Raw genomic sequence first — 72,089 nt, forward strand, 5'->3', positions numbered from 1 at the left:
AAGTTTGGTAAACAATGACATTGCATCTAATGACTACAATTATAAATATGTAATTTTTTCCATCATATTTATTGTATTTTTAATATAAAGGTAAAGATGCAGAGAGGAGAGTCACAAAGAGAGGTCTCTGTCTGTTAATTCCCCAAATGACCACAATGAGCTGAACTGATCTCAGGAGCCGCCGGGTCTCCTACGTGGATGGAGCGACCCAAGACTTGAACCATCTTTCAGTGATTTCCCAGGCTGTAAAGAGGGAGCAGGATTAAAAATAAAGCACACCCCTCCTAAAACTGTTCTGCACCTCAACTGTTGACAAAGGCCTTATTAGATTTATAAGCCAGTTTAGATTATCCTAAAATCTACCAAGTTCAGCAAAATTATGAATCAACACAATAAACTGCTAAATACTAAAATGAAAACAGACACGAGACAGCTGAATAGTACCCTATAGCCACTTTAAGGTGTATAGCAACCAGTTCTGTGTACAAACAAAAATTGAAGGGTCAATGAAGCTGTCACAGGAGGTGGTTAAGAACTTGCACTGTTATAACATATTGATTACTCAATACCATGTCAATTAATTCCATAATGTTGTAAATTGTTGTTGATGTTATGTTGGGGCTTCTAATTGATCAGGACGATATTCTGCTAGCTCTGCCTTCAGACCAGAGATGGTCTCCCCAAGAAACTGTTGAATTTATCTGGACAATAAGATGCTGGACTCTATGCTTGGTATATGTTTGCAATGAAAGAATCTCGACTTAATTTGAACTGTAATACTGCAACAAGGTGGAGAATCCACCATGGGGGAGAGGGTACGGGGAGGGGATGGGGGAATCCCAGAGCCTGTGAAACTGTGTCACATAATGCAACGTAATAAAAAAAAAAAAATAAAGCAGCTGAGAAATGAACCAGTACCCACATGAGATGCAAGCTGTGTCAGTGGAAGATTAGCTTACTATGCAATTTTGCTGGCCCCATAAATACATAACTATGATTAAAATTTCCTTTATCAATCTTTTGTCTACTTTATTTTTACCTTAATCTGAAAAAAATCGAAAAGTTTATTGGAAGATCTTATAATGCATTCAATTATGGAGTGAAAACAGGGAAAGGCCTTTATTTTGTGTTGGTGTCTTGAATATTCCCAGAGATAACTAACAGGATCTACCACATTGGAACCCCAGTAGCTTCATTGTGATCTGTAAGGTGGTAGCAATGACCACTTTCTCTCTGTACCTAAGATCCCTGAATCACTGGCCTTTAAAGTATTCATTGCTGCTATTTATGGTTATTCTGTTTCTGATTTTTTTATTTTGTTTTTAGTGATGCTCAGTTCTCTTAGCCAGCCTCCAGAAATGTATATCTTCTAGTTTTCCAATACTTTATGTTACTTAATATAAAATGAAAAAATCAACATAAATCTGCTTAAATTGCACATAAATTCAATTACTCAGTGTTAAATATGTGGCTAAGAGAAGCACTATTCTATGCCATTCGCAGAATACCAAAGTTGTTGAGATCCGGGTAGCTGATATATAGCCTCTTTCTACAGATTTTTCTGGAATGTGTTTCCTAAGATAGTGATTTCAATATTTTTTTCTCCTTCTTATTCTTCTCTCAATTTTAATCCCAAACTCTATTTCTATTCCATACATCATTTACTTCCACTGTTTCAGCTATTTTTTATATGTAAGAATACAAAATTTGGAGCACTTTTAACAAACTCCAAAGAGGCTAAGGCATATGAGAATTTCGGCAACTAAAAATGCTTAATATAAGCTCTTCCCAGGATACTGTCTTCCTCATAAATGTTTACTTTTCTGGTTATTAACCAATCATGCTGGTTAATGGCTATAAGATCTCAGAGAGTTTCAAGATGATGGAATAGACCGAGGACAGTTTTGAACAGATGGAGAAAAATTAGCCGAGCTGAAGCAGAGAGGAGATGATCCTGGGAAACAGGAGAGGACAAACAAACGCAGAGGGACATGTGGAGAGCCGTAGATATGCGGCGGCAACATAGACAGAGGAGAGGTGCTGCGGTGAGCTCAGACCGCAGTGGTGAGATGAGGAGGGGAGTGCACTGGGAACTCAGGAGGTGAACCCACTCTAAAATAATGGGCCCTGCTGATTTGCTTAACCCAATCACAGTCAGAGCAGGGTGGCAGAGCCCAAGCAGTTGGGTGTGGAAGCTGGGTGGATGTCACAAAGCAGGCTTCTACCAGTGCCACATTTGCCAATATTTTGTGTACTGAGGAAAAAACTGGGGGGGGGGGGGGATGTTGTCAGAGGACGGGGGGTTGGGAGTGGTTGGGATGTTGTCAGAGGATGGCGGGGAGTGGTTGGGATGTTGTCAGAGGACGGGATTGGGGGGTGGTTGGGATGTTGTCGGAAGACAACAGTGAGCTTCAAGCACTAAGCAAGCAGAGAATTCAGTTCTGGCTGAATGCATTGCACTGGTTCCACTGGGGAAATAAACATTCAATTGACATCCCATGGGTTCCATCCAAAATAGGTTGGGATTTCCCTAGAACTAACTGCCAGTAGGTTCTGGCAAGAAGAGGGATAAGGGAAAAAGGAAAAGAAAAAGAAAAAGGAAAAGGAAAAACAGAAATCTGTGTAATAGGCAGCACTGACAGCCCTGTGATCTAGATTAAAATCACAGCTGGTGTTTCTCTAATCCCAGGCACAGCCGGAACCAGGAGTCAGAGAAAGACTGAACAGGCAATGGTTTGACCACATTGTAGGCTCACAGGGAATGCAGAGTGGTGAACCAGAGCCAGGGCTGGTAGCCTGGGATTGAACATATTAAAGAGAATGGCACAGAGCCAGCAATTAAAGAACCAGGCACTGAATGAGATCAATAAAGTTGACCTATAGACCTATAGACAACACAGTTTAGGAAATGGCCCCAAGGAGAAGAATCCACTATTAATATCTGATATAAGAAAGGACAAAAGGAGAGAGACATAGATACAAAAAATAAGGTTACTAATGCATCCCCCACAAAGGAGCAAAATTCTATCAACCTCGGAATAGAATTCTAAAAAAAATGGCATAGAGCCGAGTTCAATGGCTCAATGGTTAAATCCTCACCTGGCAAGCCCAAGGATCCCATGTAGGTACCAGTTTGTACCTCCAATGTCCCACTGCCCATCCAACTCCCTGTCAGGGTTCTAGGAGAGTAATGGAGATGGATCAAAATTTCCACTGCATCCACATGGCAGAACCAGAAGGAGCTCCTGGCACCTGCATTGTGATGGGCTCTGTTCTGGCCATTGGCATGATTTGGTGCAGGATCATTCTTCCTGTTACTCCTCTCTGTAGATCCTTTTTTGCCTTTCTAATATGAATAAACAATTTTTTGAAAATGTTATAAAGTTTATTAAAACACCAAAAAGCACATACAGGAATTCAAGGGATTTAAGGAATGCATTCCACAGGAAATAGCAGTATTGGAACAAAATTAAGCTGAATTATTAGAAATGAAGAATGCAATGCAGCAAATTAAAACTTCGGTGGAAAGCCACAATAATAGAATGCATGAGGCAAAAGAAATAATAGAATGCACGAGGCAAAATACCTCCTGTAATAACAAAGAAATGTCCAACAGTAATGGAAGAGAAACCAATTCAAGTTAGGAGAAGCATTCAGGAATTAAGGAACACAATCAAAGGCCAAATATGAGTTATGGAAGGTCCAGAAGGCACAGAAAGAGAAGCTGGGTTAGGAAATACATTCAATGAAACAGTAATTGAGAACTTCCATAGGGAGATATAATTCAGCAGCAAAATACGAGAGGGACAGAGAACTCTCAATAGAATTTACCATGACACACCATAGTCAAGCTCTCTTCCATGGAACATAAGGAAAACATATTTAACTATGCATGTAAAAATCAATTAACTGATAACCACAATCCAATTCACAGCTGAACTCTCAAAGGAAAAGAGCAGGCATTTTTCAAAAGAACAAATTCAAATGGCTAGTAGACATGTGGAAAGACGCGCAAGCCCCCTAGCTGGCAGAAAAATACAAATAAAAACTGTGTTGAGATTTAACAGAATACTGAACTTCTGACTGTCAGTGAAGGACTATACCATTGTAATATTAAAGCAGAAAACAGAGTGGGAGCAGGGGAAGGACCGATGATGGGCACTGCTGACTCTTTGAGTGAGCTATATATTCTGGATGAGAAGCCTGTCATATGAATTGATTGAGGATGTATTCTCATATGCTGTCACTCGCCCCTTCAGTCTGTTGATTGTCTCTTTTGCTATGTAAAAGCTCCTTCCTTTTATATAATTGGTTGTCCAGCTTAGCTTTTGATGTCTTGGGGACTTACATCCGAAAAAAAAAATATTTGCCTACACAAATCTCCTTGTGTTCAGATTTTCTTCCGGTTATGTTAACAATTTTGACCTTAGATTTACACCTTTAAACTGTTTTTAGTTTCTATTCAGTTTTCTATTATATCGTGAGAGGTAAAAAAATCTATTTTCTTTCTTCAACATCCTAATGGGATAATTTTACTCTATATCTGGTATAAATGGCAATATTAAGTTAGATAACAGCTGATAGGGTTCAGAATTCTGGTCTCTGCTCCATAATACCTGGCTCTGGAAGATGCCAACGCCTTAGAACCCTTCTTAATTGCTCAGAGTTATTTGCAAGAAAACTGGACTATTTAATATTTTTCAAAGATTTATTCATTTTTATTTGAAAGGCAGATATACAGAGGGGAGAAGAGACAGAGAGGAAGATCTTCCATCAGATGGTTCACTCCCCAAGTGACCGCAACGGCTGGAGCTGAGCCAATCCGAAGCCAGGAACCAGGAACTCTTCTGGGTCTCCCATAAAGGTGCAGGGTCCCAATTCTCTGGGCCACCCTTGACTGCTTTCCCAGGCCACAAGCAGGGAGCTGGATGGGAAGCAGGGCCACCGGCATTAGAGCCAGAGACCATATGGGATCCCGGGGCGTGTTCAAGGCGAGGACTTTAACCACTACGCTATCACACCGGGCCCTAATATTTAACATTGTGATTGGAACATAAGGTCCTTATAATTAGTTTCATAATAAAGCTTTAGATCATTATTCAAGGATATGCAAATATGCATGTACAGCATAAAGTTAGTAGAATAGCTAAAGGACACTTATAAAGAAGTAGTTAGAAATGAATTATTTATATTTCCATTTCAAATTCAATCCTGTGATTTGTGTCCTGAAGTGACAAAAACACAACCTATAGCTCATTTATATTACTATTTTATTCACTTTCTTTAAACTTACCTCTACCTACCTTCCAGCTCCTATTGTCTTTGTAATCTCTAGGCATCTGCTGTCTGCCAGGTAAGCAATACTGCTCTATATTCACTGTATTTTTATATCCCTGGTTTTACTCAGGCTGTTCTCCTGCCCAAATGTATTATTTTTCTACACATTTTTAAAGATCTGTTTTTTTTTTTATTTGAAAGGCAGATTTACAGAGAGAAGGAGGGGCAGAGAGAGCTCTTCCATCCCCTGGTTCATTCCTCAAATGGCTTGATTTGACAGAGTTGAGCTGGTCCTTCTGGAGTAGGAGGCCATGAACACTGTACCCAGTGTTTCCACATGGATACTAGGTCCCAAGCACTTGGGCCATCCTCCACTGCTTCCCAAGGCACCAACAGGGGGCTGATTAACAGTGGAGCAGCGTGAGTGCAAACTGGAGCCCATATGGGATGCAAGCTCTATAACTGGGGCATTAGTTCACTGGGCCACCACATCGGCCCTGTTAGTCCAATGGTTACACACAAAAAATCATTTTTTCTCTTGAATTCCATCCATTTCTGATGTTTCCAACTGTATTTCTTCATTTTCATATGCTTAATTTAATTTCAGGAATAAGTTTGTTTCCCACTAATATAGTTTTATTGTGTATCATACTTATAAAAGGCATAGAAATGGTAAGTAGAATAAACCCCGATATTGACAGTGATGTGGTCAATCTTCCTTAATGTCACTTTCTAAGCCATCATTGTCTCTCTTGTCACTGGAGTTAACCATGCTGTTAACAACTACAGTTGTCATATGTTTTTGCCATTTCTTGATTTTTTTATATAAACAAAATAATATAGAATATGATTTGGGTTCTGATTCATCTGGATTGCCCTTGTGACAATTTTAATAGAAACAGATGGCCTGCGAGCCTGGCATGGTAGCCTAGTGGCTAAAGTCCTCATTGTGCATGAGGGAATTGCATATGAAGACTGCTCCTTGACCTGGCTGCTCTATTTTCCTTCGATCTCCCAGACTGTGGCCTGGGAAAACAAGTGGAGGACAGCCCAGAGCCTTGGGTCCTTCACCTGCATGGGAGACCCATTAGAGTATGCTGGCTCCTCTGGCTGCTATGGCCACTGGGGATGGAAGATCTTTCTCTCTGTCTCTCCTTCTCTGTAAATATGACTTTCCAATAAAAATAAATAAATCTTTTAAAAAGAAATATAGTATCTATTTCATTACTGCATAAAATTATCAGAATATATCATAAATTATTTATGTATTCTCACATGGCTTTGCAAAGTTTCAAAATTTTAATGCTTTTAATATTTCTGCTATAACCTTTTGGAACATGTCATTTAATTTGGTTGAATATATTTTCTGCATTTCTGCTGTTCATGTATCTGGAAGTGATTTGCTGCATCATAGAGCAGGCATAGGCTCAGCATTAGAGGATAATGATGGATAATTTCCAAAGAGATTGTATTAATTTGTCTCATTAAAAGTGTCTAAGACTTTCAATTACTCCAAATCTTCACTATCATTTGGGATTTTCAGCTGTCTTAATTTTCGATATTTTGGTAAGCATCCTCTGATATCTCATTATGGGTTTAATTGATATCTCTCTATTTGCTGATAAAGGTGAGCAACCTATTAGGCATTTCTTAGCAGTTGAATTTTTTCAAACTGCCTGTCCAAGTCCATTGCCCATTTTCATATTGGTTTTCTGTATCTTGTTAATGGGTTTGTATGTGTGTGTTTTAAATACATTCTTCAGTGAAACGTGTGTCAATTCTGAATTTTATCACTCTCTGGCTACATAGTCACAAGCTGACAGGATACATAACATTGCAAATGCAGAAAATAAATTCATTTTTAAATATTTATTTTTTATGGGAAAGGCAGTGTTATAAAAGAAAGAGAGATTGATGTTCCATCTGCATGTTCATTCCCCAAACAGCCACAACATACAGAGCTGAGCAAATCTGAAGCCAGGAGACGGGAGCCTCATCCAGGTCTCCCAGAGAGCTGTAGGGTCCCAAGGCTTTGTGCCATCCTGCACTGCTTTCCCAGGCCATAAGCAGACAGTTGAATGGGAAGTGAGGCATCTGGACATAAGCCAGTGCCCATATGGGATCCTGGGAAGTTCAAGGTAAAGATTCAGTCACAAATGCAATCCCAGCACTTGCAAGGTGGAGGAATAGCCAACTGAGCCATTGCACCATGGCCAAGAAAGTTATTTGTGAAAGGACTGTCCTTCCTTGTCTGTTCCAGCCTTAGGACCAAGCCAAGAGGGAAAACTGATGAAAACAAGAAGTGATTTTGAATATCCATTGAAAGTACAACATAATCCACTAACAACAAAAAGTCCAGCACTGAATGACTTCACTGATAAATTCCACTAAATTTTTCACCAGCAAAAGATAGGGATGATCAAGTGTATTCACCTAATAAATCTACAAAAACATTGGGACTATGAGATTGCAAACAAAGTATTATGAAGTCACCTTCTGAATTCACTAGGTAGTATTTTTTAAATAATATGCTTTTTATGCTTGGGAAACATATTCTTTGCCAGTTACTTTCACCTGCCTGTTAAGATCTCCCATGTCCTGAAGCAGAAACTGGTTCACTGTTTGAACTTATCTACTGTAGTTCTCATAATTGCCACCAGATGGCAGTGGATGTCTTTTCATATCATACACCTGAACAAACAATATTTTTGCAAATATACACAGATGCCAGTATCAACCAATTGTTTAGAGAAAGCCAGTAAGCTTTAACACCATTATCCAACTAAATGATAATAATTTTCACAATATATTAAAAACTTAATGCATTTAAATCTTTCAAGGATAAAGAAATGAATAAGAATTCTTATCTTCAAGGAGATTATGGGCTAGTTGGGAAATACTGAGGTGTCTATGGACTCCGAATGCTGCACGGTAATAAAATGACAGCAGAAAATGTTTCTATGGACTCATATAATAAGTAGATTTATTCTGTCATCTCAGAAAAGCTTTCTGGAAAGCTTAATTCTGTATGTAACACATGACCACCTTTATGTGGTAGAAACTTCCATTGTCAGACAGGAGTATCAGGGACAGTTAAAGAGAGTAAGAGTTAGCTTGAATACTACGCAGAAAGAACATTCCAAGAGAGACATCATGTTCAAAATCCCAGAGTTGGATTTACTTCTTGTTCCTTCTCGCATAAGAAAAAAATATATATATAATTTGCTGAAAACAGAATACTAAAAACAACACACGTGATTTTCTTGTGTTGCAGGAATTTCAGTCCATAGTAATATTTAAAAGAAACATAAGCATCCTTGGCTCAGTTATTTTACAAAGTGACTTCTACCAAACATTTAAAAATATGACTGTGTAAATATTTTCCGCTAAAAAAACAGACAAAAAGATGAGACAATATTAAATTAATTTGCAGGGCTAGTAAAGTTATTTCACAAAATTTTAGGAAAACAAAAAATGCAAAAATGTTTCAGAAATGTACTGCCTAGTCAAGCACAGAATTCTGAAACCCAGTTATGACATTATGAGACACTATCATTAACAATCAGAGGTTTTCCAGGTCCCCCATACTCTAGATGAACCACCATGACATACACAGCTTACCACTGACTAAAACATTGCTGCATAGCACATGGCTATATTGTACTAGATATGTACCTAACCTGTGCGCGAACACAAATCTGCAAGTCCATATACATTCCTATAAATTGATACCTGTAATACCACAGTCAAAAATATTCATCATGAACACTGTCTTTTATGCATATGGAATGCATAAAATTGTTTTTTTCATTGAGACATAGGTTAGTAATTCTGATACTGAATGCTGGAATTCAACAGTTAACTAACCGGGCGATGAATGGTAATAGCCAGATTTGACATTATTAGTGGGGAACAAAGTTTTCAGTTTTGATCAAGGAAAAGTAATTTTAGATACATCAGTGAAAACACATGAAACCACCACAGAGAATAAACTGGTAATTTGGCTTAAACTTAACTAAGTACATTTTGACAGAAATTGTGAATATTGGTTGTTACTGTTTATACAAAGGATTCAAGAAAGAATAAATCCCTATGATGATTATAGTAAATAATGTGCAACTCAGTAAGTACTTGTACTTATCCTACACATTTATACACTCGGGACGATTTTAATTGAGTTTTAAGGTTAATACATTAAACTCCCATGGCCTTATTTTCCTTATTTATGAAGATGGTATAAAATCTTCAGCGAATTATGAAGACAACGTGACACCCCATGCTTGAACTATTTCTCTTAATACCAGTGTTCCAAATGTGTGGCTTGATCAGGAACTGATTGCAGATAAAAGTCCTTTGGAGACATGATACCTCTCAGACATTGTCCATATTGACCACCCATCAACAGGCGTGGTAACATGGGAGCATAGATTTTAAAGAAGGTAAATGCTCTCTTTAGGTTCATAGAAATATATTTGAAAACAAATTTATATTTAGTTAAGTGTTCTTTTTTTATTTATGTGCCTGTTTCACTGACTTACCTTAATCCTTCCTACAGGTAGAATTTTAATTCACTCAGAGGCCACATTCAACTTGAAAAAAAAAATGGTGCAGTGTTTGAGAACGATCATATATTAGAGAAGACAGTTTCAATTCCACATGCTTGCCATTAGAGGGAAGCAAGCCATGGCACAGAGAGGTTAAGCGCTTTGTGTGAGGTTGCACATCAAGTTCATCACCACTCCTAAAGTTTTCAAAGAATAAAAGTCACCGCTACTTTAAAATTACAGTTGGAAGAACTGGGAGCACAGGCTGGTCTTTGAAATTTTCTTGTCATCCCTTCTAATTCTGTAGATAAAATAATGAAGGAGCACAGAGGTCCCAGGCGAGGAGGTTCTGCAAGCTCTCAGCTGACCACCCACCACAACTCTTCTCTCCAAGCTGTGTGGTCATGGTTCTTACATAATTTCTTTGTGTAGCACAGTACAAGAGTTTTAGCCATAATCATTTAATAAATATTTCTACTGAAGTGTTGTGTCTTCCATTTTCATTTATCATATGTATTCTAGTTTCTGGGCAATCTGAAAAAAGAAATAAAGTTTCTTCTCCACCTCACTGTTTTGTTTTAATATCCTTTTTACAATGTTATCATGGAAATTGGTCTCTTCTCTATCAACTTCTCCAAAAATTTGAAATTATTTACTTTATAATATATTCTAGATATCTTTAATTCTTTGGGGTGGCCTCAATCACTGTAAGTATTAATCTTGTGTTTTCCACACTTAATTTAATTCATTATCTGCCCTCTTAAAGCTTACCACACCCACAGAATCGTGAATTTGTCTGAGTGCCACTCACTTCACAGAAATTCCAATAGATGCCACTATTTACCATGTCTTGAAAGAAGCAACTCTGAATGCTCTCTATCAATAAATGGATTTTTTGACAAAACTATATTGCATTAAGGCTCATTAGATTATGAGTCTCTGTGGACCTACATATAGTAAGATCTAAGCTGACATTGTAAAACCTTTTCAATGGCACGAACACAATAAATGACTTAAACTGAGATCTTCACAGAATAAATAATGTATACTCTGCCCTTTATCTTGGTGTTTTACCAGAAAGTCATTTTAGGAAATGGGGAAAAAGCCAGCAAGACAAAAGCTCTATCAAAGGCAGAGCTACTTAGCAATTTAGTCTTTAACTTTCAAATGACAAACTTCTTTTACACTATTTTATTTATGTAAGATGGACAAATTTTACTTATTTCACACCGCTTAGCATAGTGATACTTTCCTATCCTCCTCTGAAGATGACTTTACTAAAATTGTTGAAAGTTATGTGAAGGACCTCCTTTACAGCCCCTCGCCGGCAGAGAGCCTGATGAAAGACCTGGTGAAAACCAAAGGGACATTAACGGCTGGTCATTAGGGGTTTTACATTACCTTTAGAGGGAAAGAATATGGCAGATCAGCTGAAGATAATATTTAGAAAGCCTGAGCAAGTGGGAAATTGGAGAAAATATGTAAACAATTCTATTGAAGAAGCCATAATAATATCCAAGCAGATTGAGACAGTGGAATGAGTCATATTGCATAATTCTCACAAGTATATTACATGCTGCATTTTGTCTCATAAGTATTGTGGTAGTCAAAAGCATTGTTGCCATGGCAATGATAATTAATCACCATAGTTAATAATAAGGAAAGACGCAATGTATTTTATATAGCTGCATGTGCATGTATATATATTATATGTATCATATAAATTTATACAACCATTTCTATACTTGCATTACAAAATTCAAAAAATAGCAAACATGATTGCTCAATATTTTAGAACTAAGTAGTCTGCTATAGCAAAAGAAGTAAAAGTATATTTAGTATATTAACGCTTAATTTTTTGTTTGTTCAATAAATAAAGCGTTCTTAAAAAGGAAAATGGAGAAAAAGCAGAACAGCTTGTCCTGAAGCCACAAGTTTGTTAGCAGGCTTTTATTCTCCACTGAAGGAAAACAATGAAGGCGGGAGGGAATGCAGGAAACAGGGGGCAGCCGCCTAAATGACAAGCGTTCATTCCTGCGTCAGAATAGTGCAGATTCGGGAGAATTCAGACAAAAGACAAAGTGGATCAAAAGGATGAAAGTTAACAAAAATGTGGCAAGATGTCCATCAACAGTCTAAGGACACACAACGGCTGCCACTTAGAGTCACTGTCTGGGAAACCGTTTTTATACTCCTGTGTTACCTTGAGCAAGTTCATCTGTGTCATCCATGGCCTGCGTTTCTTATCTGTAACTGAGGATGACAGACAAGATTACCTCCAGCCTGTCTAACTCCAAAACAAAAGATTTTTTTCCAAAACAAGTAGCTTTTCAATGTGGATTAATGGAGGAAAATTATAATTTCTAGCTTTATTGAGGCAGTTGCCTATCATTAGTTGAAATCCTCAAAGCAAGTGGTCCTCACTGCCTTTGAGGCCTGGCATTGCAGGATGTGCAAAGATTGTGAGACTGTGTCATTGTTGGGGCAACATCGGGAACTACAGGTGCATTGAAAGAACAGGGTGGATTAAGGAAGATTCAAAAGTACTGTAAAAGGTGGCAACAACCTTACATTGAGATGACATTATGTAACCTCAAAATACAAGTCCATGCAAGGGAACCCACAGGACTGCTTAGCTGGTGTTTTTGCTCTGCCGTTTGCAGACCCTGGGTAGACGCTTTAACTTCCTGAGCTTCCTTTTCTAGCTGTCTGGAATGTTAACAGCATCAATACCACAGAAGAGCAGATGGAGCAGTTGATTTAGATGAATTCTGCAATGTAGGTATTGATTTCTTGATTTTATTTTGTTATTAATCCCTATTCTTTTATATGTAGTCTGTTTATCAAATTGCATAATCAAAAATTATACCAAGTGAATCCAAATATTCCCTAGGAATACATTTCTACACTAGAATAAGACTGTGCAATGTTCTGCTTCATTTCAACCAGAGTAGAGTGACACTGGCTGCTTATTTATAGTTTTCCCTTCTCTCCTTCCCTGGTCCCCTTTCCCTTCTCTGTTCCTCTACCAAAGGCATTCATCACATTTGAAGCAGTGGCACCTACATCTTCTGGCCCATCTCAACACAGGACAACTTAGAAGGCACACCTTCTATTGAATTACTTTTTGTTCTGCAAAAGCAGTTCTCTTCCCTTCCTCAAATAAATTTCTTTTCCTTCTCCTGAGATATTGCAGGATTACAAGCTCATTTCTCATCAACAGCCTCTCCAGACAATCTCTTTTGAAATGAATATACTGCAAGGAGGGTTCAACGCGAGGCTGCGAACATCTCTATGCAGGAGTTTTACTATTTCCTACTATGGAAGACAGCTTGACTTGCAAGGCAAGCTACGCTTCTATGGGGCTATAGAATCATCTCGGCTGCGAGAAAAGTGGATTTTGAAATCATAAAGGGGGAAGGATTTTGGATTTGTGTGTATTTCAGATATCTGTAGGTTGGACGTCACCTGGCATTTTAGAAACACAAAACAGACCTGTTCTAGTTAAAATGGCTCTGGATTGTAACAGGTGAAATAGGAGAAGAGTTAAGAAGTGGAGGTTGTGCACCATCCGTTTACTCTAAATTCTTTCATGGGAAATAAACTCCGGCAGCAAAAGGTGGTGCTGACTGAGGTATTAGAAGGACTTGTGAAGGCAGAAATGGTGAGGACATGGTAGGATAGAGATAGGGAGAAAGAAAAGCAGCAGGGAAGACGAGAACGAGACCTCATGGTAAGTGACTGCACAGAACCCAGTTGTCTCGGAGCTAAATCCATCCTTCAGTGCAGTCAGAAGACATGCAGGAGGGGGCTGTGCAGAGTCTTCGAAACCAATAGCGTACCAGGTGTTATACAAAGAACACAGCCACTGAGCCAGCTGACTGCCCACGGACTGAAAAGGAGGCCTAAAAAAAATAGTAACGGTGATCTATTTCTGTCGAAAGCTGTATTGCCTTCCTGACTCCGACAAAACTTGCCTTGTTCTCACATTTTCACAAAGCAAGGTAGAAATTCTAGCTCTGGCGTTTCTAAGAGACAGCTGATCTATGTATTGTCTGCCTGTTTATGCCTCAAGGAACCAAAAGTGTTTACTGAGGCACAAGCAGGGTGACGGGCCTCTGTCTTCCTTTTGATCCTCATCACCCAGGCAAATTGGCATTCTCACTTTCTCAGGACCTGAAGCCAAGCGCAGCCGAATGAACAACAGCAGAGATGTCTTCTTTTCCATGGTCTTCTTGGATATTTTTCCTGAATTTTCAGAAAAGGCTTTTATTTGCTACAAACAAGTGTCATGTTGTCTAAGTTAGCGCAATATAAAGAAAGAAAATTGAGCAATAATCAGAAGGCCCCAATAGAGATTTGATTTATGTTTGGGAAGAATTTTATAAATATCTATACAATGACAGTTAATCATCAAATTTGTTTTATGTTTAAATATTCTCATCTCTTATTTTAAGCAAAAATCTGAAGAGTTGTGTTACTTATTTGCAAAAATGATTGTGCACAAATTGGGTCCAGTTTTAAAGCTCATCCAGGAACTGCAATAACTGTTTTCTAGACCAGTAATTCTTCTCTGATTACTCCTAAGAGGCTTTGCAGAGGAAATAAGTTCAGTATTTTAGCCACCAGGAGCATTTGAGCTCACCTTTTTCTCTGGTACGTACTTAGAAGAAAACTCTATTGTCATGGGTATAATCTAGCCACATTTATCTAGGGCAGGTAATATGTACAATATCAAGCCTATGGACAAGGGAAACATTCTTGTGACATAATGACACACTCAAACTAATCTGTTTGGTCAAAGAATGCAGTTAAAATATGTGATTGGATTATCTCCTTATATCTTTACATTTTAATTCTATGCTTCGTTCTCGTCTCTATTTCTAACTCGGTCCCCAGTTTATGCTACTATCTCATTTGTCTTAAATGTTGTTTCAACATAAATAATACAATAGTTTCAATGCAAATGCAAAGAATATTCCTTTCTTCTGACCTTGAGATGGTTAACATATTCAAAGTTAAAGCAAGTCTCTTTTTCTTGCTACCCTGGACAAAATGTGAGCGCAGGTTCAGAACAAGGGCTTTTTTCTTTATTTTTATTTTTGGTGGGGAAGGCGTCTTCTCCTTTTTGCCTACTTTTAGGAGTTAAGAGGTGAGGCTTCACTTACTAAGCCAAGCTCATATGTTTCAAAAATAAGAAAAACATTTTTTTCTTTATTTATTTCTTTGGAAATTCAGACAGAGTATTCATTAAACAGAAAGAAAAGGATAATACATTGTTATACCACCAGCTTGCCAATGACTTACATGTGGTGTTCTCAACTCTGAAGTTAGCAGGGTAGGTATGCTAGTATTTTCTCGAGTTTATTGCTGAACATAAAATCTAAGTGCAAGGACACGGCTTGACTGGCTCAAGGACAGTCATGAAGCTGATAGTCTGGGGAGCTAGGCTTAGAGGCTGATGGAGATTGCCCAAGTTTGTGGTATTTAAAGACTTCTAATTTACAAACTGTGACTATTTCTCTAAAGAAAGAAGTTCCACCTTGAAGTGCTCCCTATGACTAAACTGCTACCTAGCATCTATTAGTAACATGGCATAATTTTATCTCCTGGTTGAGAAAACAAAACTTTTTTATCCCACAGAATGTGAAAGAGGGAATCCCAAGTTTTATGGCAGTCCTGATGTGACACAGGGCTGCCATGACCTTTCAGTGAACTTGAGCTTGGGCAGCAGGCTGGGGAGCCCCAGAGTGGTCAGGTGACCACAGTGCCATCTGCAGGCCTGGACTGGTCATCTGGTCAGTGCTGACCTTTCAGAACATGATCCAGTGAAACTCAAACCCTGAGAGCGGCTGGCAGGCAAAAATCTGCTCCTCAATGTCAGTTTCACTGTTGAGTCACTTAATTGTCCACCATAACTTGGAAAGGGCCCATTAGGCTTGGGTCACGAACCTCTCATTTAACATTAATGATAATCAAACACTACTTGATTGGAAATGGTTTTGTCTCAATTGTATTTCCTTCATAGTTACAAATACTTCACACGTCACTAACACAAACTTTGACAGAATGGCATCCTTTCATAAGAATGATTTTGAGAGACAACACCAATTTTAAAATTGCTCCATCAAGAAACTATAACATTAGAAAAATAATATTCCCACATTTAATAGCGTCAATACCAATACAAGGGTTCTCAAATACATTAATATAAAAAGTTCAACATTTCCTTCCCTAGCAATTATTAAAAGCCAAAGATTGCTTTGCCTAGAGAAAACAGATGTCATTCCATCCTGTGTTCCTTAAACATTCACCAAGCCCTTCCCTAATGATACAACACTCATTTATCCATTCATCAAAACTTCGTTGAAATATTTATTTTTTATTTGAAAGGCAGATTTTACAGAAAGAAGACAGAGGGAGAGGGGGAAGGAGCAGGCAGGGGAGAGATCTTCTATCCTAGGTTCACATCCTAGGTTCACTTCCCAAATGGCTGCAGTGGCTAGAAGTGAGCCTACCCACAGCCCGGAGTCAGGAACCAGGAGCTTCTTTCAGGTCTTTCACGTGAGTGCAGGTTCCAAAGCATCCTCCTTTTGCTTCCCCAGCCCATATGCAGGGAACTAGCACTTGTATCAAATGCTAACTGAACAGGTATAGGATTAGCTTGCCAACCCTGTTCCTTACCCTTATAATGAAAATGACAGAGTGCTGTCACGGTTTTTATGTTGTTTCTTCCTTTTCTCTCCTTCCTTCCTTCCTTCCTTCCTTCTCTCCCTCCCTCCCTCCTTCTTTTCCTTCCTCTTTCCAAGTGATCCATACATATTTATAAGACTAGGACTACTAGAAATAAAATGATCCTCTAAATAGCCAGCAATTACCTAATTACAGGACAGTTAAAAATTATACATATATGCACGTTATGTGTTTTTATGTGCATGTACCACATGACTCTGCAGTAATTCTCTAGAAGTGATTAGTTTGTTATGTCACAGGATATTATATCACTAATAATATACAAATGTAAAAAAAAAAGCCCAGTAAATGTGTTGGCAAGAGACAAAAGTTGAGTCGAGGTGCATCGGTTCTGTTTGGCACTCCACCCCTGCCTGAGCTTTCACAATCACATATTCTTCAAAATTCCCCACAAATGGACTTGATTTTAAAGACACATTTTAACATTCTTTAAGCTTTTCTGAAGCTGAAGCATTTTCTTTTCAATTAACAAATAAACTTACAGATTTTCCAAAGTATATGTCAGGTGTTTTCTATTAGGTACTAATGTTGCCTAGAAATAATTTGACACATTTTACATTTAGAGAGAAGCATTTTGTAAAAATAAAAGTAACAAATGACCCATCAGTAAAAATTTCCAGGAGCACGATTTCATTGGCAAAAGTACTAGGAAGATGTCAGAGAGAAATATATAACAAGTATGCTTTAAAGTACAAGCACTTACTAAAGAGGAACTTTTAACAAGTATCCAGCTAACGTTATTTTAATTTCGACACAAATCGCAGTAACAGACAATGCATATATTTTCAAACTTCATCAAGAGCTATTGAGTACTCAAATGACAGACAAATTCCCTATGAAGGCTGCCAATTAGAGTCTCAAAGGGTGGGCTAAGGCTCCAGGAGTTTTCATTTTACTTCTGTTTCTCTGTTGGAGTTCCTTTCAAGCTGTCAGAGCTTGGGAAGAACCTGGGCTCTGGGATTTTTTTTTTTTTAATACCTTTCATTTTCCTACATGAACTCAAGTTTGGAAAATTTAAACATGATAAAACTCCATGGGACATGACATGATTCAGTTAATGATTTGACTGTGTAATAATCCACAACTTAACACCAAGAGATTAAGATAGAAAAGATGGTTATTGCTAGGAAAGAAATTATAGTGTGAGATAATTGATAGTCAAACAATGCCATTTGTCTCTCAAGAAAAGCTGCATTAAGTTTTCTTAAAAATTGCTTAAAAACAAATGAAGGATGATTCATGCTGTGATTTGTATTACGGGATGATAGTAAGAGCAATAATATGTATCAAAGTCTAAAATTCCATTGATACATTTACAATTACATATGTTGTGATATTTTATTTATGTTTACCCACATAATTAGCTTGTACATACGTGTGTGTGTGTTGAAGGTCTTTTTTTAAAAAAAAAATTATTTATTTTTATTACAAAGTCAGATATACAGTGAGGAGGAGAGACAGAGAGGAAGATCTTCCGTCCGATGTTTCACTCCCCAAGTGAGCCACAATGGTTGGTGCTGCGCCGATCCGAAGCCGGGAACCAGGAACCTCTTCCAGGTCTCCCATGCGAGTACAGTGTCCCAAAGCTTTGGGCCGTCCTCGACTGCTTTCCAGGCCACAAGCAGGGAGCTGGATGGGAAGTGGAGCTGCTGGGATTAGAACCGGTGCCCATATGGGATCCCGGGGCATTCAAGGCCAGGACTTGAGCTGCTAGGCCGTGCCGCTGGGCCCGAAGATCTCTTAAGAAGTAACTCTCCTGAATTATTTAGTGTTCTTTTTTGTTACTTTATTTTGTATAGACAATCAAAGTGAGATTTTTAATTTTCATGACTCGGTAAGTATAAACTATGTCACTTTCAGAACTACAGCTCCTGTGGGAAAGAACGGGAGCAGCACTCGGAGGGGGCCGAGCACGCGCCTCATCTCTCCTTCACAGCAGCACTCGGAGGGGCCGAGCACGCGCCTCATCTGTCCTTCACTCTCCACAGTGCCACTGAAAATCCTCTTGTCTCTGGATCTAAACATAATTTGCTAAAGCATAAATAGAGAAGTAGAGCCCATCAAGGGCAGCTGATAAGAAAAAACAGACAATGTTAATGGCTATCTATAAAATCATTTTTATTGAAGCAGTCAGTACTTTGGGTATTACGTGTAGATGAACACAGGTTACAGTGTACCATCAGTGCAATCCCGCTCAGCTTTAGGGGGAAATAGTAGCCCTGAAATAGAGATGAAGATGATGCATGTAAGATGCTACCTTCATTTACTAAACGATTAAGCTGTCAAATCACATTTGTCTTCACTTGTATAAATAATCTAAAAGGATAAAACCTAGTTAATAAAATGATCACTTTTAAGACTAGACTTGATGGGATAGTTCTCAATAAATCCATCCTTAAAAAAACTGTGAGCTGCATGAAGGCACTCTTTTCTAACAAAAATTTGGAGTTAACACTGACTAAATGTTTGTTAAATGAGTAGGTGTTGAATTGAGTGAACCAGAGGACTCGAATCTAGTTATTTACTATGGCAAGTTGATTGCCACCAGTTCTCCTCACTTTACTCTCTGATTCTTTACGTCTATAAAAATCAACATACAGGGTTAATGTTGTTGTCCAGTGGGCTAAGCTGCTGCTCACAACATAAATATCCCAAATCTAAGAACAGGTTCCAGTTCTAGCTGCCCTGACTCCAATCCAGCTTCATGTTAATGTGCCTGGGAGGCAGTCGAAGACAGCCAAGAACTTGGTCCTCCTGCCAGCTCCTGACTTCAAGTCGTGCCACATCCAGCTCTTAGTGTTAGTGGAGTGAACCCACAGGTGGAAAACAAATGAGTGTGTGTCCTATTCTCTGCCTTTCAGAAATATAAACTCTTTGTTTTTAAATCAACAGACCAAGATATTATAAAACTATACAATTTATTTCAAAACCCTACCTTATTCTGAACTTACTTCAATCTTGCTCTTAACACACATAAAGCTATCCTACATGGAAAATGATCTTTTGTGCTTATTTTTAATCTTTATTAAATGTCCCTTATAAAGTACTGATTATAATTTATGTTCAATAAATCATCAGCCTCTATAAATTCCACTAATGTGTCATATAACTATGCTTATTATAGGACATAAAATTTAGATAACTTTTATCTTAATTCAAATTAACCAAGTCATATTATTTTACAATGACATGAGTCCTGGCAATGTGTCATATATTTAGAAATAGTGGCTTGGATGTGTTTCAAGTTTCAATAAATTCCCAGATTCCTTTAGATTACTAATTAGAACATGTGGAGAGAATGGACAGTACTTCGACGTGCCTCGATATTTGTATAGCTGTTTAGTGCCTTTTCTTGGAGTAATGTGATCTGAATTTTCTTCTTTATTTGTGGACATTATTATGTTTCCCCATCATTTTGAGACTATTTCATCACGTATTATTACTGAAACAGACCAGCAAAACACAAGAAAGCACATCCAATCACAGGCTAACTACATTTGTTTAGTTATCACAGTTTATTGTTGCACAATGTGAAACATGTGTTTAATAAATTTTTTTCTGGATTTTCTTTTAAATTTTCGCATCCCATCGCATGGAGGAAGCTTCTATGAATCTGCCCAAGATACAGGCTTGGGAGTGTCCTCCAGAGTAATACCTCCTTTCCATATTTTGACTGGAGAAAGATCCTTTTTTTAATTTTAATTACTCATATTTTAGAAGACAGACAGAAGTGTACATTTTCTTTAGCCATGGCAACATTCAACAGTGGTAGGCACTTGAGACTGAATAAATAGTGAGGCTTAATATTTAAAGTTATATATAAAAGTTGATTATATTATACCAGAAACTTACTTTGACAAACACTACTTTTGGAAGCATATTTTGTTCTCACTTATTAATATAAAAACCTCAAATAATTATACCATTCAAAAGAAAAAATAATATCTGCAATAGATGTTGAATAAATTAAAGTGGACAAAAAAAAAAAAACACTTTTAGAGTAGTATATACAAAGAGTACAGTGGCTGTTTGGATAGTAGAGTTCCAACATGCTCTTTGCAAGAGGCAAAGTCAAAGAATTTTAGAGGAAAGTGAAATGACACCACAGAAAACATGAATGACCATCCTACGTAGGATGGGCTGCAAATTCACCTAGCCGGTTAAATGTATTACAGTGAAAAACAGTGGAGCCAAAAGGGAAAAAAGAAGTGTGATTGAGAGGTCACAAATAAAAGTTGGCTCTAAAATACGGAACAAAAACTTCAAGCCCACAAATAGGTCTCATTTAGTTCACACGGAATTAGTTCTAAGTCCTACAATTTGAAGATTTCACATCGGAATCTTATTTTCATCTCCTTTGCACAAAGAGGAGCACAGCCCCAGCAAGCTTCCCCTCGTGGCGACAGCGACAAGCAGCTAATTAAAGGCTGCCCGCTTTGCATGGGCCATGCTCTGCCGAGGCGCCTTTAGTCCCTCCTTGGTCCGTTGTTTCATCTAAGTTACTTTTGTGGGCCCTGAAGACACTTGAGTTTGCAAGTCCTGGTTTAAAAGACTTTATCTTTCATCAGATGGATGTCACCCATGTCCCTTTCTGTCTGAATCAGTGTGGCTTCTGAGCGGGAGTAGGAAGTAGGAACAGCCTAGGAGAGCACCGTGGTCACCAGAGGAGCTTGTTAAAATCGTGGATTCTGTTCTTTCCCTTCAGTAGGTTTAGAGTGGCGGCACGAGAGACATCAATTTAACAAATGTCCTGACGACCCTAATGAATCTGGTCTCTAACAGGCTTGGGAAAAATCACACTATGGGGATGGAGCAGCAGGTACCTTTAGACGGTTCTCGAGTGTGAAGACTGTACCTAAGCTGTTTCTAATTTATTCACATTTGTGACTTAATAGCTTTGGATTCTTGCCAGTGGTCCTAAGATTCTTGAGTTATCCCAATGGGTGCTCTGGTAATGGATACTAAGTGAAGACTAAAGATAACTTTAAAGAAGGCTTATTCTTTTTTTAAAAACTACCTGTTCTCTGTGTATCAAAAGCCAAATATCAGAGGGGAGTTATGTCATTGTGATTAACCATTACTTTTCATTAAGTATATCATTAAATTTTCTCAGATGGAGCACATCTGGCCCAAATGTTTCGGGAGTGGAAACTGAGACCCGAGGAGTGGCGTGACTTAGGTGTTGTAGAGTTGGTCTGGAGTTCTGTGTTACGTTTCTTCTTTTACAATGATTCATGACAAATACAAAAGATAGTAGGATACTTCACAATGTGGATATAAAATTGAAGTTAAAAGATAGACTTCTTTTGATGGACTTTTTTGAATACATATAGATTTTTTAAAAATACACATTTCCATGTTTAAGGACTATTTAGAAAACCACCCCATATTTTTTTAATATTTGTTATATTTTCATTGCAAAGTCAGTTATACAGAGAAGAGGAGAGACAGAGAGGGTTATCTTCCTTCCATCAGTTCACTCCTTAATTGATTGCAATGGCTGGAGTTGAGCCAATCCAAAGCCAACAGCCCAGGGCCTCTTCCAGGTCTCCCATGCAGGTGCAGAGTCCCAAGGCTTTGGGCTGTCCTCGGCTGCTTTCCCAGGCCACAGGCAGGGAGCTGGATGGGATGCAGGGACACTGGAATAGAACCAGTGCCCATATGGGATCCCGGAGCATGCAAGGCAAGGATTTTAGCTGCTAGGCTACCACACCGGGCTCAACAACCCTGTATTTTAAGATATTGTATTTTTTAGTGTAAGTTTAATACAAATTTAAACTAATAGAGATTATTGGTATAAAATTGCATTCAGCCACTTCCTTATTGTGGTTAGAAATAAGAAGTTCTTAGCTCTGTGGTCTGAAGTTCATCCTATCTTTAATAACTGAAAAACACAAATTTGAAATGTGTGAACATTAATGAATAAAATATATAACAATATTAATTTTCTTAGAGATACTGCAGTTATCTAAAACATTCAAATTCATTTGTGCTGGATTAGTGTAATGTTTCTCTTATGCCACCAGATGGCACTGTTTAGGCATTATATGTTATCTAAAGGATCCTTAGAGATTTTGGCTTCTACCAAAGTAAATATGTGTATGTGTGTGATCATTTTAAGTCTTTTGCCAAATGTTTTCATGTTTTTACAAAGCATATTCCATTACAATTTTTCCTAACTATTGATGTATAGAAATAAAATCAAGAAATAAGAAAGCTTCTTGCACTCAGCTTCCAGGTATAGAACTCATTTAATTATTTGAGAAGAGTTATGTACCCTGTAACAGCCACTCCATCCTCAGAATTCAGGAATTTAAAAAAAATTATGTGTCTAGAATTATAGCACTAATGTAGTAATTTATCCAATAATTAATGTGGTTACATTTAAATCAATTAAAATTCAAAACTCAATAGCTAATTTTCAGAGATCTAAATGGATGCCAAAACTAAGGAAAGAATATGAGGGCCTTGTGTGATAATTTAGTGGTAAAACCTCACCTTGCAAGCTCCAGGATTCCATACAGGTGCTGGCTTGTGTGTTCCATCATCCAGCCAGCTCCCTGCTTGCAGCCTGGGAAAGCAGTTGAAGATGGCCCAAAATCTTGGGACCCTGCACCTGCATGGGAGACCCAGAAGTTCATGGCTTCGGATCAACTCAGTTTCTGCCATTGTGGCCACGTGGGAAAGGAACCATGGGACAGAAATGTTTCTCTCTATGTCTCCTTCTCTCTGGAAATTTCCTTTCCGATAAAAATAAATAAATCTTTATAGAAAATAAATAGTACATAAAAGCTGTTAATAAGGAATGTAAAATTCACATAAAATTGAAAATCTATGAAATAGAATGGAATTCAATACCATTAAATTTAGGTACTAAAAAAATTACAATTTTGTCTGCTAGGAGAATGAACAAAGAGTCTATTTAAAAGACCCACAATCATTGCATTGTGTATTCAAGCTCACAGCAAGTAGGAGATTTGGATTTGGCAAGGTAAGCTAGTTTTAACTGATGAGGCTTTTGAGTGGGAATCATGTGCTTTGAGCATAACACCAGGCTATAGAATTTAACTTTCATTAACAACAATCTAATAGTTTTTAGAAAAGGAGTCACATGATCTAATTACTGTTTTATGACCAATACCTCCATGAATAGGTATATGCTTTGCAGCTACCTGATTAGAATCCAGGAATTCAGTGAGGAGACTCACGCAGTAACGGACAGCCCAAAGTGGAAGAAAACAAGGATACATAATGGAGAGACACTACACCCCAAGAAGCATGCATGGAACTGTCGTGTAAGTGTTGACCTTTTGAGTGACTTTTCCGTTAGTCTCTTTGTGAAGGCACATTTAAGAAAGTGACTAAATTCTGTCAGTGAGTAGAGACTTTCAGTTAAAAAAAAAAACAGCTCTTGAACACTAAGCTCCCTAAATTAATAAGGCTATGATTAATATCATTTTTGAATAGTTTCAGAATTTTTAAATCTATTGTGCTGTAATTTTATTAAACACTGAAAATCTTATTAAAACTCCAAAAGTTACCAGGTAATTGGAGCCAGAACTCAATGGTAAGCAAGAAAGTTGAATAATATGAAATCTCAGGACAATACTGAAATACCTTCTCCCTCTAAATCTATCTCCAGCTGTCCTATTACAAAACCAGGAATACCCGAGCCTGCTAAAGCTTTGCTTCCATTAATTAAGGTATTACATTTCTAGGACAGCATTCATCCAAGCAACATTGATTGCCTACCATGTGTCAAGACTCAGTGGATTCTTGGGCAGACAAAGACGAATGAAACGGGATCCCTGTGTCTAGGAAACATAGCTTTACAATAGGTATGTAAGTGAATATTTCCGTACACCTAATTATGCCCTATTGTTCAGGAACTACACAAAAATAATGTATGAACACATTCTTGGAAAGAAAACGTTTAGAAGGAAGCCCAGAAAAAAATAGTTGTATTCAAAGTGCTTCAAAATTGGAAAACATTCAAGATGAGATTTGGCTTGGTGAGCAGATATCTGGTGGGACAGGGTCATCACTGGAACCTGTTGGAGCTAGTATTGCTCAGTGAGCCAGGTAGTATGACTGTCCATTTCGATTAACCTGAGGCAGTCCCAATGTTCACTTATTATCATCTGATCATTCTTACATATCTGATAGTTTGTGTAATAACATCATTTCATAACATCATTTGAATAATATCACCATATATATGATAGAGCACAGAATAAGCCACAATAGAATCTTCTGTGAACTACCACTAAGACCAATAGGGCATGTACATCTAATGAGTAAGATGCATTTACCATGGAAAACAATCAAGGAGTCAACATTAGAAAAACAAACGAAACGGAACCCGTGTCAGTCAAGATCCTGCCAAACAGAAACATGAATAAAGTGTTGGTATGTTTTCTGGTATGTAGGGAAAAGTAGGAGGTTTGTAAGTGACAGAACATAGTATTAAGAGTGATATGAAATCCTGGAGGGCCTTATTATCTTCTTTATGAGGTATAGTCTGTATTGTCTAATATTCTTTCAGCGTCTCAAGTGTTCTAGGTTCTATACTAACCAAATGATGAAAAACAATAACCTTAAAAGCTCATAACAACTGTGCAAGGATTATGGTAATCATGAAGATTGTTCACTGAAAACTCCAGGCTACTTAAACGGAGGGCATATGGTTAGATTTCCCCTTCGCAGTGACAGGTATTAACTAAGCTCATATAACTAGTCTTGGTTAAGAACTTGTACACAGAAGTATTACTATTTCCATGTGGGCTGAGGATTTAATTACACCAGCAGCTCCAGAGCTCTCTTCTCTCTGCCTCAGCAACCAGCCATCTTCAATGCTGTGGTGCCTTCCTCAGCCAGGGTTCTTACAGAGTGAAGGCATCATGCAGCAATGCCTCCAGCTCACCCTTGATGCTTGTGTAACATAGGCAAGAAATATGCTCTGTGATGTGAGTGCTTTTTCATAATAGTATAGTACAGCCTTCCTATATTGACATAACACATGTATTATTTTTAAATGTACATGAAGAGAGCTGTTATTCAAAGTTTAAGTGACTTACCTAAGCAGATCTGTGAAGCTTAACACCTGGAGCTTAAACATGTAAACTTGCAGATCCTACTGCTGTCCAATGTTGAATCTCAAATACTTGAGACTTCATCCCGTTTGTTTTAAAGGACTCTTACTGTGATCATATTATTTCCTTTTTGTTTCCCTTTCTTGAACAAGGCCATATGGCCTATCTCAAAAAAGAGGAGGAAGGAAGGAAGGAAGGATGGAAGGGAGGGAGGGAGGGAGGGGCACGAGAGGAAAGAAAAGGAGAGAAGAAAGGAAATCTAGCAAGAGAGATGAGAGAGAAATGATACGTAACACATGCTAGAGTATTTGTTTTTCAAATTGACTGGGAAGGAAGCTCAGACCTCTAACAGGTGAGGGGACTGGGACAGACCCTCCACATACACAGCGTGCAGTAGGCAGCAGTGAAAGCAATTGTGTGTATTGAAGAGATGGCTAGTTCCCCATCCAACTGGTCAGTTTAGCTCAGGCATTCTTAAAGGCATAAAGATGTTTATAGAAATGCTTCATCATCTACTTCACAGATACATCATTCCTGTTGCAATAATGGGTCAGTTACATACCCAACTCATCTTTCTTTAGATGGTAATTTTTTATCAGTTATGTAGGGACATCGTAAGAGTCTACTAAACTTAAACACTTTCACCTGCATTCCATGGCATTGTGGGGCGCAGGGGGTGGGGGTTGTTCCAAGCTGACTTGAAATTCCAACAGGGGCTGCTTCTCAGGTTGCTTGTCCAGGCAGACCTGGAGATTTGGGAGACTGGTACCTGCTTTTATTTATTCATATGGAGAGCTTCAGAACACAAATGCCAATGCTGACTGTGAGCTAAAGAGAAGAGAGGATAAGAGCTTAGGCTTAACCTACAGGGGACCTGAGGAATAAACAGCCCCAGAGCCCAGTGTGGAGAAATAGGGGGGAAAAATGAAGGAAGAAAAAAGACTGAAAGAAACCGGGCTTAATGAACCTGTTCCTGAAGTCAATGGAAATGGAGAAGTGGTGCCTCGGAGAGCAAGGCCGAGCTCAAGCAACGCAGGGATGAAGTGGATCAGCCACAATGTCACCAAGTTTGTCAAAAGTTCAAAACCCAGCAAATCAAAATCTGCAGCGAGAAAGACACACTCACACAGAACCGTGCGCCGTCGTCATGAAGAAGATGAAACCACGGCGGGGAAAACACCTGCACGCATGCGCACGCGCACTCACACACACACACATTTATTCTTGATGCTCAATGAAAACGCTGAGCATGTATTTTATATTTAGATATATTCTATCTTTAGATAAGAGAAGTTGGCTAAAAACTCTCCTTTGCACTTACATAGTTGAAGAGACTGAAAAGGAAATGCTTCTTAATAATGTAAAGAAATTAAACAATCAAATCAAAGGCTCATCGATATTTTTCTCTCCTGGAAAGTGTGGAGGAATCAAGTTACAGAAAACGCAAGGTCTGGCCTGGCAGTCAGCTAAGGGGAACAGAGAGAAGGGAGCCTGGGTGATGCAAATGAAAACCTCAGTGTTTACTGTACATGCACAGCAAATGTGCTGCTTTCTCAGGAGCCAGCAAAAACAATCTCACTTCCGGTGACAATTTTGATTACTGAGAATTAGAATGTAACACAAGCAATTTTAATTAGAGCACATGCATCTCGTAAAACGTGATCGGTAAGTAATGCTGCTTTTTTCTTTTTTTCTGAAGAGATTTACAACTAAATAAATTGTCTTCCGGTTACATGAATATAGTAAAACAAAACAAAAATGACCATTTGACTCTCCACATATTCTACAGAGCATGACTCACTGTGGAAATAAAATGCTTTGTGTTTTTTAATATGATCTGCCTTTGTTCAACTGTTTCTCTAAGATTTTATACTTATGAAACCCTGGGCAGGCCAAGGATGACACATTTTCTTGTCTAAACTAGAATTAAAATACTCCCTTCTTGGCAACCTGTTGGAACTAAAGAACACTCAAATGCTCACGCACAGCATTGCATCAACTAACGCTGCATGTGTGTAACTCAAGCAGGGGACATACCAAGCAGCAGCAAGCCAAGGAGAGGCTAGAAGTACATTGATGCATTACGTTAAACATGGTAGCAATTTATCAGGGCTCAAAACACTAATTTCTTCCATTTTACGTTTCTCTCTAAATTACTATTTGATTTTCCTTCGTTATTTGCATGGAACAAGCTCTACGCAGTCACTTTTAAAAGAAATGATGTGACAGAGTGAAGTGTTGTATTATCATGCTCCCAGTCTGCTCACTTTGTAATCGGGATTCCCACTGTAGCTAGAGCGTCACGCTGTTCAGAGCAACATCACTACATATTCAGTAGGAGCAAAGAAACAAAAATCACTAGATGCTACTTGGAGAAAGTTCATCTTTACCAGCAAAAATGTTGAAAAAAGGATCTACAATTTACGCTAAAAGCAACTCACCATCCATCTCTGAACTTCACATCCTACCAAAAATAGTGTTGAAATATTTACCCTCCCCAGATTCAGTTAGAGTCAAAAGTAAAATACCTGAGTCCAACACACGGACGCTTCAGCACTACTAGGGCTGCAATCATTACTTTTACAGCAAAGTTTCAACAGTAATTTATTGACCCACCTTTGATTTGTTTTCTTTTTTTAAGATTTATTTATTTTTATTGGAAAGGCAGATATACAGAGAGGAGGAGAGACAGAGAGGAAGAGCCTCTGTCCGATGATTCACTCCCCAAGCAGCCGCAGTGGCTGGAGCTGAACCAATCTGAAGCCAGGAGCCAGGAGCTCTTCCGAGTCTCCCACATGTGGGTGCAGGGTCCCAAGGCTTTGGGCCATCCTTGACTGCTTTCCCAGGCCACAAGCAGGGAGCTGGATGGGAAGCAGGGCTGTCGGGACTAGAACCGGTGCCCACGTGGGATCCCGGTGCTTGCAAGACGAGGACTTTAACCACTATGCTATTGCGCCGGGCCCTGACCTTTAATTTCTAATTCAATTGTTTCCAATACTAGTTCTGCATTAAGACAGCAGTGACTGAGGCCCAGTGTGATAGCCTAATGGCTAAAGTCCTTGCCTTGCATGCTCCGGAATCCCATATGGGCGCTGGTTCTAATCCCAGCAGCCCTGCTTCCCATCTAGTTCCTCACTTGTGACCTGGGAAAGCAGTTGAAGGCTTGGAATCCTGCATGCACATGGGAGACCTGAAAAAGGCTCCAGGCTCCTGGCTTCAAATTAACTCAGCTCGAGTCTTTGCAGTCACTTGGGGAGTGAATCAGCAGAGGGACGATCTTCCTCTTTGTCTCTCCTCTTCTCTGTATATCTTTCAAATGAAAAAATAAATAAATGTTTTTTTTAAGACAGCAGTGGCTACAAAAATGTTTGTCTAAGATGAAGAGATTCTTTCAGCTATCAAAGTTCCACTACTCTCTTCTGTCAGCATATTCATGGTGTGCATATAATCTTTGTATTTAATTATTCCAAACTATAGCAAATAGAATGATTATTTGCAAAAGGCACAAATGGGTACTTGCTCCTTTTTTGAGACTCGGAGTATTTCTGCCTGTTAACATTCAGTTTTGGATGGACAGTTTTTAAAGTTTGGAAGATGGTAGAAAGCCATCAGAATCCGGGTGTCGGTAGAAAAAGGCATTGCTTACACTCTGGGTTAGGATGTTCTGACACCCATAAGCACCTGACTTGGCATACTCTTTTTAAAGTGGTGCTTAAAAGTGCTGGTATGGAACATAAGTAGATAATGCAAATATGTTACTGACCCTTTCCAATAGTTGCAATTATGCAAATTTTGAAACCTTTATCTTTTATAATTAGGTATAGTGGGCTTATGTAGTTGTAAGCTCACCACTTTACATCAGATGCTGCAATTTGCTGAACAGCTTTCCTCCCCAAAATAATGTACTTGAAATAGACAAAACGTGCATTCTGCAAAGAAATGCTTCTGTGGAAATGGGAAGAAAATGCCATGTTACATATAATTATTACTGACAAATTTCTTATTTGTCATTAAAAATTTTTTTATCAAGAACGAAGGTTTCTTGACAATAATTAGGCATATGGATGAATGATCATAGCAGAATAAACTGTTCACGAATACATTGATATTCTGCATAAATGGAATGATTCTACTTCAGTTGGTGCTGAAAATAAGAAGGCTGCCTATTATAAAATGCATATAGGTACTAAAATTATACTGCTAATAGGTCATCGGTTTGTAGCTGATAGTCAAGAACTCGAGTCCTGTGTACAACATGAAGAATGCAGAGTCCATCGCACTATGGTCAGTACACCCAGCATGTAAAGTATACATATTAAAATGTAATACAATTTAAAACATGGCTTAAATAAATTTAAATAAAATGAAATGAGCCAAATACCTCATTTTGTTACATTAAAAATCACCTGGAGTTGTATTTATATCTGCATATAAACACAAATATATATATATATATATAATAATTTCAGTATATTTAAATACAAAGGATTCAGCATTAATTAAAAAATATGCCCGAATCTTAATAGACCACATTCTAGATACATCACGTTATCTTTTTTGTTTTAATTTAATGGCAGGCTATATTTAAGGATGGAAAGGTCACTCAACAGGGTAAAATGGAAAGCCACAAAAGCCCATCCAAGCTTGTTTTAAGTAAATTAGCAACAAATAAGGAAGGAAAGAGCAAAACCAGAAACTATGTTTTTATAGCAAGAAAAACTATTCAGTCCAAAGCTTCCAAATACATTACTGTTGGGTCAGTTCTGAATAGTAGCTTTTGAAATGGGGCTTGTATTTTCATGTCTAAATTATCTTCTTGAAGCCTTTTGACTACTTGCTCTCTGCTAAATAATGGTGATCAGAAATAGTGATCAACTGGAAATTGAAATAAGCAAGTCTTAGATATAATAAAAATGCTTGCTAAAATTATCTTAGCTATCTTAAATATCCTCATAAAATGAACTGATAAAATGTTTCTACAAAAAAACAGTCTGAGAACAGAACAAAAGCGTAACTAGGTCATGAACACAAGGTGGCGCTATGGACCAGTGTCTCAGGCGTAAGCCTGTGTCTAAACATTTTCTCTTGTTTGTGTGACACCGGTTTATATAATTCATCTCTTCACACTCTGTACCAATGTCTCCCATAAAAATCTGGAAATGAAATATAAAATATTATTTTATTAATTAAAGAATACGCAAATGGGTGCTCATAATAGCAATTTCGGTGTCAGTATCAGAAACCTTTGGGTATCTGTCCTAGCATGCCAATGCATCCTCGTTTTGTCTTCAGTTTTCTGCAAGAGGGACATCAGGTATGTGTCCTTTCTTCCCATCATAATTTGAGTGAATCCTTCCCTTGCACTTTCATAGTCATCTCCCTACTCAGATTTGCCTATTATTGCATCACTGACTCCAGACGTAGGAAAGTATCTCAAAAAGTTAATGGAAAATGGAATTAAATTGATTTTATATTTTAAAAAAATCATGTGGGACATCTGCATAGTATTTCAGAATGTACATTTTCCACGAAGTTTTAGAAGATCAATCCACCACACAAGTACAGTAAGGGTTGCACACTTAGAGCCCACTTTCATGCTGCCATTATTTCTATCCAGTTTTCTTTGAATAAAGCACATTTGGTACCTATCCTGTTATATATAGTTTAAATCAAAACTCTTAATATGATATGCAAATCTAACTCCATCTCAATCCCAAGACATTGGTTTGTGTATAATTGTGCATGTAAATGTATATAAATGAACACATTCATAAGACTGGCTCTCATCGGATCATCAAGAGGAATTCCGTCATCTATCATTCACAATATTATGAGTCCTTACCAACTTGTAAGGCCCTCTACCTAACACATGAAGCAGCTCTTCCTCTGCTTCAGGGACCTTGCTCGTATGTCAACCTCTTTAAATGCCTTCATGGGTCCATCCCTTGGAAAAGACTAATTAACCTTCCTCCAGGCCATAAGCATTTTTAGAAAAATAAAACTTATATAAACTAATCATAAACTATTTTGGGCTAGACTACTGGAAAATAAAGCTTACAGTTGATACGTCTGCCTGTTGTCCTTTGTTTAAGAATTTATCTCTACCATTTTTTACTTCCTGATCTTTTGTGGTGTGCAGTGAATACATGTAGTTAGCAGTTGACATATACGAAGGGCATAGATGCATGAGCCTATGTCTCCTAAAAGCCTAAAGTTGTTAACACTGACAAAAATACACACATATACATCACAATGGATATACACAATATATAGTAAACCAAATTTTTAAATTGTGAAATGTTTATAGAGTAACATAATAAAGTGTGTGTGTGTATATTAAGCAAGCGCTAAATGAAAGTATATTTAAAATATATTGCAAGATCAATACTGTCATTTCATAGTGAAATCTTTAATCATGAACAGTATATATAATAGAACAGAAAAATTTGGATGTCTGTGTATAATGTTTCATCTAATAGGTAAATACAAATACAAATTAATAAGCATACACAACAGAAAATTATCTGTTAACTTAGCAACATTTCCTAATCTCACATTCTATGAAACAATTTTATTTAAACACATGCATTTTAAACATCATGTTATTCACTGAGTGGCATCTTTATTTCCTGAAAAAATTTTTTAGGAAGCTTTACCTTTGCAGGATGGTAGCTTATTTTATGCAGACAGCTTTTGACTCAAACTGTGATGATATCATAAGAACTTTACCAACTTGTAGAACATTGAGATTCAGAAGTTTCATTGTATTTATGGTTGTGTTTATTTTGTTACTAGCAGGCTCTAGCTCCAGGGTTAATAGGTAAGTCTGTTCTTGACTTCTTAAAAAAAACAAAAGCACACTAACAAGCAAATAAACAACAACAACAACAAAAACCCAGAGGTTCTAGGTAACCTCTATAGTCACTGAAAGCTAGCATTGATGATATTATTTCTGGCTCATTTACCTTAAAAAAAAAACTTTGGAGGTACTCAATTATCACATTTGCTTCATTCTTCCTTAGAATAATTTTAGGAAAATTTTAATTTTTAATAGGATCTTAGTAGATTAATGGAAACACAACTTCTCAATTGTTTCTGGAAAGTATTGATATATTTCAATACATTCCAAAATGAATGGAATTGAATTTATGTGAGGAATCTAGCTCAGTGCTATTCATCTGCAAAATACATAGGCATCACATGAAGAGACAATGACTGACTGCATGAACTCACTCTGGATTCAGAGTGTTAGTTTGTATTCCACCGCTAGCACTCCTTGCTCTCTGGTATTGGGCAAATTATTGCTTTCTATGTAACTCTGCTGTAATCTCAATGTCTACTTGATAAATCACTTTGAAGATCTTGTAAGTTGATTCTGTAAGACACCAAGTTGGTGGATAGTGCCTTTTTCATGTCCACGGCTGCAGAAGTATGTTTAAAACAAAATCAACATGCATAGAAAATTTAGTCACTGCTACTTGCACTCTCTCCTGTTAATTCTGTGCATTGCAAAACTAACTCTGGGGATTTTAAAGAAGGGAACTCTTTATTTTTATCTGCAATATATTGATCATTTTGAATGTTTAGACCTTTCTCTCAATTTTGCCCGTTTCTACACCCCCTCTTAATTTTTTACACATTGTATTTGTACATTTTTTATCATTTTTAATCATATAAAGCATTTCTCTAGAGCAATTTTAACTTAATGAATTATACTATTTTTTCATGTTTCTACACTTAGTTTTAAGTTGCAAATTACTCAGTTTAAATCCTAATTCTGCTAAAAGCATTTGCATGGATATATTTTTACTAACTTTAAATTTACAAATGTTAACTGCTTTTTTAAAAGCTGTTGTAAAACATAATTCTGAATCTGTTCACCTAATCATTAAGTGGGGCCCTTTTTAAAATTAAGCCTAAAATTAGATGTGAAATCACTATTAAACATGAAAAATTCACCCTCATATATTTAAAGCTAAACTTTAAACATTTTCTAAAAATGTAATTCATTGTGTATGAAATTCTAGAAGACTCCCTGATGCATTGATACCCTATAACCCTCATCAAATTTATTTTTAAGCATTTAAATGATAGAATAGGCCTGAGCTAAAAAGAAACAAAAAATTAGTGCTCTTATTAATTCAACATATCCTTTTAAAAAATAACAATAGCATGTGCATAATGAATAACGCTTCTATTTGTGATATAACAATAACTTTCTTGTTTGTGTTTTAATCAATGCCATTCTGTTTCAAAAAGTAACAAAGCTGGACAGTAGGTACTTCAAACCCCCTGATCAGTGAGCTCACCTTTGCGGAGTTCCATTTGGGTCTTTCATTCTTACCAACTAACCCCTCCACAACACCTCACAATGGGACTCTAGCTGCTGCTTCCCCGTCACTCCTTTGTTCCTGTTGTTGCCTGGATGCCACATATTTCTAAGACAATAGCACTTTGGCTTTTTATCTGCCAATAAATATCCCTGTGGAACAACTATGCTTATTATTGATATTCTCCTCTGATGTGTTTAGATTCAAGTTGGTTGTTGTGATTTGTAGCTTTTCCCTAATATTCAATTTTGCTATTACCTTTGCTATGGATTAAAGTGATTAAAATGACACGAACATTACATAAATAAAATATATGAATTAGTGATACCCCCCCGTCAGTGCTCTTAAAAACAGTTCAGCAGACTCATCTTCATGTGCTCAGGCCTTTTTTTTCTTTTCTGTTCCATATTTTGCTACAGGGAAAGTAGCCAGGCTTGGATCAGAACAAGACTGTTTCTCACAGTTCCAGCAGCCCTCCCAAGGTGCTGAAGTATTTAGTGGCTTGTAATGTATGGAGTGACTGAGAGAGAAAGCTAGTACATCTACAGTGTGTTGTGAGTCTGCAATAATATGTCATTGACTGTACCACAGTGGCCCATCTTTGTAGGTCCTCTTCTAAGATGTGCCGATTTACCCACAGGGATGGATAGATAGCTGGCTTACAACTGTTCTTGTATCTAACTCAGTCATAATTAAACACTTAATGGCAATCATGAAAATCTCCTATCACTGGTTAGGTAATTGCAGCACAGAAAATGAAGGCTTAACTGTAATTGTATGCCTTGTTGCCAGCCAAATATTGAAATATGTTAGTATAGTGATTACTTAATGTCCCAATGTGGCTTGTGGCCAACCTTAAAACACACTCTAGAAAACTGTAACAAATACCATAAACAAAGCTTCATTCTCCAACAGCTTAATTCTAATTACATGGAAAATATATGCTTTGCTACAATGAACTTAAGCCAAGGCATAGCTTATTTCCATGTGTGTTTCTCTCTATATATAATATATTATATATTCCAACTGAAGATAATACTGTACGAATCATGTGTCTGGTTTCCTATATTGATATCAGCACATGATATCTTTGGCAAGTACCTTCCATTTTAGTCTGTTTTTAAAAAATGTGCAGGGAGAATCGAAGAACAAGTCCTGCTTAAGAAAATATCCCAAAATACCTAATAGAGGTCTCACTAATTTTTGTCCAGGGACCAGCCAGCTGACTGCTGTTTGGATGGCACAGGCTGGACTCAGCAGAGCTTACACTGCCCTTAGTTCCAAGATGTAGTTGAGTTGAACTCTGCCCCAGGTGTCTTTCATCATCCTTGGGTTGGTGCATTACCTGGGGCATGCTCTTCTCAGAGAGAAGGCAGAGGTGCAATGTCCAGCCCAGCCACCAAAGCATATTTCAAGCCTTTGTTTCTGTCACATCAATGAAAATCCATTTTCCAAAGTAAGTCACATAGCTGAACACAAAGTCAACAGTGAAAAATACGCTCAGCCTAGAGTTAGAGGAACTAGAAAATTTACACAGACAAAAATTTGGATTCTGGTTGAGTCAAACATTGGGAACATCAAGAGTGTTTACCACAATGTTTAGATTAGGGGTATTAAAATTATGTTCATGTAATCTGAGGGCTTTTTAAACAGTCTTCTTTTGGGGCTGGTGATGTGGCCCAGCAAGTTAAGCTGCTGCTTGCAATGCTGCCATCCAATATCGGAGCTTCTGTTCTCATCTCACTCCCTGCTAATGTCCCTAGGAGGGCAGCAGAAGACAACCCGAGGAATTTAATTATCGTCACCTACATGAGAGACCTGGCTGGAGTTCCTGACACCTGGCTTGAACCCTGGCCTAAGCCTGGCTATTGCAACTATCTGGAGAGTGAACCAGTTGATAGAAGACCTCTCAGCACCTCTCTCTGTGTGCCATTGGCTGTCAAATAAATAAGATTGATTCCTACCCAAACATACATCTAATAATTCACTGATCTTTTTTCACACATTATTATTTACACATTTCAGAATCAAACAGGGAAGGAAAAAGAGATCCAATCCACTGATTCACTCTCCAAACGTCCACATGCACCCATATAATCCAGTTCTCTCATATAGATGGTAGGAAGCAAATCACTTGAACTAACACCTCTGCCAATCAGATTCTGCACTCACAGGAAGCTAGATGTTGCAGTGGACCTGAAACCTAGCTAGATAATTCAATATACAATACAGGTGTCACTGCTGGGATTTTAACTTGCAGGACAAACATTGTCACTGTTCATCTTTTTAATAGTTAATTCATTAACTTATAACAGACAGAATATCCGTTTTTCACTGTAGTAACATTCATAAACACATCTTTTATACTTTAAATATGTAAGGTATTGTGCCAGGTCTGGCAGCCTAGAGGCTAAATTCTCACCTTACATGCATCGGGATCCCATATGGGTACTGGATCTTGGTGCTCCACTTCCCATCCAGCTCCCTTCTTGTGGCCTGGGAAAGCAGTAGAGGATGGCCCAAAGCCTCGGGACCCTGCAACCATGTGGGAGACCAGGAAGAAGCTCCTGACTCCTGGCTTCAGATGAAACAGCTCCAGCCGCTGTGGTTACTTGGTTAGAGAGCCAGTGGATGGAAGATCTTTCTGTCTCTCCTTCTCTTTGTGTATCTTCCTTTCCACTAAAAAATTTATTTGGAATTAATAAATAACCTTTAATTCTCATGCAGTGTCGATGGCAATGCACAACTAGCTTGTCCTGTGACCAAATGTACAGGCTGGTCTGAGGAATAGAAACACCTCATTCTTCCAACATTGAGTAATGTTGAGGATATGGGGAGCATCGGTGCAGAGCATCCAACTAAAACCTTGGTTTTCCTCGGATTCCAGGACTATGACACTTGAACAATTAGTGAAAGAAAAATCTGACAGGAAAATACAGAAATGCAACAGTATCATGTACATACACCTTTATGTTTTTTTTAATTCATTGATTACATTGTATTATGTGATACAGTTTCATTGGAACTGGGAATCACCCCACCCCTCCTCCCGCCCTCCCCCCTTGTGGAATGTTCCACCTTGTTGCATATCCACTGATCAAGTACAGTTGAGATTCCCTCTTTGCAAGCATAAACTAAACATACAGTCCAACATCTTATAGTCCAATCTAGTTCCTCAGCTTCCTGGGGAGACCCTGTCCAGTCCGAGGGCAGAACCATCAGATTATCAACCCGATCAATTAAAATACACCTTTATGTTTAAATTTTGTACTAGGATTAATTGAATTATGAAACAATTGGTATAAACATATACTGTTTTAGCCAACACTTTATATTTTGTCCTTTCTTGTCAAATTTTTTGCAGGTTTATGGCAGAGCTTTGGTGCTCTTCTTAATCCAGTGAAAACACCTGTGATCTATTCACCATTCTTACCTTCTCTGGTGCACTGGTGTGATGGCATTCTGGCTCATGTACTGGAAGCAAAACTGAAACTATTACTGTAGGCCCATGGCAGTTATAAATGTGTGTGCTTTTGATAGATTCTTTTTCTTTTCCTTTATGACCACTTAATACAGAAGGGAACAAATCCCTAGAAAAATGATCAAGTCTAGTTTTATGATGCAGAACCACATTGTCAACCAGAATTTTGATGTTCAAAAAATACATACTTATGATATAAGATGGTGGGCATTTGGATTTTGAGACAGTCAACATATCCTGTTCAAAATCAATATAAGGTGACTGAAAAAGAGAAAATTATGCCAAAAGTGGGAAGCTAATATTAGATATCTAAACATTACCATCAAGGACTTAGTGACTGTTTCATATACAACGATGAACCAGACAATACTGGACGCAGATAGGCTGAAGAGCCTTGTACTTTGGCATAACACATTGCAATGTAGACCTTGGGTGCTTGCGCAGGCATCTCTAAGAATACTGTTTGAGCAGAAATACTGTGTTAGTGTGCTTAATATTGGTAAGGTAACCAAGACATTTACCTAGATGAACTACAGAAATAATGGGTAGGTTCACTAATGTAAGTGAAACTGAGTTGACAGTGATTAGGAGTTTAGAAATTTTCTCTGAAAGAAATTTAGAAATGTTGCAAAGACCAAGAATTTGATTTTACAAAGACCTTACCTGAGCACCATTAATTTGAAGCGAAGAGGAGAAAGCACATGGATTTGACTAGAAGCTAATAGTATCATGCTTCATATATTTTTTCCAAATATCAGTGAAGCCAGGAATCTAGTCGGAACAGAGTATTTGATTATCTAAGTTGTGAAATAAATGTTGTTCAACTAATTTGACTCCACAGCCTCTAAGGAAGACAAGTTCTCCAGTGCTCCCTTGAGGTGTGACCAAAGAAAAAACTATTAAAGGATAAAACCCCAAAGATCAGAGAGAAGGTTCATGTGAACATATGAGTCCCTTCCAGAAGGCTGTGTAACAGCTCATCCTGCACAGTAAATTGTCTGCTGCCAGGATAGACAGGCTGCAGAAAAGCTGGCAACATGGTATTCAAAGAATAAGAAAATTGGCTTTGGATGCATAGGTGTTAAGCAATGCAGAGTATAAACTGTACTTATGGATTGTACTATCCATCCTGTGCATATTCCATGGTTACAGCTGAATGCAATGGGTGGATTGATTGTTCTTCATCATCATGGTATCTCCCCTGCCAGAAAAGTATCGGATTGATTGTTCTTAAGCAAAGTGATGTGTGTGTTCCATGTGTTTGTTAAAAAGAGGGAGGGAGCATTAATATTAAAGAACAGAATGGCTGTGTGAGAAGGTGCTCACCAATAATTTTTTTTTCTTCCTGGACACATCATTGGACTCTATTTCCTTGATTTCCATGTAATGATGTACTAACTACCATATGTAACTGAGGTCAAATGAGAGTAAAGAGAAGTGATGTGGCATCTTCACGTTTAGGTGGCTAACAGTGATCATGCCTTATCCCTCATATCTTTTCTCACCAAGATCATTAATTGCAAAGGGAAAAAAATGAGTTCCTACAAAATGATGGGTTCACAAGTGAAAATGGTCTTATATTAATTATTGACAGCATATTAAAAAATGCAACTCTAATCTATCTTATGCCACCCTACATCAAATGACGACATTAGAGAATGATAAACATTTCTTGCATTTAAAAACCTGAATATCTATTTTGTTAGTATTGTTACAGCAGTTTGTATATCATGTTTAAGTTTTTTAGATTCCATTTTGGGTAACTTTTATATTAAACTCATTTTGCAAAAATAATCAGTTTTGTAGTGTTATGCCAGTTATATTTGTTTAATAAATTTGTTTTTCTCATTCCTTGGCTATTTATGACCTCTTTCCAACTGAGTTAATTTCTGTACTCTGGAGTTCTATCTAATCATTGTAGTAGTGGGATTATGTTACTAAAAGCTAAGTTAATTATATCTAGGATTCTCCTTTATTATGTGTGGTGTACAGTACCATTTCACTTAGAATTAGATATTGTATTTATATGACATTACATTTTCAAAATGTATGACCACTTCCATTCATTTTGTAGAATGAATGGAAAAGGCGCGTTAATATCAGAGGAAGAGTGATCAGTAGATTAAGATGTTACTGCTAAATCACCTAAGGCACACAAAATAATTTTTTAAAATAGATGTTCACTGAATTGACAATTTTGAATGGAACTCACTGACCATTCGAATGCCTATTCCAGTACAACCTCTTCATCATTCAAATAAGAAAACTGAAGCTTAAAGCAGTGAATTATTTTTTCTCTTCTACACAAAGATAGAAAACCTAGAGACAGACCTAGAAATGAGATCTCCTCATGGTTAAACCCTGTTCTTCCCATCACGCAGATTTCAAGCTGCTGTACACACTACGCTAGAGCTTAGAAAGTTATGTTCTGTGACTCGTAATTCCTACTAAAAGTGAATATGATTTTCTTCTCAAACTAATGTTCACATTTGATGAAATTTTAACAAAAGCAACAAGATGAATTTAGAATGTGCTAAATTGTATATGAAATCTTGAAAAATTAGTAAAAGGAGTTGTAAAAGACAGTATCATTAATAGCCATGTAAGATTTTAAAAACACCATAAAATTGTATAATTAAAACAATGCGCTAATAATATTGGAACAAATATCAGATCAAATACAACAGTCTGCAAATTGATTCTGCAAAGTCATTGCTTACAAGTGGTGAGCGTGCACAGAAGACGAAATTAACATTCTAAGGCATTCTCTCATTTTGATCAAATAAATCATCCAAAATTCTCAGTGTTCCTTTACCCAATGGCAGACTGCATGATGGGAGGAAAGCAACTACTCCCAAATATCACATTCAAAATCTCTTTTTTTAGAAGTAGTACAGATTACACTCTTTGATTATATTGTAAGATTTGTAAAGGGTCTAATGCAATAGCCTAGTGGCTAAGTCCTCACCTTAAAGCCACTGGAGTCCCATATTAGTGCTGGCTCTAATCCCAGCTTTCCTAACTGCCAATCCAGCTCCCTGCTTGTGGCCTAAAAAAACCAGCAGAGAATGACCCAAAGCCTTGGGACTGGAAGAAGCTCCTGGCTCCTGGCTTCAGATCAGCTCAGCTCCAACCATTGCAGCCACAAGCGGAGTGAACAAGTGGAAGGAGGATCTTTCTCTCTGTATCTCCTTCTCTTTGTAAATTTGATTTTCCAATAAAATAAATGAATAAATTTTTTAAAAAGATATGCAAAACTTTGGTTTTATTACTCTACAACCTTGAGAACTTTGAAAAGATTTTTACATTCCCACAATTCCTTCTGTGATAACTTCTAATGTAAGACAATCAGAATATCTTTCCAGCTCCAAGAAACAGCTAAGGAACAATGAAACCTGCTTACTAATCTCTCTATAGATATTCTGAAAATTCTTTTTCATAGCATTGCGATAATACATGGGAATATTGATCCTTAATTTGCACAAATCCTAAAACAGATGAATAAACAAAGTTCACAAGAAAATGAAAAAAAAAATTGAAAACACAAATGCTCCGTCGGGAAAATGATGCTGCCATGTGATATATGAGTCAGTGAAGCATTTAACAAGGAAAAAAAACTTTTTTGAAGGAATGAAAATAAAAACAAAATTATCAAAACCCATCGGTTGCAACATTAACAGTACAGAAACGGTTATTGATCTGATAATTTGCATGAATGGTGCCTGACATCAGAAGGAACATATGATATTTGTCATTTTGGGTTTGATTTATTTCACTGAGCGTAATGATCCCTAGTTGGGACCATTTGGTTGCAAACAGAACTTCATTCCTTTAAATGGCTGAGTAGTTTTCCATGGAGCAGATTCACCACAATCTTTACCTGCTCTTTAGACAGACATCTGTGTTGTTTCCATGACTTTGCTATTGTAGATAGTGCTGTTGTAACTATAGGATTACAGATCTTTTTCTCATATTCAATTTTCATTTTCTTTGGATATAGTAGGCATTTGTGTTTTCCATTTCTTCTTCGACACATTGGTTATTCAGTATGATGTTCCTTCACTCCAAGGTCCTGTAATTTATTTTTTTAGCTTTATTTCTGTTGTTGATTTTGTTTTGTGGCTTCTCATTTAAGGAAATGTACAGTTACTGTGTAATAGAGTCTATTATATCTAGATGTGAAGATCTTTGTTTCCAAAGCAAAGACTGTTAGATATATCTTGAGTTTGGATGACGGAGTGCCTGACACTTTCTATACATGGAATGTCAGGACACACTTAAATAACAGAATGATGGACTTATAACTGCTTATGAAGGACTATACTATTTCTAATATTATGTGGAAAATAAGTTGGGGAAGGGAATTTGGAGAGGGGGGTAAGGGAAATCCCAAAGCCTATACAAGTGTACCTTAAAATTAAAAAAGAAAATAGAAGAAAAAAAGAAAATGAAAAATTACAATAGAAATATCAATAACTGTTATAAACATCAACATGATCTTAAAATCATGTTAAAAAGGATAAATAATCTGAAAGTAATTTACCAATGCTAGAGGCTAAAATGCAAAATAAAAGTAAGATGTAAAAACTTCATATAAAATCAGTAAAAACAAGAAGCCTAATATACGATTCAAGATCTAATATGAACAAGAAATTCACAGGTGGGTAAAATGAATGTTTTAGCATTATATGAGAGAATATAAACATTTGCATCCAAGATTTATGACAGAACATTTTAAATATCTATTACAGTTATTAAAAATGTTAAAATATTGATCCATTAATTCCAGAACAGATGCCAGTGGGGACATTTTGGGGACCAACAAGTAAAATGCAATATTTCTAAATGAAAAAAAATATATATATATACACATATATATTGACTTATTTATATATTAAGACATATATCTTAAACAAGGGCTGATGTTGTGGTATAGCGATGGAAGCTGCTACCTGCCCTGCCAGCATATTATACAGGTGCAGGCTCATGTCCTGGCTGTTTCACTTCTTATCTAACTTTCTGCTAATGGATGGTTCAGGTGTTTGGGCAGCTGCCACCATCCTGAGAGACCCAGATAACACACTTGTCCTCTGGTTCAGCCTGACCAAGCTCTGGCCACCATGACCATTGTGGAAGTGAATCTGCACACAGTTCTTTCTCCCTTTTTCTATGTCTCCTCTCTATATAACTCTGACTTTCTTTCTTTTTTTTTAGATTTATTTATTTTTGTTGGAAAAGCAGATGTGCAGAGAGGAGGACAGACAGAGAGGAAGATCTTCCATCCCATGGTTCATTCCCTAAGTGACCACAACGGCCGGTGCGCGCCAATCTGGAGCCAGGAGCCAGGAACTTCCTTCTGGGTCTCCCATGCAGGTGCAGGGTCCCAAGGCCTTGGGCCGTCCTCGACTGCTGTCCCAGGCCACAAGCAGGGAGCTGGATGGGAAGTGGAGCCGCTGGGATTAGAACTGGTGACCATAATGGATCCTGGCGCATTCAAGGTGAGGACCTCAACCATTACATTATTGCGCTTGGCCTTATAACTCTGACTTTCAAACAAATACATACGTAAATATTTAAAAAAAGAGTGATATACATTACCATTATTGGTAAAACTGTCATTTTAAGTTGTTTCACATTGAAGTCAACATGAATTAACCAGTGTAGGACAGAATGTTAAATAATTTGGAACAAATTCTACGCAATCTTTGGCCAAAGTATGAAAAGACATGAAATGTTTATGAAATGGTAGTTGCTATGATTTGCGTATGTATCCCAAAACTCATTGGTGGAAAAGCTGCTTCCCAATGTAGCAGTAGTAGGAAGAGGGCCATTAAGAGGTGAGTATACCTGAAGGAGTGAGCCCTCATTCATAAAATAACAGAAGAAAGGAGCTCACCAGGTGTTGGACCCTGATCATTTTAACACAACATCCAAGACTGTGAACAATGACTACCTCTTCATTATAAGTTACCCTGTCTCAGATGTTCTGTTATAGCAGTGCGAATGGGCTAGGATCATAATATAAATGAAAGCTTGAAAAATTAAGTACCCATGTCTCAATTCTGCCATTAAGCATATGTGAGTTTAAAAAAACCTCAAAAAATATCTGCTAAAAAAAAAGGTCAAAATTGCTGAAGGCTATAATTATGAGTGGGTGGCAATTATTTTTATGCTACTCCAAATTTTTAAAATTAGCATTTATTACATCAACAAAGGCAATTTTAATATGCTTGCCATTCTCCACACAAATCTGCAGAAACAGTAGTACAAAGTTAAAAGTAATCTGTGAATTAAAATAAAGATTACATGTAGCTATTTTTAATAAATTGTTAAGGAAATATTAAAAAGATTTACAAGTGACTTCCTACTTTTACATCTCTAAAAAGTCATCCTTAGGTAAATCAATAGTTCATATTTATAACTCAAACATTTTATTTTATTCGAACTAAACATTCATTAAAATAGTGTTAATCACAAACTCTTCATTGAAATTATATTTTTAATATCTTACTTTTTGTGGTAAATTATGTTCCTCAGATTCAGTAAGTATTTGAATATACTGTGGTAAGTACTGTTTATAACCACTTATATTATACACAGGACTTGATACAACTTAGGTAATTGCCACTAGTTCCTTAAACTGCTGCGATATTGTTACAGAGAAGTTAAGAGGACCAGAGTTCAATATTACTCCTCTAATTTATTCAATTTTTGCATATTTAAAAAAATCATTTTGGATGATGTTGACATAGTTAATCAGGGTGGGGAGGATCAAGGGTTAGGAAAAAATGGGTGAGAGCATTACTTGCAAATTTTCTATTTCTTCTTCCTGTATCTTGGGAGAGAGGAGAGACAAGGGGAGAAGCCACACCAAGCCTACCAGCTGCCCAATACCCAGGGATGGGGAATAGCCACCCAATATCAAACCAGGGTCCCAATCTGGCACATGTGCCAAGGGTTCTGCCCCAGGGAGAAGACTGCTAATCTGAAGTAAAATGACCAAGAGCAAAAGAAGAGATAGAGGCACGATGACTATTACTGAAGACTCCCCTACTAACAAGCAAGTCTTTGCCAGCCCAAGAGTTAACTGAGGAAAACATCGAGGAAAATACAGGATACAGAATTCAGAAAACTTGTTATAATTTTTTTGTCAATAATGAGAAGCACATGCAGGATTTAAGGAATATGACAAAAAGGAAATAGAAACACTAAATAAAGCCAAGCAGAATTATTAGAAATGAAGAACACAACAGAGCAAATGAAAATTCAGTGGAAAGTCTCATCAACAGGATGAATGAGGCAGAAGAAAAATCTCAGAATTTGAAGATACTCCTTGCCACAATGGTGGGACAAAAATACTGGAAGAGGAGCTGTGTCAAATTTAAAAAAGTATTCAAGAATTAAGGGATACTATTAAAAAAATAAACTATGGGAGTTGCAGAAGGCACAGAAAGAAAGGATGGATTTAAAAATGTATTTAAGGAAATAATAAAGGAAAACTTCCATAATTTGGAGAAAGAATTGGCAAACAGAAGATGGGAGGGACACAGAACTCACTACATGGTTGACCAAACACAAGCTTCACGACACATGATAATCAAGCTCTCTTCAGTCAAACATAAGGAAAAGATCCTTAAATGTGAACATGACAAAAATCGACTGGCCTATAAAGGAATGGCAATCGGACTCACAGCTGACCTCTCACAGGAAACTCTACAGGCCAGAAGAGAATGGAGTGACATATTCACATTCTAAAAGGAAAAAGATGTCAACCCAGAATAATGCACCCAGCAAAGCTTTCCTTTGTCTTCGAAAATGAAATACTATTCCACAGACAGAGAAAAAGAATAACACCTACCAAATCAAAAGCAAATGTGAAGTACATCCCAGTAAAATAACAACAAAAGACTAAATCAAACAATGAACAACCAATTGCTAAAATGACAGGACCAAATTACCCTCTATTTATATTAACCCTGAATGTAAATAGCTTCAACTCATCAATCAAATGTGACAGATTAGTAGATTGGATCAAAAAACAAAACCCATCTATCTGTTGCCCACAAGACACACGTATCACCAACAAACACTGGCGGAAACTATATCTTATGGATTTTGATGGTTTTGGTTTTCATTTCTTCAGAACAGTTTTGTTTTTTAATCTCATATTAAAATCTTCACTGGCTCATAGGTCTTACATTAGCACCACTTTCTTCAATAAAAGTCTTCACTTTTGTTGTCATTTCTGTGGAGACTCATTAGTCATTGAGTTGCATGTTATTTAACTTTATGGCATCGTAAAAATTTCTATTTTTTCTCCTGTTACTGATTTTGTATTGTGGTTTCTCATTTAAGGGGATGTACAGAACTGTGTTAATGGAGATTGTCATATCCAGATGTGAGGATAAAATACAGTATATATCTCTACTTCCAGATCAAAGATAGACTTCTAATGAAACTGTTAACTATATCTTCACAATAGGATGAACTGTCTGCCATTGTCTATGTCTGTAATGACAGACTTATGACTTTTTATGAATTATGCTATTGTGATAATATAAGGGAAATCAGTGTGCTTGTGCTTGTGTGTGTTGTGGGACAGGGGTGATTAGGAGATTTGTGAAAGGGGGTAAGAGAAATCCCAGAGCCTATGGGACTGTATCACTAAATAATAATAATAATAATAATAATAATAATAATATAGTGTGGGATAAAGCCATCATCCCTTGTGGCAACCATTCTGAAACCCAGCTGTTCCATTTTCAATCCAGCTCCTTGCTAATGCACGTGGGAAAGCAGTGGAAGGTAGCTCATGTCTTTGGAACTTTGTCAGCTAGAAGGGAGACCCAAAAAACCTCCTGGATGCTGATCAGTTCCTGCCTATATGGCAATTTGGACAGTTAACCAGTGGATGGAAGAGTGCTTGTGCGCTCTCTCTCTCGCTCTCTCTCCCCTCCCCCCTTTTCTGTCTCTTTCAAATAAATGAATGATCTTTTTTAAAGTCTCATATTGGGCCCACCATGGTAGCAGAGTGGCCGAGGTCCTCACCTTGCATGTGCCAGGGTTTTATATGGGCTCCTATTCATGTCCAGTGGCACCACTTCCCATCAGCTCCCTGCTTGTGGCCTGGGAAAACAGTAGAGGATGGCCCAAGGCCTTGGGACCCTGAAACCTCGTGGGAGACTCAGAAGAGGCTCTTCCTTTTCAGCTTCAGGTTGGCTGTGCTTTAGCCATGTGGCCACTTGAGTGTGAATCAGAGAACAGATCTTCCTATCTGTCTCTCCTTTCTCTGCATATCTGACTTTCCAATAAAAATAAATAAATATTTTTTAAAAGTTTCATATCATGATAAAAACAATTTGGGCAGATATTTACATGTTGCTCTCATTGAATGAAAAAGACATTTTCTATTGTTGGTTTAAACACAAGTTATAGTTGTTCTTATCTGAATACACAGATTTTGTGTTCTAAACCTTACCCAGAGTTAACACATTATCCTCATCACAAATATCCATGTTTAAGAATTAAACACCACTGTATTCATTCAAGGTAAAAAATTAGGAAATGCTTGACATTTTAAAATGCTTACTTCTTTATTTGAAAGTGTTACACAGAGTGATGAACATTCTGAAAACAAGAGGTGGAGATTATCCATCCACTTGCTCATTTTCCAAATGTCTTCCATGGCCAGGGCTGGGCCAAACCCAGGAGTCAGGAACATCTTCCGGGTCTCCCACGTGGCTGCAGGGGCTCAAGCACATGGGCTCTCCTTTATGTGCATTAATAGGAAATTGGATCAGAAGTAGAGCAGCTGCAGTTGAATCTCCTCTCTATGGGATGCCTGTGCCACAGGAGGCAGCTTTACTCGCTATACCACAGCTCTGGCTCCAATAATCCTGTTATCACTACCTTGGGTGTAATGTTTTGTTATTTCCAAATGTATGCTTCTTTATTACAACATGATTACAAGTGACAATATATGATCGATATTATTCACCAGCACAAACTCACATTACTATAAATACTGTGCTGGTTTGGGATCTCCTAAGAAAAGCTAAATATTTTAGTTGGAGTTTACTGAAAGGATGATTGATAAAATTGAGAAGAGCTAAATAAACATCTAACTTGTGTTTTGGAGACTAGATGACTTTAAGAATCTAATCACAACCTGACACCCAGGTACCATAAAGATAGAGGGCAAAATCAGCTCCAGAGAGCCAACGTGTCACTTTAACACATGCTGCCCTATCCTTCCTTGCTATAGTGTTCCACTGGATACCAACTAATTCACTGACTCTGCATGGATAACTCTTGCTCTCACTTGCAATCTACCCTAATGAGTCTCTTCACTGGTGAGGAATTTCTTAACCCAGCGTCCTGCAGCATGTAGTTTCTGCTCAGTGCTCCCTTTCTGTGTATCTCACAGCACATTTCCCTTCTATTGTCTTCAGGCTTTCGTTGAGTTTTTCATTCAGCACTAACCCCCATCCCAAACCACTTGCCCCTCCCCCCAAAAAAAGAAAAAAAAAAGATGTGGGGAATGAAAATCTGATTGGAACTGCCAGTCTTATCTGTGTTTAGGCAGCTCCACTGACAGAAAGAGGTCTTTCAGAGACAAGATCTTTTCTAATGGCCATATATGCTACATAGGAGCCTTTGTGCCCAGCTCATGCATTGAACCAATTGGATGGAGCAGGAGTGGTGCTGTCACATGCATAAAAAATCCCTCTGAAGGAATGAGGTTGACAGGTAACTGGGACCAAAAAAATTGAGGAAAACCATGAACATTGGAAACAGCTTAGGATTCCTCCTTTTAATAACTATTTATATTTTACTTTGGCCTTAATTTGTCATGTCCTATATAATCATATTTTTCTTTGTATGTCATTAAGACAATTTAAAAAAATTCTACTTAACTTTGGGTTACATTTCTGGCAAATACTCAAAGGAAGAACAACAACAATAGATAAAATTCTGATTGAAAACTCTCTAAAACTAACTTCAGACTTTATTGTGACATAAATTAACAGTATCTATAAGGAAGATTCAGTTTACTGAAAAAATTCGATTCATAAAATTGGATGATCAACCAGTTGCTTGAAATAATGCATTAATTGGGTTTTATTAATAAGACAGAGGGTCTTATGTCAAGTAATAGTTCTGCTGCTAGCAACTGAAGATACAGAAAAGTAGGTCTGGAATTCACATAGGAAGATTCTTTCTTGCTTTAATCCTTAGAGTAGAGTAGACCAGAGATGTTGAAGCTCAGAAGACGCATTACCCTGGCAAGCAGGACGTCAATAAGGCATATGCACTGAAATGTGTTGGGAACCATCTAAGGCCAAGAAAATGACAAGCAGGGAATGTAAAGAGCCTTGCGCTCTGTCATCAATAGTTTGAATGCTCGAGAGAGGTCAAGACCCATAAGATTAGCCCCTTCTTCTGTCACACCAAAATTGAAAGGCTAGTTTAAACTGTGCTTTTATAATAGCACTATAAAGTAAGGTCATTCTTCCCATGTATGCCAATAAGAACATTCACATCTGCAGCAATTTGTGCTATGGTAAGCCATAAAAGCAAGAGAAAGAGCATTTGGGCCATATATATATATTCTTAGGGAACTCGGGTGCATAGAATCAATGAAATAGGAAAGTCATTGAATGAGCAAGTGCATGTTTTTGAAAAAGTGGCCCTGGCATTGGAATCCTGTTAACTGAGTTACTTCTCCAGTTGAATTTGTATCATTGGTGGTAACATTTCCAGGGAGGCTGCTGATGATCTGTCACGTGACTGACAACAGACACCAAAAGGACTTCTCTGCCAGCAGCCTCAGGGACACGCCTTTGTGGTGCTGGTGCTTTCAGTTTCCATGTCACATAAGCCCAACATTGCCACACGGTATGTGCATGCAACAACTGCACTAGATGTCAGTGTAATAGGTAAAGATTTACATTTCCATCAGTCTAATCAAACAGTGTTCACAGAAAATGCAACATAAATATGAAGGCAACGCTATGCAACTAAAATTCAAATTACGATAATCCTCTGAAATGGGATGATTTATTTTTATACCGACCAATGGAACAAGGTGCTTAGATAAACACATGTAATATGTGTAATGCTTCTCGGTATTGAGATATTTGTGATTATTTGATTTAACTATCAATGCTCAGGTAATATGCTGCCTGCTGCCAACATGTCTTACACATAATCCCAGAAAGAAAAGATTCAACATTTCAATGACCAAAAAACAATGCCTCACCAATTTACTTAACACATTAAGAGTCTTTAGCTAGTTTCTTCAGCTTAAGATAAACTGAAATAGGCATACTGACAGATATTTTAGTAGCGTGTGAAACATTATCCCTATTACATTTGATCATCTTATATATTGATGAAGTTTACAAAAGAATCAAAAGGGGACTATTTTCATTTGTTTTCACATGAGTTGAGAGCTTTAGCATAATATAAATTCATCAGGCACAAAAAGCACAAAACAATACAAAACAAGCAGTGATGTTCTCTGCGATCACAATCTTTTAAGAAAATCAAAGCCATTCTACATGAATCGCAAAGGGAAAAAAAATCTTTCAGCAATTGGAACACAGGGCTGTGGTTCACTGGTTCTGTCTCAAAAGATTCAAGAAAGTGGGAGGCGCAAGCACTTTCTACACTCCACAGGCCACTTGGAAGCTTGGCAGATAAAGAATAATCTCAAGGGCTAGCGACTGGTCAATTATGAATTGTAATTCAACTGCCTCTACACTTGTCCAAGAAACCCACTTGGGAAGTGTGGTGCTTTTTGAGACACAACTACAGAAGGACCACAGCTGGTTAGCATGTAGTACTGAGAACAGTGTTAGATGCATGCACTGTAATATTCTGCAATGCCAAACATTTTTCTTGAACTCATCAACTGCTTGATTAATGAAAGGGGGAGCAAAAACTTGTGGGTATGCCAGTAAACCATGACTGCCCACTCCACTGCTGACACACTGAGTATTAAACTGAAAAAAACAGATACTTCAAAGACATGAATCTGCTGCATTTCAAGGATATGGCATCTGTTGAGAACAACAAAAAGTGGGAACAAAACAATTCCATATAACAGGTAAACACTTTGACAAATATGAAGGCTTTCAATCACGTCAAACTGTTTTAAAATGTCCACTTTGCCATCTCTCTCCAGACACTTAATGTTTCCGAACACAAGAATAGAATAAGTACAGGAGAGAAATCAATACTCCACACATCCAAATTGTTCAAGCCTGCCCGCCACTGCAATCAAACTTTCCTCTTTTTCCTCTGCTCAGCTGAGAGGCAGTTTCTTGGTTCAAGGATGAAACATTCTCACCACTCCTTCTCCAAATATAAATATAGATAACAGAAACATTAATCTTCTGAGAATTCAGCTGAAGAATTGTTTTTAGCTATGTTCTCAGCAGAGGTTTTCTCTTGCTAGATTGAATGATTCCTTTATAAACGACCTTGTCGGTAAAGCTCATAATAATTGGTAATGTTTTAATACTTCATAATTGGTAAAGAAGGCCCTTTCTCATGATTTAGTTAGCAGTAACTTAACGTGCATTTTTAAAAACAGGATTACTTTCCTTGAACTCTAACACACATGAAAGCTATTAAATTAGCAGCCCTGGGCCCTGGAAACTTCCATTTAGCCAAAAAATTCATAGAGCAAGAAAAGCTTTCTTTAGAAACCCTGGAAATTATAATGAAGAGATTACAGCCTCCAAATGCAACTGCTGGAAGTAGGAGGGTTTTGACAGGTCTACTCTGGACCCACAGTTTGGGATTTTTCTCATAAGGAAATACCCACCAGTGTGAGGGCCGCCCATTAACTTAATTCTGAGAGATTATCTGATTTATCATCTGGCATCAACTCATCTTCTGAACAGAATCAGGTATTCCTCGTCCAACCTGCTTTCCAAGTCACCATTACTTTCCGCATTACTTGCCTCTTCTGTGCTCTAAAAAGATTTCATTAAAATCAAGCTGAGTTCTCTTTCTTGCTTTGATGATCAGTGCTTCTCAGGAGAGTACTCAGAGCCTTTATTCTCAGATAGCTTTACAGTTGTTGGGCTGTTCCCTCCCAGAACTTTCATGAGTTCAACCACTGGCTGCACAAGACAGGGACTTCTGAAGACAATATTCATTGTTGGATGGCCCCAAACTGCTAACCTTTTAAAATGAATTTTTAAATATTTATTGATTTCTAATAACATGATAGACGCAAAGGAATATTTCAATAGAAATATTGAACATTTAATTTTTAATGGGAAACCTCATAAACTGAGTGTGTAAAATTTAAGAGTACTTTGTTATGAAATAGCAGAGAAATTTTCTTTTTATAAATGTATTTTCTCCCAAGTATTTTTGCTTAGAAAATGTTTAGCAGAGTTATTTAATTTATTGGAAAGACAGAAAACAGACAGATGAGAAACTTTTGTCAGCTGTTTTGTTCCCTCAAATGCTTGCAATGCCCAGAGCTGGATATCTAAGGAGTGAGTACTTCTGTTTAGAAAGGACACTACCTCTTTCCAATGCCAGTAGTTTTCTAGGATGTTGTAACAAAGTAGGGCAGAATGGGCAGCTCAAGGAACAGAGCTTAGATTTCACAACGGTCCATACGCTAGAAATCCAAGATTCAGGTATCAGTGGCTTCTGTTTCTGGAAATTCTCTCTTTGATTCATTCCTACTTTCTCCCTGTATCTTCACTTGGCCATTGTGTGCAGGTTTGTGCTCAAATTATCCTTTTACATGGATGCTCTTCATGTTGATTTAGGACCTCCTTTATTGAACTCGTTTTAACCTACGTAGCTACTCAAGACTATTCCCAAGTACAGTCACCTTCTGAGGAAGTAGGAGCTAAAAACATATGGATTTGGGGGGGGGGGGATATAGTTCTGAACACCATAAGTATCATTCACAGTTCCTGTGAACCCATCTGACCTCTCCAACAATTTAAAGACATGTACATTTCAGACTCCATTCATCTTGCAAGCCACTTTGATGTTTACACCAACAAACTCTAATTCTTTGATACTGTAGACAAGACAGTTCATTAAGGTTATATAGAGCTTCTAAACACTTTTCTCTACTAAGAAGTTTAAAATGTACAAAATACAAAAACAGGAGTATACAAATATATTCTTGTGTTTTAGAGAATCAAAATGTCATGATAAAGGTCTGGCATTGTAGCATAGTAGATTAAACCTCAACCTGTGGTGTAGCCATCTTATATGGATACGTGTTCCCGTTCCAGTTACTCCACCTCCAATCCAGCTCCCTGCCCACGTGCCTGGGAAAACAGCAAAAATGGCCGAAGCCCTCCATGCATGAGACCCAGGTGAAGCTCCTGGTTCCTGGCTTAGACCAAGCCAAAGCTCTGGCCATTGCAACCATTAGGAAAGTGGACCAGCAGAGAAAAGAACTCTATCTCTGTTTCTCCTCTCTCTGTTAATCTGCTTTTTAAATAAAAATAAGTAGATCTTTTAAAAACTATCACAGTAATACATTGGATTTTTTTTCAAAACCTCAGTATAATTATTAGACTCTCTCTTTTACAAAGAACAGAACTCACTTTTAAAAACAATAGGTATAAATTAGTTGAACCCTTCCACAATCTGTGTCCTCATATTAAAACTGAGAATGTGATTTGGGGAGCCAATATTCATTCTGAAGTACTCATGGCCTTCCTTTAAAAATGAAGTTAAGTTGATGACCCACATGTAGCTCTATTGCACTGATTCTAAGACAAGCCTATGGCAGGAACACAGGGAGAAGAAGCAGCTTTAAAGCATTTGGAAACACAGATAGCCAATGAAGAGATACTACTGCTGCCCCCTTTGCTATTCCAACTCTGTATTGCAGACAGATTCTCATTTCTCAACAGGAGAAATTTCTGTAGCTCAGGAGGGTCATCAAATTAAATCAAATCTCTCATTTATTATGTGCCATTTTGTCCTCAGATGTTGGCAAGTCCTTTCTTTGTCCTCAAATAAAATGGTATAAGCTCTTGGGAGTCAGAATCTTTCCTGTTAAAGAAATCATCCTATGTAACTCGTAGATCCCTTATGTCTTTGTAATGAAGCATTCAAACTTAATTTTTCATTAATGCACGGTGATTTCTTTGCCTCTAATTTTACAAATAATGTAACTTTGAGGGAAGAGAGTAAATTTAACCCGCTCGTTTGGAAGCCTGCATTTTTTTCAGTCTTTCATTATTTTACATGAACTACCCACCCATTTATCAGCAGGACAGGTACAAAATCAGCTTTTACATCAAATTAGAAAATATTCACAGAAAGTAATTCCTGCAGGGAGTCACTCTGAACACCTCCATGAAATTTCATGGTAATGGTCCTGCTTGTTCAGCAATTGACTGTAGGACAGTGTTAGGAGGAGTTTATTCTGTGACTATTCATTTACTCTCTTTCTCTAATACTATATAAAATCTAGCCTCTGGCACTCCCTTATTCAAACAAGCAAAATAAAAATAATTTCCAAACTTAGCTACCTCCTTCAAGCTAATACATTTCCCTTGCAATTGTAATTTGCTAAAGTTTATCAGTTCTAATACACCTTCAGTTCAATTTGTAGGCTGCTTGACACAGGCCTGTCATGCTACTCCCTGTTCACAATCACAGCTAATTATCAACTCAGGTTTTTAGTTGTATAGGAACTTAGTCAATAGAAACAAATCAAGCACCAAAACTCTGATCAGAGAAAAGAAAGCACACATTTATTTCTCTGTATATTGCACTGTCTCCAAAATTCTCATGTTTAATTGGAGCAAGAAAAAAAAAAAAAAAAGAAAAAAAGAAGGACCTGCCGGGTGCTTAAGTCCCTTCTGCATAAAAATTCTGTAATTTTTTTAAAAATTGAAAAGTAATGATGACTTTCTCCTCATATCTTTGTGTGTTCATACCCATAGAGACATTTTCTATGATTGACTCTCCTTAGCAGAGGGCAATGCAGTCTTGCCTCATATAAATCTCACAGAACTGTTAACGTGTGCTTGAGGGGCAGACAATACAAGCAGACTCATTGGGAAGTCCATCTGACTTCTGAGACACAATAAAAACAGGAAACTCTCTGGATAAATTTGAAAATCTGTCCAGAAATGAACATTGTGATGTCGCACAGTAACCTGCCTTTGGGACCCCTGCACTCCAAATCAGAGTATCTGGTACTGAGTTGCACCTAAGCCTCTGACTAAAATTAATACACACCCAATGAGGCAAGGAGAAGATGCTTCAAGGAATTGAGCCCCGCCATCAACAAGGGAGTCAGGTGAGTTTCTAGCTATTGGCTTTGGCTTGACCTACTCCCACCCATTGTGGACCTTTGAGAAGTAAACAAGTAGATAGATCTCTTCCTGAGTGTATTTCCCTCTTTCTGCCATGTTTCTTTTCAAATAAAATAACCAAAATCGATGTTATTATAAGAAAGTCTTCATATTCTGATGGTCATATTGTTGTTGCACTAAGCTTTCTTAGTAGAACTTTCTAAGCTATGTTTAGTAAACAGTCAGGCCACTTTCAATTCTACACTCACTTTCTTCAGACCCCTGTGTTTAATCAAGGATTTCTAGATCATTTAACATAAGTAGCAGCTCTTTCACCAACAAACTTTCTATCATTAAGCAGAAGCTACAGTTACAAGTTCAGGAACAGGTTCAGCAGGATGGAAACAAATAATCAAGAAACACTGTCAATCCTATTGCCACAGCAGCAGGAAGAGGCATCTAGTGCCACATTAGCCAGCAGCAAGAGCTCTACAAATGTGGGCTGGGTTCTGCAGACTTCTCAGAGCAGGAGGAGCTGCCCTCATCTCCCAGCTCTATTGCAAGGCAAATGCCAAGGAACCACAAATAACTACATAAAGCAAAAATCAGAAAGAAATTTCATCAGAATTAGTTTACCGTAAGCTTATTTTTTTTTCAAGATTTTTAATTTGATAGGTAGATTAACAGAGGAGAGGAAGAAAGAGATCTTCCATCTGCTAATTCACTCCCCAAGTGGCCACAGCAGTCAGAGCTGAGGTGAGATGAAGCCAGGAACCACCTGCAGGTGCTTTTTCCAGGCCTCTAGTACGGAGCTTGATCAGAAGTGTAGCTGCTGGGACCAGAACCAGCACCCACATAGGATGCCAGTGGTGCTAGACAAAACATCAGCTACATGGCCAAACTCAGTCTTCCATAATATGAATTTGAAATATGAATAGTATGAATTTGAATATGAATTTGAAATAATGTAATCTTTTTAAATTTAATTTCATTTTATGACACAGTTTCATTGGCTCTGGGATTCCCCCAACCCCTCCCCAGGTCACCCCCCCATGATGGATTCCTCCACATTGTTGCAGTAGTACGGTTCAAATCCAGTCATGATTCCTTCACTGCAAGCATGTACCATGCATAGAGTCCAGCATCTTATTATCCAGATAAATTCAACAGTTTCTTGGTGAAACCATCTCTGGTCTGAAAGTAGAGCTGGCAGAATATCATCCCGTCCAATGAAAAGCCACAACATAATATCAACAACAATTTACAACATTATGGAGTTAATTGACATGGTATTGAGTGACTAATATGTTAGAAAATGCAAGTTCTTTTTTTATTATTTAACTTCATTAATTACATTGTATTATGTGACACAGTTACATAGATACTTGGGTTCTCCCATCCCTCCCCAAACCCTCCCACCATGGTGGATTCCTCCACCTTGTTGCATAACCACAGCTCAAGTTCAGTTGAGATTCCCCCATTGCAAGCATACACCAAACATAGAGTCCAGCATCTTATTGTCCAGTCAAGTTCAACGTCTTCTTAGGTATACCCTCTCTGGTCTGAAGACAGAGCTAGCAGAGTATTATCCCAGTCAATTGAAAGCTCCATCATACCATCAGCAAAAATTTACATCATTATGGAATTAATTGACATAGTAATGAGTAACCAACATGTTGAAAGTAAATGCGAGTTCCCAGCCACCTTCTGTGACCACCAGAATATACAAAGAGCTACAAAACAACCAAAATGTCAAAACAAACAAGCCACTCAAGAAATGGGCACGGGAAATGGGCAAACACTTCACAAAGGAACAAACCCAAATGGCAAATAAACATATGAGAAAATGCAAGTTCTTAACCACATCCTGACTACTTCATTGACATTTCAATTTTAGTTTATATACAACTGGCTGCTATACACCTTAAAATGGTTATAGGGTACTATTCAGCTGTCTCATGTCTATTGAAGTATAATTTTTACTGAACTTGGAGAATTTTAGTATAGTCTAAACCAGCTTATAACTCTAACTAGGCATATGTGAAAAATTGAGGCACAGAACTGTTTTAGGAGGGGTGTGCAGAGAAATCTTCAATACCCTAGTGAGGAGTAACTAATCTTTGTGTCCTACCTAGTAAGGCATATGTGAGTCCAAGCTGATTGTTTCCTGTCTGTTCTAAGCTTTCCTTATTGGTCTCTGTCTATCTAATCTAATTTTAATTTTTTTTTTGCGGGGAGGGCTCCAGAACAACCCTGGTGGGCAACCCAGAGCAACCCATTGCAAGAGAGGGTGGGGGTCCAAAGTTGGAACTAAGGAAGAACCAGAGAAAGCTCCCCTCCCGAGTCCCGAAGGAAGTTTACTGTTCTTTTGCTTCTGAAGACCACTCAGGACTCCTGGCTATTTTTCTGATGACATTAGATCCTGTGAGGAAGGTCTGGGCATCTTCCATCCCAAGTGGGAGATGTGAAATGGAGTGGATGACCTCAGAGTTCTTGGCCTAGAAGGGCAGTCCATCAAGAATATAACAGGTAACTCATAGACAACAGACTCGAATCAGTATTAGACATTAGCAAAACTATAAAGACATGCAGGGGGGAATCAAAAGCAATCCTGACAACCTCTTAACTGGAGGTCATATGCACAGAGCAGGAGGGGAACCCAGAGTGGAGCAGGAGGACAGGAGTAGGCTTGTATCCCAACCCTGGAGACGCCTGGATCCTCACCTAGGACTATCAGCACGGGCACCAAAGGCTATATCCCAACTGCCAAGGAGACCACTGGGAATAATATAATCTTTAAGGAATAGTCAGAAATAAATTCTGCTCTAAAGTTATCACTTTTTTTAAATTACTAAATAAGAAACAAATGGTGCTTTTAGAATCTTGTACTTTGATTATTGATTCCTGAGTAAAATAGCAAGTTCAACTAGAGAAAAAAATCTGCTGCAAAATGTTATGCAAACTAAATTTAAAAACATTTGGACTAGATTAATTTTTTTCTCTACAATATGAACAATTATCCCCATACTTCATATTTCATATATATCTTTTCTTTTTTGTTTTAAAGACTTAATTACTTTCAAAGGCAGATCTAAAGAGAGGAAGAGAGACAGAGAGGAAAGATCTTTTATCTGATGATTCACTCCCCATGTGGCCTCTAAAGCCAGAGCTGAGCTGATCTAAGGTCAGGAGCCTGAAACCTCTTCCGGGTCTCCCATGCAGGAGCAGGGTCCCAAACCTTTGGGCCATCCTTGATTGCTTTCCAAGGTCACAAGCAGGGATATGGATGGGAAGCGGGGCCACAAGAATGAGAAATGGCACTCATATGGGATCCTGGTGTATATACAAGGCAAGTACTTTAGCCACTAGGCTACCACTCTGGGCCCTCCGTTATTTCTTTTATTCAGTCTGAACTTATATTTTATTTCCTTTAAACAGTTATTTTGGAGGGCCTGGCATGGTAGCCTGATTTCTAAAGTCCTCGCCTTGTGCACAGTTGGGATCCTATACTGATGCCGGTTCTAATACCGGCGGCCCTATTTGCCATCCAGCTCCCTGCTTGTGGCATGGGAAAGTAGTCAAGGACAGCCCAAAGCCTTAGGACCCTGCACCTGTGTGGAAGACCTGGAAGAGCTCCTGGCTGCTGGCTTCAGATTGGCACAGCTGCAGTTGTTGCGGCCACTTGGGAAGTGAATCAATGGACAGAAGATCTTCCTATCTGTCTCTCCTCCTCTCTTTATACCTGCCTTTCCAATAAAAGAAAAAGTAAAAGAAAAAAGTTACTTAGGAAATATAATGAAGAGCAGAATCTTGATTTAATTTCTTGGTCCCAAAGAGAGCATATATTTAGGGATTTTATATGTGTACATGCAGAGGTTTTCAAAAAGTTTGTGGGAATGCATGTCATGACAAACTATGTAATATATCAATATGCTCTTAAATTTTAATATCATGATTCATTCAATTTTAAGCATCCTTCTTTATATAGTCCCCTGTATATTCTGTCTAATGTATGCTTCATAAATTACATATGAATGTTTCACAATATTTATTTTCCATGAAGTTTCAGAGACTCTTTATATACGCAGAATAATGACACAGCTAGGAGTGACATAGTAGCACAGCAAGCTAAGATTCTGCATACTGGCAATCCCATATTGGAGACCTGGTTTCAATCCTAGTTGCTCCACTCATGATCCATCTTCTAGGATTTCTCCTTGACAAGGCATCAGAAGAAGGCCCAATACTTGGGTCACGCCACCCATGTGGGAGGTCTGGATGGAGTTTTCTGGCATATGTCTTCAGTCTGGTACCAAACCTGGCTATTGTGACTATTTACAGAGTGGGCTGAGAGATGCAAGTTTTCTCTGTCCCACACTCTCTGACACTCTGCTTTCAAATATTGAATGTTTTTATAAAGAAAGCTATATATACATATATATGTATATGTGTGTGTGGGTATAGATAGCTCAATGATAGAAACATAGATATGTATATATTATAAGGATGACTGAAAACAAGCAAATAAAGAATGAGAAAAGAAAATATGGAGATTTTGACTCTACTTCCAAATTTAGCTTCTTGAAATAAGTCTGGACAGAGTATTTGGCTACCTGTCACCCAGTCAGGGGATCCAGGTTGAATATTTGGCTCCCATCTTCACCTTGGTCAAGCTTGACCTGTTGCAGGTATTTGGTGGGGATTAGGGAAAATCAACAAACGAAAGGTCGCTATCTGTGTTATTCTATCAAATAAACAAATAAGATCAAATCCGTTAGTAAATATTTTCACTTACATTAAGTTACATTGTCATCTTGATTTTAACACAAAAAGAAGCTACAATTTCCCACAGAATAGAAATAAATTTTGTGAATAATAACACAAACTACTACATCAGTGACATATTTCTTCAGCTAATGATATGTATTAATCAGAATTCTAAAAAAAGGGTATTTCAAAATCCTGAGGATTTATTTTAATCTCTATGGATAGGTCACAACATTTCTGAATTTTTTCACTGATGATATCATATCCATTTCTTTGAGTATAGGTTCTGTAGACAAGACCATATATTATTTACTACTTATTATTATAATTTATTTTATTATATTTTAGATATCTATTTATAATTCTTACCTGAAATAGCATAATTTTCTCATTCAGTTATTCATTGCTTATTTTATTAAATAATATTTGTTAACATCATTTCAATTATTATGCTAATTGCACAAGTGGATCAGTCTTTGTACATTTGGAAACTTGGTTCCAAGGTCTAAAATTCTCTATCTGTATGATATAGATTTTGTTGAAAAATAAAGAAATTGCTAAATGAATAACAAATTACTATTATCAACAATTATAGTAATAAATCGAAATACCAACAAACAGCAGAGAATGCCAAATGAGCCACAACGGCTGGTGCTGCGCCGATCCGAAGCCAGGAGCCAGGAACTTCCTTCAAGTCTCCCACATGGGTGCAGGGTCCCAAAGCTTTGGACCATCCTTGACTGCTTTCCCAGGCCACAAGCAGGGAGCTGGATGGGAAGTGTAGCTGCCGGGATTAGCACCGGTGCCCATATGGGATCCTGGCGCATTCAAGGCGAGGACTTTAGCCGCTAGGCCACGCCGCCAGGCCCTGGAATTTTTCTTTTTAAAGATTATTTTGTTTATTGCGAAAGGCAGATTTATAGAGAAAAGAAGTGGAAAGATCTTCCATCTGCTGGTTCACTCTCCAAGTGACCGCAATGACCGGAGATGAGCTGATCCTAAGCCAATAGCTTCTTCTGGGATCTCCTACATGTGTGCACGGTGCCAACACTTCGGACCATCCTATGCTGCCCTCCAAGGACACAAGAAGAGATTCCGATATGAAGTGGAGCAGCGTGGATAGGAACTGACAGCCATGTGAGATGCCAGTGATTGCAGGCAGAGAATTTGCCACTTGAGCTATCAGGCCAGGCTTCCTCTGTGTTTTCCCTTCGTTTTCCCTCTTGCACTTTCAAACAAATCTACAAATCTTTAAATAAATGCCAATTCTGAGAAATATGTAAGAGCAATATTTATAAAGAAGTACAGAGGTAGAACTGAAAAGGTACAGCTAGCAAACTTGAAAAAAATATTGTGATGGTAAAGTCTGAAGAACTTAAAGAGGAATAGAGAAAAGGTGCAGATAGGTGTGACACCATCAGCCAGAGCTACCTGTAATTAAAAGAACTCAATAAAAAGAAGAAAGGTTTAAAGGGTAACTTGAAACATATGGTAGATTTTTTTCAAATATAATGAAAGATGTAAATATACAAATACATATATACATGTATATATGAACATATATGCATATATATACATATATGTGTATATGCATATATATAAGAAGATAAATGAATTCCAAGCAGAATAAGCCGCAATAAATTATCACTTTGAAGGAAACTGTCAAGATTCAAAGACAAAGATAGAATCTGAATGCAATGGACAAAAATACATCAATAAAGCAGATTCTTCTTGAAATCTCATTATTCAGAGGATCTGAAATGCTATATTCAGAGTGATAAAAGAAACAAATCTCTTACCAAATAATACTAAATGCATGAAAACTGTGTCATAAATAAAAGATACACTAAGATATTCTCAGATAAGTTTGTTACTAGCAAACTTCACTTAAAAAAGACTGGAGGAAATAAAATTTTGATATGAGAGGAAATAAAAATTACAATGTATTAGAGGTTATTTTTAATACATATGAAGAAATACATGTAATTCTACAAACTTTATTATATTTGTTTTGAAATAAAGCTGTATAGAGGAATGAAAAAAAGCAGTGTTGACCTTAGCACACTATAATATATAGTGTCAATAACAAATTAATAAAGAGGAAAATGAACAAACTACATAGGACCAACATTACTGTATAGTATTAAAATTAGATATTTATAAGTTAAGCTGCTCATTGTAACTCTCAAAACAGCCAATAAAAATGACAAAGTGGCTAGTAGACATGAAAAAATGCTCAGGCTCCCTAGCTATTGGAGAATACAAATAAAAACCACTTTGAAGTTCCACCTAACTTTAGTGAGATTGCCTTACACTCAAAAATCTACTAACAATATCCTGTGGCACGGATGTAGGGAGGAAAGTACCCTGCTTCACTATTGGGCGGAGTATAGGCTAGTACAATCACTATGGGATTCAGTACGGACAGTGCTAAGGCAACTGAAAATGGATCTACTGTATGACCAAGCTATCCTACTCCTGGTAATATATCTAAAGGAAGAGAAATATGCATATGAGAAAGTGGCTAGCAACCTGTATCTACAGCAACACAATTCATAATTATGAAGACAAAGAAGCAAATCAGATGCCCATAAAAATGGAATGGATAAAGAAATGGGTACATCTACTCCATGGAATATTACTCGGCAATGAAAAGAATGAAATTCCACCATTTTCAGCACAACAACAGTTCCATCTGGAAACCATAATTGCTCAGTGAAATAAGCCATCCCTGAAGGGGCAAATACTGTATGTTCTCTCTGATAAAAAGCAACATTTGTGCAAAATAAAAACCATATATATGTAACATATATATTTATATATATATATATATATATATATATATATATATATATATATATAAACTACAAAGACATATAAGGGGAATTAAGAGCGGTCCTGACAATCTATTAACAGGAGGTCATATGCACAGAGCGGGGGGAACCCAGAATGGAGCAGGAGGACAGGAGGAGGCTTGTATCCCAACCCTGAAGACTCACGGATTCTCAGTGAGGACTATCAGTATGAGCACCAAGGACTACATCCCAACAGACAAGGAGACCACGGGGAATTGGAGTGCCTTCAGAGGCCAAGAACTCTGAGGTCATCTACTCCCGCTTGGATCCACCACATAGGATGAAAGAAATTCATATTATAGTAACAATAAAAATTTTAAAAAGAAAAATAAATTTAAAAATTATGGTAGAAGACATCTACTTGACACAAAAATTTATATTTGAAGGAACAGAGTGACAAAACTGGAGAAAATATATATATAGAAAATAATAAAAATGCAAACATACATTCTACCAAGAGGATGTTAGATGTAAATTGATTCAACTTCATTATATATTCCTGTTTCGAATCAACATCATAAGAAAAGAGAAAGTGGAGTCTTAACTCAAGCCTAGTTTAAATCAGATTCATTAATTCTAGAAATTGAGCCTGTTTCTTTAGTCAAGAAAATTTGACTGTTTTCTTAAATAACAATGCAAGGAGTTTAAAACGATTTATGTGGTAAGTAAGCCCACCCCTCTCAAAATGAAACACAGAAGTCAAATACTAACAGTGACTACACCATTAATCACTCTAAGTAACTACAGTGACACAAAACAACTTCACTAAACAGAAGTTGTGAAAAACAGAATCCAAAGATTCTGTATTTTTGTACAAAATACATTGAAATCCAAATTAAGAATTTTCAACAATATTATGAGCAGCATATTATTAAAATAAAACAAAACACAAAACAACACTAGCATGGATTTCAAGACTGGTTTGCATAAAATGACTATTTTTAATTCTGCTGTCTATGATTTTTTTAAGGCACCATCACCATGCCATTTAAGCATAGCATTGTCATTCATTGGAAATTTAAGGGGGGCGTGTGTGTTCAATCCATATTATTACATAAAGTAGAATGCTTATGTTTTAAAACAACTATGCAGAAACACATAGTGAAATCAGGGATTTGGTTCACATTTACTTATACTGTATAATATACACTCGGGCAGTCTCTTCAGATGATGTAAGCAACAAAACGTGTTTCTGAAACGGACTCCGGAAAAGAACTGTCAGCATAGGGGCCTGCTGACAATGAGAAACAAATCCCTTAGGACTGGACCTTCTCCAGATAGTTCTCATTCACTTGAAAATAGAGAAAAGCAGAATTAAAATGAGCTTTCCTTTAAATATCCAACTTCTAAGCCCTACAGGATGGTTTTCACTTACCATGCTATTACTTCTTTTATAGCGCTGAGTAAAGAGCAAGATGTCAATTTTACTTTTTAATTTATCAGATATATATTATCTCAATTAAGACTTATTAATAAAAATAGTGAATTCTACTCTATAATATTCTTCCTTATTTATCCCCAAAGCTTATAAATTATATTTTTAAACTTAGATGTGTAACTTGCAAATTTAAAATAAGATATTGTTTTATTTCCTGATCCATTTTTTTATATTGCATCTATCTACATGTATAAAAGAAGATGTTATTTATCCTTTTCTTCTCCTCATCCTGCTTTTGGTTGTTTAATTCATTTTACATAGTCAGTTCTATTTTGATTTTACTTATTATATGCATTTAAACACTATAGAAAATAATGCATTTTAGCTATATTTGCATATTGTAGGGATCATATAAAAATACGAAATATATTTGTTTACATATTAAAGGTATCATCATACACTATGCATATTTATTTTGTGTAATTTATTTTCCTATGTTTAGTATCTAGATTTACTCTAAATATTTGCAGAAAATTACATTTGAAATGCTAATTCAAACTAATGATTTGCCCCATTGAGTACAGAATGGAGTAAATAGTGAATAGCTTGTGTAGAAAAGCAGATGTGTTTTTTTCTACCAAATTTAGTTCTGTTAATAATTTTAGTGTACCTGTTAGATGCATTTTTATCCGCTGCATTCAGGCCACAGCCTATAATTTTAGGGCTATAACTTTCAGGAGAAAGTTTCTAAACATATTGTTGTATTATTAAGAACAAGCATACATTCACTTGTTCTACTGTTGAACGCATGGTAAAGTTTGAAGAAACTTCTTTCTTTGATTTACATTAATTGATTAATTGATCAAATAATTAAATGATTCAGTTCCATAGGCTTAGGTGTTCTCCCTATCCACCAACTGACTTTCCACAACTGATTTGCCTAAACTATTATAATAGTATGATCCTTCAAACACAGTCATAGGTATATCATTCTGCTAATTTAAAGTAACCTGAAAATGACAGGAAGTCCAGCATCCTACTGTCCAGTTATATTTAAAAGTGTCATGCTATCAAATACATTAAAGCCAAATATTTTATTTTTCTTATATTTCCTTTCCACATTCCCAAAATATTTGATATTTTTGAGAAAGAATAGAAGAGTGCTGGATTTATGAGACCTAACCCGTGTAGTGAAGAATGTACTTTACTTTGTTGTATTGCTGTGTGACAGTAACTTTTACCATCTCACAAATAGCATTTTTCCCCAATTCTGTTTAGACATTTTTATAGGTGAAAATTGGTGAACAAACAAGTATTTCCTCCACTGAATTATCATGAAACTACAAATTCAGTGGTACTTTTGTGTCTGTGTTTGTCTTTGATTTTGCTGGTGGTAGTGATTTATCAAATTTTTTATCTGTGTATTATTTCTCCCACCAAGTTTGAACAGAAGTATAAATTAAAAATTACTGGTACTATATATTGAGAAGCTCTGAAAAAGATTCCTATTGTTCATTTAACATCTTCTTGGCCCTTGTATGTTCTCTCTTTTTCTTTGGAATGCATTTCAATATTATTTATCTACTCAAGTGAGATATAAATCCCATTAAGGTAAGGACTTATTCACTGTTTTAAAAAATCCATGAGGAAAATATGTGACACATGGAAGGCACTCAATATATATTAGACTACTAAATATGTCAGCAATACCAATTTTAACATGCAGTCCTTGATCAAGCTTCTTTGTTTCTAATTTGTACTCAATGATTCAATCTGCATTAATGTTTTACTCAATGTTCAGGAATGTTTTCAGTTAATTCTGTGTTTTCTGGTATTTTATTAATATCATTATTTCTATTCCTTGCCCTTTTGCTGCTCCTTTTTCTTTCATGATTTCAAATTATGAAATAATGCCATTTCTGCAGTTATCAGGGATATCTCTGAATCTTGTAACAACCTTTTCTCTTTGGCTAATGTTTTCTTTCTTCACTGGTATTAATATCTATGTGTGCAGATAAATCTTACTAGCAGGAAGTTTTCATTTTGATCCAGGAGAAAAGAGACTATTCACATCTTACCTTATAGCAGAATCTTTAAAATAAAACACTGTGTAAGAATACATCCATATGTATGGATTCTAAGGTTTGATTCTAAGCCCTTTCATTTCAAATAATTCTGCAGAATAATTGATCCTCCGATGTTTTTGTCTTATTTTTATCTCTAATTTTTACAACATGTTTTTTTTTGAAATTTCTCTTTTTTATTTTGAATTTTATGGTATAATTTCATAGGGTCTGTGATTTCCCCATGCTGCCCCAAATTCTCACCCCCCAACTAATTTTTCCCCATATCACAATAATAGAGTCCTTCATAAGCAGTCATAACTTCATCAGTATACAACAGAATTTAAAGTATCTTTTTATTTGTATGTGACTTTACAGTCAATTCACAGGCTTTTAATCCAAGTACTTAAAATGCATACTAAATTCATTGCCTTGCATCTTAATAACATCCAAGCATAATTTAAATTCTGAGTACTTAGAAATTTTTCACTTTAGGAAAATAGATCTTCAATATGATATTAGACTTTGGGAGCAAGATAATTTACATTATCAAATTTGTATCTACTTGTATTATATCATACTATAGGATGTTCCTGGAGTAAAAACAGCTTTTCTTAGGACAGCAAACATAGCTTATGGGATAAATTGAGATTTAGGACAGTGGTTTTGTAAAAGTGAATCGTACACTTAAGGCGACTTGTCAATTCAATATCAACATTTGCTGCAGTTCAAGTAGATTAGCGTCATTAGACTTTCATGCATAAAAATGAAACAATGTATGCATTTTAGACATAATGTATTAAACTTAACAACAGAAAATCAAACTCATACCTGTTGGAGAACTTGTAGAATATTATGGACATTTAAACACCATAAAATTACTTAATGAGTTATCAGAAAACAAAACTGAAATCTCTAAATTAAATTTAGTTGCCTATTGTGTTAAGATATACTAAAGGGTTATTGGCTGTTAAGATGCTATATTGGCTGTGATTCTAGAGTTCCTGGAACTTTTTCTCTATTAATAAATATCCCTAGCTTGAATGTAACTGTGACAAATGATCGTTGGCATGTCTGTCTGTTTCCAGTAATTGAGCAGCAGTCTATAACTCCACGTACTATAGATTTGTTGTGCTATAACAATCTAATTATATTAATGCCATTCACTTGCATTGCCATCTTCTAATTGTGCTGGCTCCTTGGCTTATAGAAAAAGTTGTAAGTCAATTATTTAATCCGCATACAAAATGGTCTTCTGAATTGTTACCACAAGTAATGCGTTCAGAACATTATTATTTTTATTTTTATAAAGGTTAGTTAATTAATTAATTTGAAAGGTAGCACAACAGAGAAATAGACAGAGATAGGGTGATTATCTTCCTGCTCCTTGTGTCCTAAAATGCCTGTAATGATCAGGTTTAGACCAGACAGATGTAAAAAGCCTGAAACTCAACCTTGTTCTGAAAGATGCATTGTGGGAACTCAACACTTGCACCACCATTTACTGCCTCCCAGGTACATTAGCCAGATATTAGATCAAACGCAGAAGGGCTGGGTCTAGAGGCTGGAACTTTGATGCAGGCAATTCAAAGGCTAATTCAAATCACTGCAACACAATGCTTGTATCATGAGTCTTCTTAAATCATGAATCTAACAGATCAGAATTTTGACACTTGACTCATTAAAGTGGTTTTATGAATCACGCTTTTAGATCCATCTAAGTTGGTTTGGTGTCTTTTTGAAATGAGAGAATTTCATTAAATATTATTTTGTGGACCTTTCAGTTTTAAAATTTTATAATAAGATTTAAAGAGCTAACACATAAACTAATAGTAGACCTAAATAGCTACTATACATAATGACGAAACACAAAGATTGCTAAGTTTGATGTATCAGATCATTTGTACTTAACATATTCAGACAGTTAGAAGTACATCTGAAAACTCTTGGAAAACTTTCTTATAATCATTCTTCATTTTGGCAAAAATCTAATCATTTTTTAATATATAACTATCTAACAGGTAATATGCCAGAAAAATGATTAATAAAAGTTGAAATCATCTAGTAATTTCATTAAGTTAAGTGAAATGGGAAATCAGTGGCACAAAAGGTGAAAAGTAAATGCCTTTTTCATGTTCCCATTTAACTCATAAATAATGCAATTAGATCGTTGTCTTAGATGTTTATTGAAGCCATGGTCTCATTGAGAACTTTGAGATTTTGCAGGGTTGGTACTTAAATGTTCAATTTCATTAGCACAGTTTTGGCATGAGCAATAAAGTAAAAGGATTTTATAGAATTCAAGCTCTAAGAAGAGACAGTGCAACAGTTGGTGTGTTTTTTTAAAGTAGCCCTGCCAAATTAACTTACGTTGGCTTTGGAATGAACACTGAATGTGTAGTTAAGGACCATAAGAAAAAGGTAATTATAAATGGCAGAGCATCTGACTTAGGGGAGCTGTCTTGTGGGGTGCTTGGTCTTCATCCAGATTTTTTCTAACAACTTTATTAATTATCTTAAAAAAGAAACAAACAGCGTGTTAATTAAATTTGCAGCTGATAATAATTAGGAGATGTTGCCAACTTCAATGCAGAGAGAGACAGAGAGAGAGAGAGTTTTAGAAGGGGAGAATTTATGAGAAGTGGGTATGTGATTAATGCCTTATTGGAAACCTTTTTTTTATATTCATTAATTACATTGTATTACATGACACAATTTCATAGGTACTGGGATTCCCCCTCCTTCACCCCAAACCCTTCCCCCATGGTGAATTCCTTCCCCCATGATGCATAACCACAGCTCAGGTTCCGTTGGGATTCCCTAATTACAGGCTCACACCATACAGAGTCCAGCATCCCACTGTCCAGTCAAGTTCAACGGCCTCTTAGGGAGGCCCTCTCAGGTTTGAAGGCAGAGCCAGCAGAGCGTCACCTCTATCAATTAGAAGCTCCAACATATCATCAGCAACAGCCCAGGTATGATGAGGCTGGTGCAGAATCCACTGACTGACATAGTCTATCTTAGAGATTCCCCTTGTCCAGTTTTCCGCTGGAAGCATATAGCCGAGGTGGTTGACTGATCTACTCCATCTTCCATCTTTTCTTGGTTAATGTTTTGATTCCTCCATTTTGTTCAGGGGAACCCCCAAAGAAACTTTGAGGCATTCCCAGTCCAGGCTCCTACATGTACTACTAGTAAGCACAGTGCCCGCCACAGTCCATCACTCCGATCAGCTGGTGGTTGTAACCCCTGGGTTGGATCTATTCTGAGCCCCAACCTCCATCCAGGATCCAGGCATCCAGGATCCAGGATCCAGGCATCCAGGATCCAGGCGGGGCCCAAGCCGCTCAACCCCCGGGCAGTCATGCGGCCCGGAGGGCTCGGGTCCCCCGCCACGATTCCAGCCTAACACAGCCAAGCTCTCTCGGGCGGTTTCCTGATTTGCCGGGGTCCTGGTTTGATGGCCCTCTTTTGGGGGGGGGGGGGTTGTCCCGGGACTCTGAGAAGCGGATCTGGAACGCCTCAGCGTGCCATGTGGCTGGAGCGGGGGAGGAGCTAGGAGGAAACATTTTTTTTAAAGAATGACCTTGAAAAGAAGATTTAAGAAAATAATACAATAATGAATTCCATAAGCAGAATACAAAAGTAACTGATTTTTAATATGTACAGTGTAGTAAGTAGTTTAACAACAACAAAAAAATCCTGTAGTCTTGAATGTGGCAGCAAAATATGCATGGCCAACAGTAATGCCTTTATACCTTCAATAAATACGCCATTAATAAATTTTGTACACAAAGGAAGCTATTAAACAAGAGATACCTGAAATCCTGGTCATTAATATTTGAAGAAATCAACACAACCGGAGAAAAAAGTATCACTTACTAAACTGAGTCAAGTTTAGACTTCCTCTCACCTAACTCTGTTTGCTCACTGAACAGCCTTTGTGCAGTCTACATATTCTTGAAGACAAACAGGAAGAACTGTTTAACAATCAAAATCATTTGCTCTTTGAATGGCAATGGTACTTATCAAGCATACTGTCAGAGCTCCTTACTTACAGAGAACAGTTTCCATCATGTGTTTAAACACATGATGTCATGCAAAATTTTAAAAATGTAAGAATAAATAAAAAGTCTACAAGGGCTTGAATTTGTAGTGTTTGCTTTCTTTAGTCTTACTTATTTTCATTGTAAAGTCAGATTTATATAGAGAAGGAGACACAGAAAGAAAGGTCTTCCATATGCTCATTCACTCCCTAAGTGGCTGCAATGCCAGGGCTGAGCCTCTCTGAAGCCAGGAGCCAGGAATTCTTCCTGTTCTTCCATGCAGGTGCAGGGCCCCAAGACTCTGAGCCGTCCTCTGCTGCTTTCCAAGGCCACAAGCAGGGAGCCAGAAGGGAAGTTGAGCATCCGGGACACAAATGCATATGGGATCTTGGTACATGCCAAGGTGAGAACTTTAGCCACTAGACTACCACGCTGGACCCTGGTGGGTTGTTTATTTTCTCTGTGACATTCAGCAAACTGTTAACTCCTGAAGTGATCACATGCAAAATATAATGTCCTATTTTACATGGACTTAAAGAAACATGCATATAAAAATGAGATAACGCTTGATCCACAAAACTGAAGCTCCAGTGACTTTTTGTTTGTGTGTGTGTAATTTTTTTTTTTTTTTAAGAAATCACAATAGCGAACACAGCGCTGTAGCCTACTGGCTAAACTCCTCACCTTGCACGCGCCGGGATCACATATGGGCGCCGGTTTTTATCCCAGCTGCTCCACTTCCCATCAAGCTCCCTGCTTATTGCCTGGGAAAGCAGTCAAAGCTGACCAAATGCTTTGGGACCTGTACCAACATGGGAGACCTGGAAGAAGCTCCTGGCTACAGACCGGCTCAGCTCTGGCCATTATGGTCATTTAGGCAAAGAAACAATAAACGAAAGATCTTTCTGTCTCTCCTTCTCTCTATAAATCAGACTTTCTAATAAAAATAAATCTTTAAAAAATCACAACAGCAACGATATCCAAGAGGAAAATTTTCTTCCTACTATTGATTACATAAAACATGATTTAATTGGTGTTTTAAAAAACTAAATGGTGTAAGAAAGCTGGATTTACCCTTGCGAGACAGCTATAGTCGTCCTAGATTTTTAACAGTAAGCTTTGCTTGGAAATGCAGAGGTTTTCTTATAGATTTTATGCAAATTCTATGTTCCATTTTATTTGCATTGTTAAGTAGTTGTTAAGTGACTTAACTTGACTTCCCATAATGATAATAAGTGAAAAGATCTTATGATTTATGTATTTGGGAATTTTAAGACAATTATTACTTAGAACACTATATGACCACTCCATAAAAATATACATAAAATAACTGCATATGGAGTATTTAATCCTGAACATCTAAAGATGAAAAGTGAAAGTAGTTACAATAATCATTATTTTCAATTTTATGTAGTTAAGTGGTTTTATACTAAAAAAATTAGCCTTCCAGATGACATAGTTATAAAGCATTAATGGTGGCATAACGTGTTATTACATTATGCGACATAATTCTGTGGTTATTATGTATGGCATTTTAGAAACTTCTACACTTAAGAAGATACTCAATTTTTTCAGATCATAATCTTAACCCTATTACTTCATGTAATCCTTGAGTGGTTTCCCTCTTTTTGATGAGAGGCCTTTGTATGGATTATACAGCACACATCATAACAGTTTAACTTATGCTCAATTTTTTCATTATTATCTTATTGTCATGTTATTTCCATATGAATATTTTAAATATTGCCTTAATGGAATTTCAAATTAAAGAAATTGTTAATATCCTATATATTTGGATTGTTAAGCAAATGACTTTGATTTTAAAAGTCAAGTAGATTTAAGAAAAATAATAGCTCCTAGAATCACTTTTGTATTAAAAATGTTACAAGTTATTGAAATGTTATTTTAAAAAATAATTTATTATGATACCAAAATAATATACTTGATGACAGATATTTTTATTCATGTTGATTATTTAGTGTGTTTGATCACTGTATTAAAAAGATCAACATGGATTTATAATTTTGCTAGGATCTGGGAGACATATATATACAAAATTCTCTTTTTAAAATCTGACATCTATCACATTATATAAATAAAAAAACTGGGAGTACAGATTAATACAGCATTAACTTCAATGTCCCAATGTGTAGATTATTGTAAAAAGCACATAAAGGTGAAACTTTGCCGGCTCTAC

The sequence above is a fragment of the Ochotona princeps genome, chromosome 5 (genome assembly GCF_030435755.1).
Source record: "Ochotona princeps isolate mOchPri1 chromosome 5, mOchPri1.hap1, whole genome shotgun sequence".
Taxonomy (NCBI): domain Eukaryota; kingdom Metazoa; phylum Chordata; class Mammalia; order Lagomorpha; family Ochotonidae; genus Ochotona; species Ochotona princeps.